The sequence below is a fragment of the Solanum lycopersicum genome, chromosome 4, assembly GCF_036512215.1.
Source record: "Solanum lycopersicum chromosome 4, SLM_r2.1".
Classification (NCBI taxonomy): domain Eukaryota; kingdom Viridiplantae; phylum Streptophyta; class Magnoliopsida; order Solanales; family Solanaceae; genus Solanum; species Solanum lycopersicum.
The window spans coordinates 26305850-26377938 of record NC_090803.1 but is presented as its reverse complement, the minus strand read 5'-3'; the positions used below and the strand labels follow the sequence as shown (position 1 = coordinate 26377938).

General features: G+C 36.7%; 1 protein-coding gene and 1 long non-coding RNA gene across 9 annotated transcripts; both read right to left on the bottom strand.

Annotated features, from left to right (window-relative positions):
* Positions 1–29973: 29973 nt before the first annotated feature.
* On the bottom strand, positions 29974–35086 carry LOC138348273 (uncharacterized). The gene is made up of 3 exons (XR_011220638.1): positions 34957–35086; positions 34774–34869; positions 29974–30231 (listed from the first exon to the last, which is right to left on the bottom strand). It is a non-coding gene; the product is annotated as an uncharacterized lncRNA (long non-coding RNA).
* Positions 35087–35495: 409 nt separating this feature from the next.
* LOC101255085 (ATPase GET3B) lies at positions 35496–64247 on the bottom strand. 8 transcript variants are annotated; one of them, XM_069297113.1, is made up of 14 exons: positions 63939–64151; positions 62523–62745; positions 62313–62426; positions 60981–61668; positions 60784–60846; positions 60499–60609; positions 60157–60231; positions 59991–60059; positions 59852–59917; positions 59206–59283; positions 59021–59119; positions 58270–58404; positions 36360–36531; positions 35496–35968 (listed from the first exon to the last, which is right to left on the bottom strand). In XM_069297113.1, the coding sequence occupies exons 4-13, from the start codon at positions 61185–61187 to the stop codon at positions 36394–36396; spliced, it is 1041 nt and encodes a 346-aa protein (XP_069153214.1). In that variant the 5' UTR covers positions 61188–61668; positions 62313–62426; positions 62523–62745; positions 63939–64151; the 3' UTR covers positions 35496–35968; positions 36360–36393. The 8 variants fall into 8 exon arrangements, with proteins under 8 accessions (XP_069153214.1, XP_069153211.1, XP_069153212.1 ...); XM_069297110.1 differs by having other exon boundaries at positions 60981–61180; positions 62313–62465; positions 62566–62745; XM_069297111.1 differs by having other exon boundaries at positions 62313–62465; positions 62566–62745; positions 63939–64149.
* Between the last annotated feature and the right edge of the window lie 7842 nt (positions 64248–72089).

Genomic DNA, 72089 nt, shown 5'->3' with positions numbered 1-72089 from the left:
CCCTACAACGGTCCGTCACACTTGCGAAGACCTGTCGTAGGTTCCGTCGTGTGTGCCCTAATTTCAAAAATGACAGAAATACGTACCTGGTGTGACAGATGCATACGACGGTCCGTTGCATTCGCAACGGTCCGTCGTTGTATCCGTCAGTGGCTACTGCGGAGTAGTTTTCTGCAGAATTTCCTGGTGATGTGCCTGCAAATTTAAAACCCATTTATAGAAACTACCATTATTAAAAAGACGATAAGTATTGGGTTTCCTCCCAACAAGCGCCAGATTTAATGTCGCGGCACGACTGGGGCCACTTGATTACTCAGACTTCATCAATATGGTATGCCTCGATTACTTCATTCGCTGATTCAGCATGCCCGAGATAGATTTTTATGTGTTGTCCATTCACCTTGAACCGCACACCCTCCTTAGTTTCCAACTCAACTGCTCCATGAGGGAATAGTTGGGTAACCGTGTAAGGACCAGTCCATTTGGACTTGAGTTTGCCTGGAAACAAGCGCAATCTTGAATTGAATAGAAGCACTAAATCCCCGACCATAAACTCTCGTTTTTTAATTTTGTTGTCATGATACTTCTTCATATTTTCTTTATATAGGGCTGAGCTTTCATAGGCTTTCAAGAGAAATTCATCAAGTTCATTCAACCCATTTAATCGTTGCTTTGCAGCTTCGCTCCAATCCAATTTTAACTTTTTCATAGCCCACATGGCTTTATGCTCTAACTCAACCGAAAGATGACAAGCTTTCCCATATACAAGTTGGTGTGGAGACATACCTATGGGAGTCTTATAAGCTGTCCGGTAGGCCCAAAGACCATCATCAAGCCTCCTTGACCAATCTGTTCTACTAGCATTCACTGTTTTGGACAATATCTGTTTGATCTCACGATTCGATACCTCAACTTGCCCACTAGTTTGAGGGTGGTAAGGAGTGGCCACATTATGGCGAACACCGTATTTTTCCAATAACCCCTTGAACAATCTGTTGCAGAAGTGGGAACCCCCATCACTAATAATGGCCCTTCATTGTTTGCGAGAGCTATGGATTCGACCCATTTAGATACATAATCAACTACTACAAGAATGTAGTTCATCCCATGAGAACTCACGAAAGGGCCCATAAAGTCAATACCCCACACATCAAATAACTCAATCACAAGAATGGGGTTTAGAGGGAGCTCTTGCTTTCTTAAAATACCACCATCTCGTTGACATTTGTCACATGATTTAGCAAACCCATGAGCATCTTGATGAAGAGTTGGCCAATAGTAACCACATTGCAATATCTTGTGAGCGGTTCGGATACCACTGTGATGTCCGCCAACAGGTGAAGAATGGCATGCCTCCAATACACTCAACATTTCACATTCTGGCACACAACGCCGAATAAGCCCGTCGGCACAACTCCTATACAAGTATGGTTCATCCGAAAAGAACTTCTTCACATCGTACATGAACTTTTCCTTTGATGAAAGGACAAGTCTGATGGAACAATATCACTAGCCAGATAGTACGCAAAATCTGCGAACCATGGAATCAAGTCTTATGAAGCAACCAATACATGTTCAACGGGGAAAGTATCATCAATGTCAGTCTTATCCCCTAACTCTCTCATAGCTTCATCCTCTAGATGGGACAAATGATCAGCAACTTGATTTTCAGTCCCTTTTCTATCCAGCACTTCAAAGTCAAATTCTTGCAGCAGTAACACCCAACGAATCAGCCTTGGTTTCGCATCCTTTTTCGCCATCAAATATCTCAATGCTGAATGGTAAGTATGCACTATAACTCTAGTACCTAGCAAATAGGAGCGAAATTTCTCAAAAGCAAAGACTACTACGAGGAGTTCTTGCTCAGTCACTGTGTAGTTCTTCTGGGCTTCATTTAGGGCTTTACTAGCACAGTAAATTGGGTGAAGGATTTTGTTTCTTCTCTGTCCCAATAATACACCAAGAGCCACCCCACTAGCATCGCACATTACCTCAAATGGACTGTTCCAATCCAGAGAAATAATGATAGGTGCAGACACTAACTTCTCTTTTAGCTCACCGAATGCTTTAAGACAGGATTCATCAAAACAAAATTTACATTCTTTCTCCAGTAATTCGCACAATGGGTGTGCAATCTTTGAAAAGTCTTTGATGAATCTCCAATAAAAACATGCATGCCCAAGAAAGCTTCTCACACCTTTCACAGAGATCGGCGGGGGAATTCTCTCTATTACCTCAACTTTAGCTCGATCAACCTCTATGCCCTTTTCTGAAATGTGATGACCTAACACAATACCCTCTTTCACCATGAAATGACACTTTTCCAGTTTAGTACCAAATTGCAGTCTTCACATCTCTTAAGAACCTCAGATAAATTGGTCAAGCATCGCTCAAATGAATCACCAACCACAGAAAAATCATCCATAAAAACCTCTATAGTATCCTCCACCATGTCAGAAAATATTGACATCATACATCTCTGAAAGTTTGTGGGTGCATTGCACAACCCAAACAGCATTCTTCTGAACGCAAAAGTCCCATGTGGACAAGTGAAAGTGGTTTTCTCTTGATCTTCTGGTGCGATAGAAATCTGATTATACCCCGAATACCCATCAAGAAAGCAATACAACCCTTTTCCGGCAAGTCTATCCAATATCTGATCCATGAAGGGCATAGGAAAATGGTCTTTTTCAGTCCATGAGTTCAGTTTACGGTAATCCATACACACCCTCCATCCAATAACCGGTCTCATTGGAAAAAGTTCATTCTTTTTGTTGGGGACCACAGTCATTCCTTCTTTCTTAGGTACACACTGAACCGGGCATACCCAACTACTATCGGCGATTGGATAGATTACTCCAGCATCCAACCACTTGACAATTTCCTTCTTCACAACCTCTTGCATAGGAGGATTCAAGCGTCTCTGGTGCTCAATACTCGGCTTATGATATGGCATGAGTTGGATTTTATGAGAGAAAATACCAGGAGGGATCCCAATAATGTCCGCAATGGTCCACCCAATAGCTCTTTTGAACTTTTTTAGTACCTTCACCAAACTCTGAACCTGTTGTTCATCTAGGTCTGATGCAATGATTACCGGAAAAGTGTCACCATTTCCTAAGAATTCATACCTTAGATGAGGTGGGATAGCTTTTAATTCAACTTTTGGAGCTTCCTCTATAGATGGTTTAGCGGGTGGGGACTCGCGATTCTTCATATCAAGCTCAAATTTCTTCGGTTTAAACCGAACATCACCTCAGTCAAGAGCCGCGACTAATGACTCATACTCTTCAATGCAATCGCTATCAAAGTTCATTATCACTGCTGCTAATGCTTCGACACCTAGATGTTCTTCTATTTGTGTCTCAAAGGTCTCACCCATGTTGTAGGATATAGCAGATGCCGATTGAAGCTCACCACTCTGCCTCATGGACCTACAAATATTAAAGGTCACTTCCTCACTGTTCAATCAAAATTTCATCTGCCCCTTTTCCATGTCTACTAAGGCTCTTCCCGTAGCTAGGAATGGCCTCCTAAGGATAATAGGCACTTCAAAATCAACCTCACAATCAAGAATAACAAAATCGGCTGGAAAGATGAATGACTCCACTTTTACTAGCACATCATGAAGTATCCCTATGGGCCGTTTTACTGTTCGATCAGCCATCAGTAGCCGCATCGCAGTGGGCTTTGGGTCACCCAAACCCAACTTCTTGTAAATCGAGAGGGGCATGAGATTTATGCTTGCCCCCAGATCACATAATGCTTTCGCAAAATGTAATAGCCCGATTGTACAAGGAATAGTGAACGCACCCAGATCTTCTTTCTTTTGGACCAAAGATCTTGTAGCAATAGCACTACAATGCTGTATTCTATCATCATCCTCAAAAGTAACCGATCTTTTCTTTGTGACCAAATCTTTCATAAACTTGGCGTAACCGGGCATTTGTTCTAAAGCTTCTACCAAAGGGACATTGATAGAAAGTTTCTTCAACATTGTTATAAAACGCCGATATGTGCCATCCTCGGTCTTTTTCACTAATCTTTGAGGAAATGGGGGTGGCGGCCTAGGCATGGGAGTTACCTTTTTAGGCACCTCAGCATCTTCTGCACTGTTATCTTCTAAATTAGCATCAACATTTACCACTGTATCAGAGTCTTTTGTCACCTCATTCTCATTAGATGGCATAGGTGGGTCAATGGTTTGCTTGCCACCGCGAGTAGTGATTGCCATACAATGTCCATCATTTTTTGGATTTTGGACAGTGTTGCTAGGAAGAGTGCCCGGTTGCCGTGTGTTCACAGTTGCAGATAATTGGGCCAATTGTAACTCAAGTTGCTTAATCGATATTGCATGTGTATCAACTTTTTGCCCAATACCCGCTAGATCATTCCTCAACTCTTTATTTTGCTCATCACTAGCATCGAACCTCCTCATCATTTTATGCAACATATCCTCAACTCGCGACATACTACCTCCACCATCCCTAGGAGTAACTTCACGATTTTGAGGAGGAACATAAGGTCCATTTCTGTCGTTTCTGTTACCATAGCTACCCCTGTTGAAGTTGTTGTCGCGATTGTAGTTTCCATCTCGGACGTAATGACCCTCACGATTGTAGTTACCATAGTTCCGACCTTGGTTCCCTTGACCTTGGCGCAAATTTTCCTGATTAGAGCCTTGGGCACTTGCTCGGAAACCCCCCATATGTTAATTTACTGCATAGGAATCCTCCTCATAATAACACTCATCGATTGGAGGTGGTGGATTAGCCAAGTAGTTGACTGCATTAACCTTTTCTGCACCCCAGTGACATGTTTTAGTACCAACCCAAGCTCAGTTCTCATCTGAGCCATTTCTTCACGAATATCATCTGTGGCTGGGTTGTGAGTGGACTGCACTGCGAAGGTGTTTCTCCCTGTATCAGACTTCCTAGTACTCCAAGCTTTGTTGTTACGGGAGATTTTCTCTAATTTCTCAGCAATCTCAGCATAAGGGCATTCTCCATAAGATCCACCTGCTATAGTGTCCAACACCGCTTTATTGTTATTATCCTGTCCCCTATAGAAGTATTCCTTTAGTGACTCATCATCAATACGGTGATTTGGGACACTTCTCAAGAATGAGGTGAATCTATCCCAAGAACTACTAACTGACTCTCGTGGTAGTGCCACAAAGTTATTCACCCTGTCTTTGTGGTTTAATTTCTTGGAGACCGGATAGTAGCGTGCTAAGAAGACATCCCGTAGTTGGTTCCAAGTGAAAATGGAGTTGTATGGGAGCTCAGTAAACCACATAGCATCCTCTCCCGTCAATGAGAGAGGAAACACTCTGAGACCTATTACATCTAGATCCAAATCAGGCCTCCCCACACAACTTTTACACACTGCCCTTACCTTAGCTATATGGGCATGTGGATCCTCAGAAGGTAGCCCTGAAAACAAACCTCTGGCAGTGAGCATTTGCATCAGACTACTAGTTACCACAAAAGTGTGGCCTGTGGGTAGAGGACGCAAAACTAGTGGCCCATCTGAATCTGGTATGTTATCATAGCCTCTGTAGTATGCTTGGGGCCGTGGAGTGGGATTCTGTCCCCTCTGTAGATGTTCACCCGGAGCATCGGGTAACATCTGACCATGAACATCAGCCGGAGCTGGGATATTCTGGTTTGGATCCTCATCATTGATTCCCAAATTACGGTTCATGTTTCGCAGTGTACGTTCTAGCTCGTGATCGTAGGGGAACAATGGTTCTCTTCCTCTCCGTGTACTTGGAATACAAGGAGGATAGTTCTGAAAAGAAATCAAAAACAATAAAACAAAGTAAAATCAAGAAAATATCAACTAAACAATAGTAAGAAGTTCAAGTTAATCTAAAAGCTAAATTCCCCGGCAACGGCGCCAAAATTTGATACACTCAAACTTACTTCTCAAATGAGAAGTAAAGCGGTCGCGTCAAGTAAATAACCCAACTAGTGAGGTTGGGATCGTTCCCACGAGGAAAATAGTCTAGACTTAACTTCAACTTGTTATTACTATTGTTCTGTTGATGACTTCCTTAGTAAAAGCATAAAAGGGGGGTTTGTATTTCCTAATGAGCAAAAATAACTAACGAACTTGAAAGAGACACTTAACAGCTTTTAATGTTGAGTTTTAATCAAGTAATCAAAGTAACTAGGGTTTACGTGTTCCCCACAGGTTCATAACTTGATAATTCTAACTATAACAATTCTTTCCTAGTATCTTGCATGCAAAGTGATAAGTTATGTATTTCTAAATCCTTGGTCCGGCATCTAGAAAATCTCACTCCACACCTTGGTCCGGCTACGTGTGTTGCTTTCCTAACCCTTATCCTTACCTCATATTAAGCATCGTATTCGATATTTGACTAAGTTATTACCTCGTACCAATCAATACTAGCCTATTAGATAGTATACACTAAATCTATGTTAATAATTCTTTTCCTATTATCTACCTCCTTGGTCCGGCAAGTAGCATTAAGGCGAGTTCTTACATTGATCATCCGTTAAAAAGACTTCTAAGCGAAAGAATTATTAATACATGCAAGACACGATTCTAGAATTGTTATTTTAGCTAGGGTTTATCTCATTATTTGCCTATGGTTCCCACAACCCTAGTTATGGAGTTTAGTTCCTCATAGCCATAAACACAATATTCAAATATGGTAAACAAGAATTCATGTACTTACTTCAATGAGAAAGAATAAACTCCGAAAATTTGCTTGATTAATCACCAAAAATCACTTATAAGAATCTCTAACAATAAAACACTCAAAACACAAAGTCTAACAATATAATGTTTAATATCACAGAGTCTAACCTCAAAAAAGAGGTTTTTCAAACTATTTATAAAAAAATAAAAACCTAATTAAACAAGGATTCTAATTACTGGAAATCTGCCAAAACAAGGTTGGGTCGACGAACCACGCGACGGATCGTCGTGGTCATGACGGACCGTCGTGGACTCCGTCGTCCCATACTTGGTGCAATTCTTCTGCTGCATTCTTCATTCCCCTCGACGTCAAGTGTGACGGACCGTCATAAGCACAACGGTCCGTCGAGGGTCTCGTTTCAAAATACTTCAACTCTTGGAATATGGGTACTGGGATCACTTCTCTAATCTTCATGACGAACCTGCAGGATGGACCGTCATAGCCATGACGAACCGTCACAAGCTTCGTAATCCCACACTTGGTCAGACTTCCCCATCTTCCTTCAGCAGCTTCTCTACGCTGCCACCTACGGACCGTCACAGGCACGACGGACTATCATAAGCTCCGTAGGTGGTCTCTTCTGCATTTTTCGCTCAAAATCTCCGTATTCAGCTTTGGACAGATTTCCTGCAAAACAAAGAGAAACTTATATCAAAATTAGCACAAAAAGGGCTTTCGGACACACTAAACTTAAGGAAAAAGTATTAATTATACCGTGAAACCATGATATATCAATGATCAGTTGTTACCCGATGCTAGGGGTGAACACCAACAGAGGGGACAAAATCCCGCTCCACTGCCCCAAGAATACTACAGAGGCTATGACAATATAGCAGACTTTGATGGGCCACTTATCTTGCCCCTCTACCACCAGGCCACACCTTTGTGGTAACTAGTAGCCTGATGCAAATGCTCACTGTCAGAAGTTTGTTTTCAGGGCTACCTTCTAAGGATCCACATGCCCATATAGCTAAGGTTAGGGCAGTGTGTATAAGTTGTGTAGGGAGGCCTGACTTGGACTTGAATGTAATAAGGCTAAGAGTGTTTCCTCTCTCACTAATGAGAGAGGCTGCTATTTGGTTCACTGAGCTCCCTTACAACTTAATTTTCACTTGGAATCAACTAAGGGACGTTTTCTTAGCACGCTACTACCGGGTCTCCAAGAAGCTAAACCACAAAGACAGAGTGAACAACTTTGTGGCACTACCAGGAGAGTAAGTTAGTAGTTCTTGGGATAGATTCACCTCATTTTTTAGAAGCGTACCCAATCATGCATAGATGATGAGTCACTGAAGGAATACTTCTATTGGGGACAGGATAATAATAATAATAAAGCGGTATTGGATACTATAGCGGGTGGTTCTTATGGGGAGTGTCCTTACGCAGAGATTGCTGAAAAGTTAGAGAAAATCTCCCGGAACAATAAAGCTTGGAGTACTAGGAAGTCAGGTACTGGGAGAAACACCTTCGCAGTGCAATCCACTCACAATCCAGCCACAGATGAGATCCGTGAAGAGATGGCACAAATGAGAATTAAGCTTGGGTTGGTATTAAAACATATCATTGGGGGTGCAGAAAAGATAAATGCAGTTAACTACTTGTCTAAACCACCACCACCTAATGATGAATGCTATTATGTGGAGGATTCCTATGAAGTAATTGAGCTAACGGGGAGTCTCCGACCGAGTGCCCAAGGCTCAAATCAGGATAATTGGCGCCAAGGTAAAGGGAACCAAGGTTGGATCTATGGTAACTATAATCGTGAGGGTCATTATGTCCGAGATGGAAACTACAACCACAACAACAACTTCAATATAAGTAACTACGGTGACAGAAATTATTGGAATGTGCCCTATGTCCCTTCTCAAAATCAGGAATTTACTCCTAGGGATGGTGGAGATAGTATGGCGCAAGTTGAGGATATGTTAGACAAAATGATGAGGAGGTTCGATGCTAGTGATGAGCACATTAAAGACTTAAGGAGTGATTTAGCGGGTATTGGGAAAAAAGTCAATACACATGCAATATCGATTAGGTAGATAGAGTTGCAAATAGCCCAATTATCTACGACTGTAAACACACGGCAACCGAGCACTCTTCCTAGCAACATTGTCCAAAATCCAAAAAATGATGCACACTATATGGAAATCACTACTCGGGGTGGTAAGCAAACGATTGACCCACCTATTCCATCTAATGAAGAAAAGGTGAGAAAGGATAATGATAAGGTGGTAGAGGATAGTGGTGAAGCAGAAGATAGCACTGGAAAAGATGCAGAAGTCCCTATAAAGCTAATTCCGATGCCTAGACCACCACCACCCTTGCCTTAGAGATTACTGAAAAAGACCGAGGAGGGTAAATAGCGTCGTTTTATAACAATGTTGAAGCAGCTTTCTATCAATGTCCCTTTGGTAGAAGCTCTAGAACAAATGCCCGTTTATGTCAAGTTTATGAACGATCTGGTTACAAAGAAAAGATCGGTCACTTTCGAGGATGATAATAGAATGCAATATTGTAGTGCTATTGCTACAAGATCTCTCGTACAAAAGAAAGAAGATCCGGGTGCGTTCAATATTCCTTGTATAGTCGGGTCATTACATTTTGCTAAAGCATTATATGATTTGGGGTCAAGCATAAATCTCATGCCCCTCTCGACTTACAAAAGTTGGGTTTGGGTGACCAAAGCCCACTGCAATGCGGCTACTGATGGTTGATCAAACAGTGAAAAGGCCTATAAGGATACTCCATGATGTTCTAGTAAAAGTGGAGTCGTTCATATTTCCGGCAGATTTTGTTATTCGTGATTGTGAAGTCGATTTTGAAGTGCCTATTATTCTTGGGAGGCCATTCCTTTCTACGGGTAGAGCCTTAGTTGATATAGAAAAGAGTCAGATAAAATTTTGGTTGAACAATGAAGAAGCAACCTTCAACATTTGTAGGTCCATGAGGCAGAGTGGTGAGCTCCAATCGGTATCTGTTGTATCCTACAAAAAAAAGATGAAGAAGGATAATGACCTAAAAAGTGAAAAACGAGAGTTTATGGTTGAGGATTTGGTGTTTTTAGACAGTTCTAGGTTGCATTGGCTTCCGGGCAAGTTCAAGTCCAAACGGACTGGCCCTTACTTGATTACCCAAGCATTACCTCATGGAGCAGTTGAGTAAGAAACCAAGGAGGGAGTGTGGTTTAAGATGAATGGAGAATGAATAAAACTCTATTTTGGGCATACTGCATCAGTGAATGAAGTGATAGAGGCATACCATCTTGATGAAGGTTGAGTAATCAAGTGTCATCGGTCGTGCCGCGACGTTAAATCAGGCGCTTGTTGGGAGGCAACCCAAAACTTATAGTTTTTTTTTCTTTTTCTTTTTAGTAATGGTAGCATTTTCTACTAATGGGTTTTGAATTTGCAGGCACATCACCAGGAAATTCTGCAAAAAATTACTCTGCAGCAGTCACCGACGGATACATCGATGGCCCTTCACAGTTACTTCATTGTTTCTCTTAACTCTAAGCTCAGAATCTCTATCATAGCGACTCTTGGATGAACTTGGCTCCCCTTGGTGTGAGAGTCCCTTTTTAAACCTGGGCTTATCCCTAATTTCAGTACTACTCTTCCTTGAAAAATTCTCCTTAACTTGCCTTAACATGTTCCCTGCCCTATTGTGCTTTTCTTCCTACTTTACTACACTTGCTAGACATGGACCATAAGTCTGGAAAGGTCCATGTTGTCATGAAGCTTAGCTGCCCTACACTCCTCCTCCGAATTCTCTAAGATCCCTGTAAGGGACCTGCTCATCTCGTCCCTGTTGTTCAACACAAGGTAAAGGGCATACATGGACAACTTCACAAATTTCAGGGAATACCCCTGACAGTCATCGATCCCAGCTTACGGTTGATGAAATCCTCAACCTTAGCCTCTTTCATCTCCCTGGGGAAGAATCTCTCCAAGAAGTTTCTCTTAAACAACTCCCATATGATCGGACCTTCGCCCAAAGTTAAAGTATCCTGCCACATCTTGCACCAAGACTATGCAACATCCTTGAGTTGGTAGGAAGCCAGCTCAATCTTCTCAGCATCTGTGGCCCCACTGGTCACCAAAATCTTATGCACCTCATCACTAAACTCCTCTAGATCCTCTAAAGTATTGGACTCTGTGAAAATTGGAGGATTCATCCTCGTGAAGTCTTGTAGTCTGTCTGTCATGCTACGTGCTGGTGGGTTCTCTTGTTGAACCTCCTGCCCTTGGCATGGGTCGTCATAGTCTGGGCTTACACAATGATGGCTTGAGCCATCTGTGCCAAAGAGGTCCCAACCTCTGCATCAGTCAACCCTACTGGGTTAACTGGCATGGCCACTCCTACAGCTGGAGCCTGGTGTGGAACTTGGTTGCCCCCAGCATCTTTTTCTCCTGTCCTAGACCAGCATTCCTTCTTGTGTTCATTTTCTGAAAAAGATAAGAATTGATGTCAGATACGCTCATAACACCAAAAAATTAGTCATAAGAGAATGCACGATAAGATCAAAAAAGGGAATTTTCCTACGTATCATTCAGTCTCTAATTCAGGATAGTGGTCACTTCACTACCATGACTTAGAAACTACTCAATGTGGTTGACGTGAAGTTACTACCCTCAGAATTTAACCTAAAGCAATCATACCACATTTATCATGACCGTAATTTAGACCCCAGATGAGACCGGCGTCGTTGACCTGTCAGAGGTCACAGTCAAGCCTACATACGTCGTCGTTACTTCATCTAGGTTAAATTTTAGAGGAAAATTTTGAACTTTTGTTTACTTAAACTTTATACTGGAAAACATTGATCTCGCATAATACTATCTACGTAAACTCATAAGCATTCACGACAACCATCTAACTCAAAATAATCAAATGAAATATATAGTCATAAATATAGAGTTGCCAAAATGGCACAAATACAACGTCTAAAAGTAAATACGAAATAAACGCTAGTGGAACATACTCCACTAGTGCATGCCTACGTCTACGCTAGAATAAATAAGTAAGCATCCTCAAAAGTATGAGGGCCTACCAAATCAGGATGAAAGCTCCACGTTCGGGTAACTTCTGCATCGACTCGTAAGCTCTAATGTCCAGATGCACCAGTACCTATAAGTAGATTAATGTATGGAATTATTACACACTTTTACTAAGTGTACTTATATGCAAGCACATACCATGAACATGCATGACTTAGAATAGCTCTCTCCTAACTATATGAGTTATGGAAAGTCAAGTCAGTAGAATGGCCAAAATCAGATTAGGAAAGTCATACCATGAGAGTAACAGTATCATATTTCACACATCACCTAATATATTGCATATAGCATATAACATATTGCATATAGATTATATCATATTTCATTTCATTCTTTCGTATGCCATGAGACCTTGGAATCATCGACTTAACATTAGGACTTCCTAAAATGAGGGCTCAACATATGGGACCTCAACTAAGGAGCATTCTTTAGTGTAACAAGCCTAAGAATAGATATGCTAAGTAATGCTTAATATGTCTAGAATGCCTATGATTAGACCGGGTTCACACGGGTTGATGAGCGTAGAACCAGACCTTTGAACCTCTGCAACAGTGAAGCCAACTAACTTGGTGAGTTAGTTGAGCTAGAAAAGGTTGGGTCCAACCATGTAGGGCACCCAGATGAGTCTTTACCAAACTTAAAAAGGGGAAATCTTATGTTTGGAGGGTCTTGGGGTAAAATGATATTTTTATCAGGCTAAGGGTAGTATAGTAATTACCCTAAATATTTAATTAATTATTTAATTAATATGGTGGAGGGGCATTTTTGGGAGAAAGGGCAGAAATTGGCTTTTGAGAAAAATCTTTCTCCACAGGGTTCGAACTTATGTGGGAGCAATGATTTAGTTTGATTTTATAATTTGGTGGATTAATTTAATAAATTAATAATTAATGGCTGATTTAAGAAAAAGGAAAATGAGATATTTTTTACTATTAATTATTATTTATTAAATATTTAACCTTATTTGATTAAGTCTTGCCTAAAGTCCTAGCCCTAAGGAAACACTCTCTCACATCTATCCACTCTAACGTTTATTTCCATCTCTTAAACATTCTTGTTCACGTTCTCTCTGCTTAACAAAACAAAACCATAAATCAAAATAATAACAAAAGCAAAAGTTCTTCATACTTGAAGAACTTGCATGCAAATTACAAACGACAAAGAAATCCAAAAACATAAAGCAAAACATTATATTCTCGTCGGGTAAGGTGTGAGATTCGTTGGTGGAAATTTGGTTTGGGTGGATTTGAAAGAAAGTTGAAATGTTGAACGACGTGAGATTAGGTATGGGTTACTTCCTCTTGGTCCTTTTCCCAAGAGACCATTAAGTCTCTGATGAATCAACTCCAAAAACTAGGGTTGTTCCCCGTTATATGTTCCCTGTCACTAGCTCCCAATGATCTTAGGTTGGTATATTTTCTAGTACATTAGGCGTGTATTGTGATGTTTGTGAAGAATATGCTCATGAAACTGTGTTCAGAATCGTATGACTGATAATTTATGTCTTCTGAAATTATATGAAAAATTATGTGTGCGCAATATGTAAGCCGTGACATATACATTCAGTTTGTAGTTCGAAAAATGACATGTTTTATGGTTGTATTTAATGTGCACAAACTTGTACAAATCGTGATGTTCGTATGAGATATAATGTGGTTGATTTGAGTGAAAGACGCTTAGCTAAATGTAACTATGAAACTATATCTCAAAACATACTAAATGATTCACCAAATGTCTTAAGAACTAACGTATAATTGTTGATAAAAATGAGCTGAAAAATGTGACCCAATTTCTAGCACCTTGTTAGTTGGTTTCGGCCAACCAAATTTGTACAATATGCAATGTAAAATGAATGTAAAATAAGTGAGGTCACTAAGGATTGAAGCCGAGACTTCACCATGTTAAAATCACTAAACAAATGTAAGTAAGAAAATGTGGTTAAGGGGAATCGAAATCGGGTGCTTTACCCGATTTTCATACTTGAAAATAAAAAAAAAGTGAGAGGAGTGGGTTTAAAACCCACCATCTCTCGGTAGAACATGAGAACAAGGAGAAAGTAATAAAAATAATGAGATGGGAGGAGTGGGATTCGAACCCACATCCTCTCAGCCAACACAAAAGGAGTCAAGGAAAAAGAAAAAATTAAAGAAATGTGCTTGTGGGGGTTTGATCTCGGGTCCCCTATTGCCTAAACGTTTAAGGTGAAGTGAGGGAAAGGAAAAAGGAAGGAAAAACAATGTTAATGAGGGGATTCGAAATTGGGTCCCAAAGCCGAGGGTGAAGATTAGGAAAAAGGGAACAATAAATAAAAACATAAGTGTTGTCAAAGGAATTCGAAATTGGGTTCCCTTGCCCAATTCCGTAATGACAGATAAGTCGTAGATGAATAAATATTCACAAGAATTCTGCCTACATAGATCGAAATCGAGATCTTGGCATACATACAAGGCTCAAAAGTCTTGTATCACATAATCTTAGGAAGAAATGAATTACTTAAATGAACTATGAATCGAGCCTCATGGCTTGTATGTATAGACTCATAAGTCAAGCATACGTTTAAAAGAACGTGAATCTAAGATGTATGTGATGAAATGACGTAACCCTAAAAAGGTTAAGTAAGAGTGTGAAACACACTAAAGTGCCAAGTGTATCGGCATATGATGAAATGAACATTCACATTAAAAGGGGTGAGTAATTATGAAAAGAAAATATGGTAAAGCTAATGAATTTTGTGACAATATGATAAGAGGCTAACGTGAAAGATGAGAGCAATCTCAAATGAGCCTAAGTAAATGTTACCAAAACGTACTCACCTATGAGAGTGTAAAGTTAACAAAGAGACGAATCTTTATAAACACTTTAGTGAGAGTATTGAAGTTAATGAATATTTAATACAAATGATGAGATGAGAAATCATCTAATGAGCCATGATGTCCTCATGCTAGAAGCCAGCTTCCATGATGTATTAGTTTAATGTAATGGAACGTTATACTGAGCACCGATAGGCTAGCTATGAGTGATGATGCCTTCCTTCGGGAAGGGCGGAGGTTCATGTAAATCTCATGCGATGAGACTGTCCGGCATGCGCATATGGGTCTCCTTATATCTCCTAGTCTTTGAATCTATATTGTCAATATAGGAATCAAGCAGGGTTCGACTCCCTATATACGCTAGCATGTTCGGTTCACTTTGGCTGGTGATTCCACCTCTTTTCGGTCTGGGGCAGACACTGGATTTCATGATACTCACATGATCTATGTCGGTTAAGGTTAAAGTTACCAAAGAAATAATGTGGTCAACCTCAAATAATATACATAATGAAATGAGCGATACCAAAGGTGTTAGGATAGGATAATCAAGAGGTGAGATAGACTCAAGTAATGATAATAGGTTATTCTTGATCATTGCAAAGCAAATCCGATAAGAGTCTTAAACTACATACTAGGTATGAATATTTATTGCACTAGTATATGAATGAATGAAAATGAAGTACATATGAATGAATGAAGCAGACTCTGTGTTTGCTAAAGAAGAATCCCTAGTTGAGGTCCCATATGTTGAGCCCTCATTTTGGGAAGTCCTAATGTCAAGTCCATGATTCCAAATTCTCATGGCATATGAAAGGATGATGTGAACTACGTGATATGATATGTGCTATACGTTATGTGTTGTTTGCACAATGATAAGTATGATGATGCATGTAATCTCATGGCATGACATTCCAATCCGAATTTAGAAAGTCCACTAACTTAACTTTCCATAATTCATTTCGTTAGGAAAGAGCTCTTATTAGTCATGCATATCCTTGGTGTTTGTTGGCATATACAGGTTGACACTAAAGCTATCCAGACGTGGAGCATTCATCCCAACTTTGTAGGCCCCCATGCTTTTGAGGACGCTTGCCCATTATATTCTAGCTTAGATATAGGTTTGAGTTAGTGGACTATGTTCCACTAGCAATTCTTTCTCATTTTATTTCAGACATTGTATTGGTTCCATTTTGGAAAGTATACACTTAATGCAGTATTGAACTATTTCTTTTATTTGATGATATTTATATAGATGGTTTATTGTGAACGTTTATTAATTTAAGTAGAATGTCTTATATGAATGTTAAGTAACAAAAGTTCAAATTTTCCGCTAAAATTAACATAGATGAAGTAATAATGACGTATGTAGGCTTGTCTGCGACCTCTGAGAGGTCAACGACGCTGGTGTCGTCTAGGGTTTAGACTCTATTCATGACATTTAGCAAACATAGAATCAGTTTCATTTATTCATACGTACTTCATTTCATTTCATTCATAAGCTACTGTAGACACCAGCTATACCTAGGATGTATTTTAAGACTCTCTTTGGGTTCACTGTGCAATGACTAAGAATGACCTAGTGTCATTACATAAGTCTAGTTCACCTTCTGATTATCCTACCCAAACACCTTTGGTATCGTTCATTTCATTGTATGCATGACATGAGGTTGGCCTCATTCTTTTTTTGGGAACTTTAACTTCAACCGTCATAGATCATGTGAGCTCCATGAAATCCTATGTCTACCCCACACCGAAAAGAGGTGGAATCACCGGACAAAGTGAAACCAAAACATGCTAGCGTATATAGGGGATTGAACCCTGCTAGATCCGTATGTTGGCTGCATAGGTTAAAAGACTATGAGATATCAGGAGAACCATACCCGTCTAGACGGATAGTCTCACCTCATGAGAATTACACTAACCTCTCCCTTCCCAAAAGAAATAATCGCAACTCATAGATAGCCTACCGTTGCTCAGTATAAAGTTTCATTACATTCATCTCATACATCATAGAAGTTGGCTTCTAGCATAAGGACATCATAGCTCATTACATGATTTCTCATCTCATCATTAGTATTAAGTATATATTAACTTTAATACTTTCATTAGAGTGTTCATAGAGACTGGTCTCTTCATAAACCTTACACTCTCATAGGTGAGTACGTTTTGGTATCATTTACTTAGGATCATTTGAGATTGCTCTTATATTTCACATTAGCTTCTTATCATGTTGTCACCACATTCATTAGTCTTAGCACACTTGCCCTTCATAATTACTCACCCCTTTTTATGTGAATGTTTATTTCATCATATATCAATGTACTTGGCCTTTTAGTGTGTTCCACACTCTTACTTAACCCTTTTGAAATCACATCATTCATAACATAACATTTTAGATTCACTTATTTTTAAACGTCTGTTGGAATTATGGATCCATACTTACAAGCCATGTCGCTTCATTATTAATTCGTCTAAGTGATTCGTGCTTACCCAAGATTTTGTGCTACTAGAATTATGCATCTTGTAAGTATGTAAAAGTCTCAATTTTGATTCCTACATGGAGCGTGCATTAATTATTTAATCACGTAAGACATATGTTCTAATACGGAATTTTAAAACGGAACCCTATTTCAAATCCCTTGTATAACACTTAGTTAATTTTCTTTATGATTTTCGTTGTCATAAACTTCTTGGCTAGGGAACCCGAGATCTATTCCGCATACCTACACTTTATTTCTTTCTTTTCTTGATTCTTCTCTTAAAAATTTCGGCCTTGGTGACCCAAGATCGAATCCCCACGCCCACATTCTTTTCTTTTTCTGTCTTTACTTGATTCCTTCATTTAGACTAAGAAGGTGTCGGATCGAACCCCCACAGTCCGATTTTATTTTGCTCCTTAATTTTCTTCATTCAGCCAAGAGGTTGTGGGTTCGATTCCCACATACTTCATTTTATTATTTCTTTATTTCATTTTTCTCCTCTCTCCTTCACCCATCCAAGAGGTTGTGGGTTCGAACCCCACACACCTCACTTCATTTTCTTTCATTTTTCTCCTAACTTTTAACTTGAGCTTTAACCCATTCCGAATCCCCTCACCTCATTTTATTATTTAATTTTTAAATTAATTGTGTATGGTGAGATCTTGGTTTCAATTCCCACTGACCTCATGCATTTAAAAAAAATTAAAACAAATTTTTTTTGTACAGTAAGCTTGGGGGAAAAAATTTTCCAAAATGCTGGAAATTTGTTCACCCTTTTTGTAGTCCATTTTCTCAACTTTTAAATGATATATTTAGGTGAGTTATCACGGTTAATTTTGGAAGTTTGATCACCTTTTTACATTCCATTTTTTCACCCTCTTTCACGTTAAACATTAAGACATTTCGAGTAGTTTTTAGGGAGATATTTAGGTGCATCTTCAAGGTTACTTTAAGTCAAGAATTATAATTTAATTCAGCAACTTTGAGCTTATATAAACATCACGTTTTTAACATATTCTCACACACATAATTCATAACATTTTAACATGTCAATATCAAGCTTCAACTGTGGCTAATTCACGGCACATAGATGCACAAACAAATTAACAAACTTCACATTTTTGGAACACCTCTTTAATTTCTACATAATTCCGAATACAAATTCAAACACGTAATGAAAACCAGCCCTAAAATCATCTACCAGAAGTCATACCAATGCATACTTGAGTCTTTCAATAATGATAGGGGCATGCAACGAGGAAAACATTAGTTTTTTGATTGTGAATAGTCTTAACCTTAGGGGTATCTTGGGAAAGGGACCAAGAGGGATGAAAATTCATACCTTAATGTCGTTCAACACTTGTTTCAATGTTGCCAATTTCCCACGAAATCAAGCCTCACCACCGAAACTTCTAACACAACCCGTCGAGGAACCCCTCTTTGTTTTCAGTTTTAGAATGTCTTTGCTTTTGAGTTTTAGCGTTCAAGTTCTTGATTAACTTTATTTTTCATTCTGTTCTTTTTCTTTTGTTGAAGACTGAACCTGCAAGTGAGGGTAAAGTAGATAGAGAGACGTGAGAATGAGTGGATTAGGATTAGGAGAGTTAGGTGGAGACTTAGCCAAACTAGGACCCCTCATTATATGTTAATTTTATTATAAATCTGATTTTCCTTTACTTAAATCAGAAAATTAAATATTAATTAATTCAACTAATTCACTAAACACATTTAGTTCATTTTATTCGTTTCTTCCATATAGGTTCGAGCCCATGTAAAGCTTAAATTCACACAAGGGTCAAATTCGGTTTACCCATACCCGAATTTCCCCTTAATCATATTAACTAATTAATATTTAGGATAAATACAATACTATGCTTAGCTCAAAAAAAACCATTTTACCCCTAGACCTTCAAAACTTAAGATTACCCCTTCAAGTCGGGTTAAGACTCATCCGGTAAATATTCATATTCTGGTGCCCTACATGGCTGGATCCAACCTTGTCTAGCTCAAATAACTCACCAAGTTGGTTGGCTTGGCTATTGAATAGGATCAGAGGTCTCATTCTATGCGCATCAATCCATATGATATCGGTCTTATCTTAGGCATTCTAGATACATTAGGCATTACTTAGAATATTCATTTTAGGGTTGTTACATCATGATCTTGAATTTGTGATCGTGGTGTTTCCTTGAAAATATGGAGGCATTATATTTATCGGGTACATATGGACGTATTCACCGACCACATCAGTTATCAATATGTGTTTACTCAAAAAGAGTTGAATCTCTGACAATGAAGATGGTTGGAGTTATTGAAGGATTATGACATGAGTGCTCTTTACCACCCTGGCAAGGCCGACATGGTTGCGGATGCTCTAAGTCGTGTGACTATGGATAGTGTGTCTCATACAGGAGAAGCTAAGAAAAACCTAGTAAAAGATATTCATAGGTTGGCTTAGTTGTGTGTTCGGCTAGAAGAATCTCCAAATAGTGGTTTTGTTGTCCATCATAACTGCTAATTGGTTGAGGTGAAGTCTAAGCAACATCGTGATCCATTATTGATGGAGTTGAAGGAATCGGTTCTTAGTAAGCTTAATGAGTCATTCTTCCAACGGAGGGATGGGGTGCTTAGGTACCAAGGTAGGTTGTTGATATACCATGATTTCACGTTACATTCAATGCTTCATCCTTAAGTTTAGTGTGTGTCTTAGGCCATTTTGTAGTAATTGGAAGTATTTTTATCCGTGTCTTGGAGAAAAGTTGTACAAAATGGAAATGAAGAATGTTGTGCAGAAATTAGTGTAGAAGTGACCCATGAAACCATCGATAGCCCGTCGTCCCATCGACGGACCGTAGGTGGTGATTGTGGACCGGAGGTTCAAGCATCTCAAAGCAACTCAAGGAATTCAGACCAAGTGCGGGGCTACAAAAGCATTGACAGTTCGTCGATCAGTCGATGGACCGTCCTGGAAAATCGTTGATGAGATAAGAGACTACTCCAGTACCGGATGTTGAAGAAAAGATAAGTATGGAACAACTATGGGCATCGACGGACCGTAAGTGAATCGACGGACCTTGTTGCTAGTTCATCGATTAGATTAGAGAAGATGCAACGTGCATGATTTGAAAAAATGCTAAGTATGGACCGACAGAGGCAGTCGATGGTCCGTCGTTTGACCGACGAACCATCTATGGGGTCGTCTATTGAAGCCATGTTTTGGTCAAAACATTCCTTATTTTGAATCCTTTTTAATTTAGGACTCTTTTTATTATAAATAGGGTAAATAACCTCATATTTGGGGTTGGATATTTTTACTATTTTCATATTTTTGTTCTTGGAGATTTTCTTGGATAATTTTATTAAAATTTCTGAATTTGTTATTCAAGACAATTATGTGATTTCAAGTTGAATTGTGGATTTTCTTTCAATTTGTTAAAGTAAGTTCATGATTTATTTTTCATCAATTATGAATTGTGATATTGTAAGCATGAGTAACTAAATCCACAACTAAAGTTTTGGGAACCATGGGCAATTAACAAGATAAAACTAGCTAATTAACAATTCTTAATTAGGTTATTGCATGCATCGATAATTCTTTCTTCTTGAAGTTTTTTTAACGAGTGCACACGTTAGAACTCGCCTTATTACTACTTGTCAGACCAAATGGTAGTTAATAGGAAATGAATTATTAATATAGATTTAGTGGATACTATCTAAAAGGCTAGTTTCAATTGGTGTGATGTAATAACTAAGCCAAATATCAAATATGATGCGTAATATAAGTAAAGGTAAGGATTAGTAACTTAAACATATGTAGCCTTTCCAGGGTACGGGGTGAAATTATCTAAATATCAGACCAAGGATTTAGAGATACACAATTTATCACTTTGAATGCAAAATACTAGAAAAGAATTGTTATAGCTAAGGTTATGGAATTATGAACCTATGGGGAACACTTACACCCTAGTTTCTCTCACAACTTGATAAACACCAACAATTTACTCTTGTTATTTGCTTGATTTCTAAATATTGCAACGCTTTTGTTTTACAAAACCTCCCCTTTAATTATTAGTTTTTGAAATAACTTGACTAAATAGAGGTAAACGTACATTAAAGTTAAGTCTAAATCATTTTCCTAGTGGGATCGACCCCAACCTAATCGTTGGGTTCTTTACTTGATACGACCGCTTATACTTCTTTAGGGAAGTGTAATTTGAGCATATCAGTTCTGTGTGCTGGATGTTGATGATTTGAGAAATAGAATATTTGAGAAATCTCATGGTTCCCGATATTTTATTCATCCTGGTGCCACAAAAATTTTATCATGATCTTCTAGAGAGATATTTGTGAAATGGTTTGAAAAGAGACATAGCGGGGTTTGTGTTTAGGTGCCCTAATTTTCAACAAGTAAAAGTCGAGCATCAAAAGTCGGATGGCTTGACTAAAGTTATAAATATTCCTACTTGGAAGTGGGAAGACATTAATATGGACTTCATAGTGGGTTTGCCTCGGACAGGAAGGAAAAATGACTGAATATGGGTTATTGTGGATAGGTTGATGAAATCCACTCCCTTTATCCCCGTTAAGTCTACTTTTTCGGCAGAAACATATGCTAGAATGGACATTAACAGGATTGTGAGCCTTCATGGGATCTCTTTGTCCATCATATCAGATAGAGGTGCACAATTCACTTTCCATTTCGGAGGTCTTTTCAAAAAGGGTTGGGTACTCAATTAAAGCTAAGTACCTCTTTGCATCCTCAAACAGATGGTCAAGCGGAGAGTACCATTTAAACCTTAAAAGATATGTTAAAAGCTTGTGTGATTAATTTTAAAGGAAATTGGGAAGATCACCTAACGCTGATTAAGTTCTCTTATTATAATAGCTAGCATTCTAATATTGACATGGCTCCTTTGAAGCACTCTATGGTAGGAGATGTAGGTCTCCGGTAGGGTGGTTTGAGGTTAGTGATCCTTCACTTCTTGCTCCCAAAATGGTCTATGAAGCTTTGGAGAAAGTTCATGTGATAATGGATTGATTGAAAGTAGTGTATAGTCGGAAAAATTCTTATGCAGGCAATAGGAGAAGAGACCTTGAATTGGAAGTGGGTGATAAGGTGTATTTGAAGATTTAACCTATGAAAGGGATGATGAGATTCAGTAAGAAGGAGAAGCTTAGTCCCCGCTATGTGGGTCCCAATGAAATATTGTAACAAGTCAGAAAAGTTGCATATGAGTTGAAATTACCTAGTGAAATAGCTTCGATTCAATTGGTATTTTACGTATCCATGCTTAAGAAGTGTATTGCTGACCCCGAGTCCATTCTCTCTATTGACGGGTTAGGTGTCAATGAGAATCTTTCCTATGAAGAGGTTCCAGTGGAAATCCTTGATCGTCAAGTGATGAAGTTAAGGAACAAATAGGTGGCATCCCTCCGTAAACGTTCTATGGAGAAACCACGTAGATAAGGGTGCAACTTGGGAAGCCGAGGCTGACATGAAGTTTTGTTATCCTCATTTTTCCCTAATTAAGGTTAGTTGTTCCTATTAATAATGAAAATAATTAATAATTTTAAATTTGACTTGTTTTGCAAAAATGCGCATAATTATGGTAAAATGTTTATGCTAAAATGAGTTTTCATGTGAAAAAAATTGCTTGATTTACGCTCATTTGTGTATTTGGTGTATTATTGCCTTCATGAAATAGTATTGGGCATGTTGATGTGTTTTGAAATAAGTTTTGGCATAACTGACTCTAAATGTTTATGTTGAGCTGTGATATGTGGTAATTTGTGTTTTGAGTTGCTAGGTGTAGATGTCATGTTTATGTGTTGAACGGAGTTTTAAAGTACTATTTTGAGTAGTAACTCATGTTGATTATATGATGTTGGCTGGGCTGCTAGTATTGAGTCCATTCTCTCCCAATAAAAAGTTGGTGTCATTCAGGGACGAATGTTCCTAGGGGGGATAATTAACAGTCCGAAGTTCCATGACCTAACTAGAGACTTACATAATTAACTAAGACTTGAAACACTGTTTATAGTCCTAAAATAATGTATTTAAACTAATTAGGAAGTGTTAGAGTCAAAACGTCAAGAAACGTCCAAGACGTGTGGAGACTAGTGAAATAGAGGTTAGTGTGTCTTGGCATGTTTAATGGGGCTTTGGGAGTCGGATTAAATGAAAATTTGTAAAAAGGTGCATAACATATAGAAGAGTGTGTTTAGGGTCAAAACAACCGGGTGTGACTCTCCAAGGACCACCCTAAAGGTCCTTGGTGAGGACCATACATTTGGACTCAAAAGTTGTCATTTGACATAGGCAATCGACGGACCAAACGACGAGCCGTTGATGGTGTCATAGATCTAGCCTTAGTCAATTTCAAAAATTTTACCAAAAAACACTCTCTGATCCAAACGGCGCCTTGCCATTACGGGGCCGTTAATGGACCTAAAAACTGTCGGTCGAGGTCGTCGTTTGGGGTCTGTTTCATAGTTTAATTTTTAAGCTAAATGAATTAATTAGTTAATTAATTAATTAATTAATTAATTAATTAGGAGTTAAGGGGTGGTTAATTAAGTTATTTCAGTCAATATATAAGACTTAACCTTTTTTAAACTAACTCAACACTACATAATTCCCCAAACCCAATTCTCCCTAACTTCTCTCTAGTTTCTCTCTTCCCAAACATCAACCTCCATTGAATAACACTAGGGCTCCGAGTTGAGGACGAATTCACCAAAGATTTCACCTCAAACTCATGTCAAGATCATCACTAAAGTATGGTCTCTTTCACTCTTGGTATCCTTTCCCAAGAGGCACCTTTAACTATGGTTTTTCAAACCTTCCAAGACTAGGTTTTCATTCTAGACATGGGTTCTCCTTTCATTATGAAATTGTATTTCAATTATGATGAATTATACTATTTTATCATTTTTAAATAAGTATTGATGGTCAATTGTTGGTAATCACTCAACATTGTCCCTTGAACCCTTGTTCTTCCCTAAACACTTTATATCTTGAAATTCTAGGGCAATTGTGGAGGATGATGAGTATGTGATTATGTAGAATGTCAATTATTATGTACTAGTCCTTGAATTTACCTTGTTTATTCATTGGTTATTTATTTTTTGTCAATTGAAGTATGAAGTCAATAAATAGGCAAGAAGTTATGAAGATTGATTCTTCTTGAATTCAATTATGAATTGTGCGTTACTTGGATTGTAATGCTTTTACGTCTAATGTGTGGTTGTTATGTTGATAACAAGTGTTCCTCAACCTTAACCTACACAATTGAATTAGCCATGAATTATGTGTACATGTAATGATATGATTATTATATGATTGAAAGTAGGTTTCTCATGATTATGATATAAAGTGTAAAGTGAAAGGTGTACTCACATGGGTAAGTGGTGTCCAATGTGAAAGGATTTCACTCACTTGTGATTACCTATGAGCTATTATGTAAAAATGTTTACCTATGAGTCTATAAAATACTAATTTTAACTTGTATGATGAAATTATATGGTTATAAAGGGAATAAATACTTAGCAACGAAAGGGCATGTTAATGAGATGGAGATCTCACGCCTAGTAAGTTCAGCCTCCCACATGAGTTTCTTCACGTCTAGCAAGTTTGGATTCCCAATATGTATGTTGTGTCGATTGAAACCTCCATGTCTATAAAGTCAAGGTTTCTAGTTTCAATATCCTTGACCCTTAACTATGTGCCCACATAGGAATGTAGCTTAGGGGATCCACTTAGATAGCTACGTATAATTGGTTACACCTTACGCAAGTGTTAACCCTCTCTTTTCGGTGTGGAAGCCGAACACCGGATTCCATGTAGCTCACATGGTCTAGTGTCGATTATGGTACTTATTTTCCTAAATAAAAAGTAAATGAACAAGATAAGCATGTGAGATCTTATTAGGGTTGTCTTAAAGGTTACTACATACGATGAGAGAGGGTATGGGACTTCTCTCACACATTGCACATATGGGAACCTAAGGGGTGATCTTAGTAGTGTTCTTGAGTGACTAAGTTGATTATATGCTATGTATGTCGTCATATATGATCTTTTGAACGAATCATGTTATGACGAAATATAAAGTTATGTTGAGTTACTTGTATGTTGAGTTGCTTATGAGTTGGGTTGAGTATGACATTCTATATATGTGCTTTGATAAGGTTATATAACACTAAGCATGGTTTTGACTAAATTGTTCCTTTTTCTCATGCTTTGATGATTTTATGCATAAGAACCATACTTAGTACATGTGGTTTGTACTAACCCATATTTCTTCCCTTTTCCTCAATATTGTAGGTTTCGGTCATTGAAGAGATTCTAGACCACTTTGCAAGAAGACTTGGACTTTCCCCAAGATTCGATACATCCTCTAGTTCGAGGATGTGCCACATAATATACCTTAATAATATTTGTATTTTCTAAAGACATCATTTGTTTTACTATTGTTGGAGACATTGTTGTAAGCCCTATATGGAAAATATGTACTTTCATAAGGCCTATGCCCAAATGTTGTACTTCATATAGATGGTTTAATGTGACACAGAGTATTAGACTAAATTCATATGTATTGGTTATGTTGCCTAGAAGAGATGCCCAAGTAAGCTTTATATGTGAGGAGTCTAAGTAAACTCCATATATGATTTGTGAGAGGTCTATGTACACCTCAATATGTAAAGAGTTTTAAATTTTCCATTTTTTTACCTATGATATGGTGTGACGAATGTCAAGGGCTTATCCAAGTCCTCTAGAGGATGACAATGCCGGTTACGTTTAGGGGGTACTCCCCGGTCAAGACGTCCTCTAAGTTTATCTTCTATGTCGATCGAAGACAGGAGGCCTTTTGTAAGAATTAGCAGACTCATCTATCAGAGTGGTGTAGTTGTTTCTTACCTTTTATGGATATGCAGATAGGTGGAGGTTGTTCTAACGAGAGCTTCACCAATTTTGACGATTTGTTAGGATTGAATCTAGCTTTTGGTAGCAGTCAGTAGACATTAGGATAAAAACTTCTTCTATACGCCTCATTGGGAGAGATTCATATTGGGTGACTTAGGGGCCACAAATTTTCCGTGAAGTAATGACTTAGAAACCACAAACTTCCCAAGAAATTTTTTGGATAACTTCATCATATCAATTTGCCTTACATGAAGGTCAAACCTTCCAGTGTATTTTCTCGCAACTCGAGAGAGTGTCCCTTCTCCTCTTTTGCCTTTGGGACATAGCGAAGAATGCATGTAACCTTTTTACTTGAAAAGCACCAATCATATTAGGCATCCTTTTTGGATTGCCAAGATTTGGATCTTCCTTGTTTTCAATTTTTGCCATACTAACCGCTACCTTAGCCATCTTGTTAAGGAGTCTGACATCTCCCGATGCAATGTCATCAATTTTTTTGGAATACTTCTTCAAGTAAAACTTTGCATTGGCAAAGTGACCTTCAGCTTCAGTAAATGGATTATCATTGCAATAATCTTTTTTGCGACAGCATCCTCATAATACTTCAAACATTTGTGGAAAGTAGTTGGGATTACTTTGTTCTCGTGTACTCACGACGTACAAAGCAAAATGTTATATGAATTTTTGTATCATTTACATGTAACCACGCACTTGATTGGAACTCTTCGATGGTATGGAATATTTTGATAGTCCATATGGACCTTTGTCATCCTTGATTGAACCCTTAGATCATCAAACGACTATCAGAAAGATATGTTGTTGATATCCGAAGTTCTTTCTTTGTGAATTGAAAGGATGTCGATCCCAAACCCTCCATCAATTAGGATTTTATTTTGCTTTTATAATGTGCAAAACCAACCATGAATAAAATGGTGATTATGAAATGTGTCATCAAATAGAAGATCATCGTCAGAGAATGTAATTTTGGCCATACATGTGTTTTCGACTCTAGGAGATGGTTATGGAGCATCTTTTGATGATGGATGTTTACATCGCTAATTTATTTAAATAGGGAGAAACGTCGCGGTGACTCAAAAGTACTGGATTAATTTAATTTTAAATATTTTAAATAATAAAACAAATTTTAAAATGATTCGTCACCTAATTTTAGGAAAAAATAGGAAATCATTTAAGTTATCTACGAAACCATTACATTCTAGGTAAGGTTTCAGGTTATTTCAAAGGGAAGGTCTTATGCACCCTTTGAAATCTACAATGATGGATCCCGACGGAACTCATTTTTTTCAAATTGAGAAGGAGATAAAAAGAGTATACAACTAAAACAAATACACAATATACACAAGTAATGAAATAAAACAATCAAATAGAAGACGGCCTAAATTTTCCTATCATCGATAACATGCAATAATAGATCAAACATTATTCAAAGAAATTCGAACTTTATTCGAATAGTTTCAATGGGAAGCGACTGCTGGATACCTATAAAGACACTTGATAAAAGTGTTAGTATCAAATTTAATTATGAATAAAAATTAATGGCTTAAATAATAACCTCAAAATAAAAATCCATCTTGTAAACATGTAAGGCATTAGAATCGCTGATAATTTTTAATCGGACACTTTTAACAAGCAAAATATATAAAGATAAACTAAACCGTCTTTTAACATTGAGGAGGCCTCTAAAACCGATGGAAAGATTTTTTCATTGCCCAATTTAACATATCATATCCAACATTATTTCAACAAAATAGTTTAGGAGGAAAAAAAATTGCACAAACAGAAAGCCACAATAACAAAACAATAATATGTTAAAAATAGACCGATAGTAAATTGCTAACAACCTTTAGACAATTCAAAATAAATAATAAATTAAAGTAAACATAAAGACAACAACAAGAATGACTGAAAAATAATTTAAAAAATTAAAATAAAACCAACTATGATAACCACAATAACGAGAAAATACCAACATTATTTTTCATCTGACTTAATTCACTTAAGCGAATAAATAACTCAAGATTCCAAATAGACATAAATCTCAACAATAAAATAAATTAACCAAAATAATGTATAAGGCGGAAATAGTCATTAACAAAAAGGATTAATGAACAAAAATAAATCAACAAACAGGATTAAATATACAAACCATTTTACTGAAACAAGTATAATAGTAGAAGAACAATTTAAATAAATATCTAATAGCCGTAATAAAAGAGAACGAAAAAGATGTTATTAAACATAGGACTCAAACAAAGTTTTATTCAAGCAATAAACCAAAATGATAGTAGTCACACTAGAAGACAAAATATCACCAAAAAAAACAACGATGGCTGGAGTGTGAACCCTTCCCCCGGATCTAAAACCCAAAGAACAAATAAAATAAAAAATAGAAAAAAATAAAAATAAAAGGACACCTATGTTTGTTGGAGGTGTGTTGAAGCTTGGAAAAAGAGATGGTAAAAATGATGTTTGGTCCCATCAGATTCGTTCGCTGGAGATTGGAGTTGTTCGCCGAAAAAATGGAAAAAACGAAAGGTTTTTTTTTACAGTGTTGTTCTGGGTGTCTTTCACCAAAGCTCGGATCTGAAAGCTTGTGAATACGTGTAAAAATAGTAAAGAAAATGTGAAAGGGAAAAAGACGGGGGCCTAGCGTTGTTGTAGCTTCGATTCACTGGAAAAAGGGTGCTCTTGGGTGGTGGTTTGGCTGTGATTACTCGCTGGAGAGAAAGGAGGAAGGTTTTTTTGCTTGGGGTTTTTGACATGTTGTTGGTCGGAAAAAAGAATAGAGTTGGCTGGCAATGAAGGTTGGTTGCTCCGGCTTTGAGCTGGTCGGAGAAGACAAGAAGAACAGGGGTGGACGCTGGTTGTTTACTGGAGAAAGAAAGTAAAATGGGTGTTTGGTGGCCATGGTTGCTTGCCAGAAACGGAAAGGGAGAAGGAAGGTGAAATGGGGGGTCATTGGGTGGTGATTCGCCGGATTCCGACATTCCCATCATAAAAAAAAGATACCCTTTATGAATTAAAGAAAAGAGAAAAGATATAAAGTCACTATTGAAATATTCTCGTATTTGCATAATGGCGCCTTAACTTTAAAGTGTCCTATTACTTCACAAAACTATCTAAATTCATAATAAATATACCATTTTGACTAAATTTAACACCACTCGTGTTGTACAAAATATGGGCGCGTGAAGGACTCTTGGTGCAGCTTCAAACCAACGTAAAATTGCCACATGCCACTTTCAATTTGACTTATTCTTAAAAAAATATATATAAAAACACATGTATTAATTTTTTAAAACTTTATTAGAAATAGTTTTCTTAATTTTTCAAATCATTATTCTCATCTTCCCTACCATCATTAGCTTACCCATATTTTTTAGACATTCATAGCTTCCTTCATTTTTCCTTTGCTCGTTTCCCTTTATAACTAATGTTATTGTGTTCATTCTTATTTTTATTTTTTATTTTTTACAAAAAAAAAATAAGTTTAGTAATTTTTTACCTTCTACAAATCAAGATAGGAATTTAGAAATAGTGAAACTCTGAGAAATTCGATTTGGGAGTAAGAAGTTGGAGAAGTTAATAATTTAAATGTCAAATTTAACTTGGTAATATTTTGAGTATTTAGATTTAATAATTTGACAGAATTGATTTTTATAAATAAATTAATTGGTGATAGTTTGATTAATAATTATATTGTTACCACGAAATCCGTCCCGCAATAGTAGATATGTCAACTGTTGCAGTACACGTGAAGGCAATGGTAGAAGACAAAAATTAAGTGGAAGAATAAAGACAAAAATTTTAAAAAAATAAAGAAAAAGCATCGGACAAATATTCCCCTAGATATGACATGTCGAATAGGATCATGAGATACCTAAACAAACCAATTGACATAGGCATGACTTAATAACAATTTAATTAAGAGATATAACACATAGATCTCAAATCATAAGATGACATAAAAGATACCAACATAGTACTTAAGAAATATGTGGAATGCTTCGTCTGATAAAAGCCTTTCTACAACATAAAAGTGATTGAGACATAATTCATACACCACATACAAATCTAAAACTGAAAATACAATGAAAGTAATAAAAGTGTCCATGTCTTTGCCCTCGAAGCATGAGGAATCACCCAGTCAATGATCAAGATGAGCAATCCTGATTTGAGCATGTCCATGAAGGAAAAGTGTCATACCCTATATTATAAAATAATAGAGATGCAACTATGCATTAGTACATTGAATGTACTAAGTATGGAAAATGCATAAAAAACATAGGCATGTCAACGGGGGAACCTTATATATAATATGCATGACCAGGTAAAACATAGTAAAAGCCTAATCAATGTTACTCATCCTTGTCCTAGAGTCGGTAGCCTAGTTGGAGCATACTTAGCTAATTAAGTACACTTCAAAGCATATTTTTTCATACGAAGATCAATGAACTGAATTACCGTTGTCTTTCTAATCGCAATGGGGAAAATGATCAAGAAAATACCATTTGAATTTCTCCCTATCAAAAGGACCTGGTTGAACCAAACTTGAACAACACCCTTGAATTGATAAGCGACCTATTTTGTCTTCTCGGCCATTGAAACTCCCATATTTTCCACTATATTATATATCTCATCAATGAACTCTTGAGGATCCTCAACTTTCGACCCATGAAATTTTGGGGAATTCATTCGAGTGAAGTCACTTACCTTTATTGTTGTCGTATCAACAATTGGGTTCACATAAGCAATAACCTCTTTATTTTTTTGGGTCATCATAGCATGAGCCAAAGCATGAAAAGCGACTCGAAATTCAGCACGAGTCACTTTTTTCGGCCAAAGGATCGACTGATACTTGAGGAATATCGGGCATTTCATTTCGTGTTATGTTAGCTTTTTGAGGAGGCATATCCTAAAAAGCATCAGACAAAAGTTAGGAGAAAGTCCTATATAAAGATAAACTTCATGAAACGACTTTAGTGTAGTGAAAGAAGTGAAGTTTCCTAAACACCTTGTAGCCTTCTATTCATAAATGTGTCGAGCTTCACACTTATGAACAAGACTCTATCACATGCGGCTTGTGATACATTCCCCTATATATGACATGTTGAATCGGATCATGAGATACCCTAAACAAACCACTTGATATAAGCATGACTTAATAACAATATAATCAAGAGATATAACACATATAGGTCTCAAATCATAAGACGTCATAAAAGATACCAACATAGTACTTAAGAAATATGTGGAATGATTCGTCTGATAAAAGCCTTTCTAAAAGATAAAAGTGATTGAGACGTAATTCATACACCACATACAAATCTAAAACTTATTTTCCCTCGAAGCATGAGGAGTCACCCACTCAATGATCAAGATGAGCAATCCTGATTTGAGCATGTCCATGAAGGAGAAGTGTCATGCCCTATATTATAAGATAATAGAGGTGCAACTATGCATTAGTACATTGAGTGCTTTAAGTATGAAAAATGCATAAAAACATAGGCATTTCAATGGGGGAACCTTAAACATAATAAGCATGACCAAGTAAAACATAGTAAAAGCCTAATCAAGGTCAATTCATACTTAAATCATTGGAGAAGCCTTTTTATAAACCTTTTGAAGAAACATAATTCATTTGTGGGATGTTTACCGTTAACCAACAATAAGGCCATGTGAGCTATACCATGAATACAACATGAATCTCACGCCGAAAAGAGGAATCTACTTGCCAAGGTAGACTTTATCACATAACTGCTATTGTAGATCCACTAGCTAGGTCATTTAAGAAAATTCTATTGGGACTGACACGTAGTTTGAGAAAAAGAAATTGCTTTTAGAGACCCAACCTCTGCTAACTGAAAATTCTCCATCTCAAAGTCCTCTTGGTGATAAATAAATTCCAATGGAAAAGACATAATAATATTTGTATCAAAATATTTGTAAAGAAACAATTGAACTACCAATCCAAATCATAATTCATTGTAGAGTAGTTTCTTTCAAACTATGATCCCATAAGCTTCTTCAATATAAACACTTGTATCTAAATCATGATTTCATTCATATGTAAGAAAACCTTTCAGAAATCGTACTTATTTAAAAAACTAGATTTAGGAACGTGCGTTGCACGTTTATCCCAAGATACTTCATATAAATTTTGTATCGTAAAATTTATCATTGTTTCGATAGAAACTACATATATCTTTCCAGTAAAAATATTATATCTTTAATTATAAAATTGACTAAAAGTGCATAAAGTAAAAATAACTATCACACAAATTCAATATTCCAATGAAGATATTAAAATACAACATGATAGGTTAATGTATACAAAGCAACAGACCATAGTAAATTATCAATAATAATAACACAACAATAGAAAGTAAGTTGTACAATAACAACAAGCAAGAAACATAAATGTTAAACTAAATAAATAAAAAGAGACGAGAAAAGAGAGCATAGAGATTTTCTCATTTTTTTTCAATTGGTTTAAGTTTATATATTATTGTGTGAAGTGTCACTATTTATTATTGGATAGCATTGAGTACAAAGAGTTGTCGTAAATAAATATTAATCCATTTGAGATTATCGATGAGAAATGAGAGTAATGAACATAATGAATATAATTAGTGAGAGTTGCATACATTTACAAGTTGATGGTAAGTTATGTATACTAATATGATGATTTACTATTTAATATTTAATATTAATATTTAATTTATTAAACAATTTATAAAATTTAAATGTACTATATAAACAAAACTTTAATCTAAGAATAAAATATATAAAAGAATTCAAATATACTAAGGTTCATAAGCATAAACATTTATTTAATAACATTTGAATTTAGCATAACAGTAAAATTATAATTCAACTTTTCTACTTTGGAGCTTCCACTTATAATAAATATGATATTCATAGTTCATAAATCATCATTTTTCATAAACATGCATAACTTTCATAATCATAATCCATAGGTTCATAAGCATAATGTATAGTTCATGTTCATAGGCACGGAGTCCATATGAAATCAATTAAAAACCATGTAATTGAATCAAATCATGCATAATAAGATTTGAAAATAAATATTTGAATCATAATAAATAGGACCCACGGAGATTTACATGAAACCCAAAGAGAATTGGGTGAAATTAAATGTGTTATTGAGATTCTTTTGGTACTCAATGGGTGAAAAAAATTTATAGGTGAATTCTCATATATCTTGATAATGAAAGCCCTAAAAATGCAAAGAGAATGACACCTTGAAGCTTCAAATCTTAGTTCTCCACCTTGAAGCTTAAGAGAGAATTTTGGAGAAGAAGACTTGAGGGTTTTACGAGATATTGAGTTTAAAGGAGAGAAATTAGGCTTAGTTAATGAGTAAAAACGATTATAGGGTAGTTATAGGGCCAAGACAACGTAGTTAAGGGGTTAATTGGGTAGGAAAAGATCAAAGCACCCTTAATTAAAACTGCCAAACATGTCAATGATTTGGACCTACAATCCGTAGGTCTTTCTAATAACCGTTCTGGTATACCAAAGAACCTGTTACTAGGGCATACAAATCCATTCAACTTCCACGAAACCATTCTACGGATCGTCTTCCATTCTATGATTCATAGAACTCTTTTGTAGAATAAAACTTTATGTCTAAAATTTCACTAAGTTTGGGTCACTTTTATGAAACCCTCATACAACTCGTAGAAAGCTCTTCCTGTTCACTTGTAGGTCAAACATCAGAGACTTCACATTTCTTAAAACTCAACCCAATCCAACGAGTGCCTTCATAAGGCACATTCTTACGATCCGTAGGACTTCTTACTATCGGTAGATGGCTTCTGTAAGACATCGCCTTAGTGCCAAAAATGCAACTTTTCCTTTCAATTCGACTTTCCAATTTCCGGGTTGTTACACTTAAGGAAGCATAGTGAGTACATCAATAAATGTCTCTTCCCTATCCAATCCCTCAATATTTAAAACCGGGAACACCTCTATCACTTTCTCACTTACGTGAGCAACGTCAGCCTTAAATTGGCGAGCTCAACTACAAACCTTGCCAAATCAAACATTATCAAATATCACAATCAATCATTAACTTGGGATTGCATATCATCTATCCGGGCATTTAAGTCATTATACAACCCCAATACCTCTGTGATGGCCGTATCAACAAACAGACCTAGTTATTCAACAAGTAACTTCCTCTGCTTCTCATATTGATCCTCCATCTTTACCAATCTCATGAAATTTGTTGGTGTAAGAGCATATGGTGAGAACTGTGATTATGATGAAGTAGTCTCAATAAACTAAGTAGACTCTACGATGTCTGCTCCCGTTGCCTCTAATGTAGAGGGTGTAAAAGTCGGTATAGTAGTGCTAGTGGACATCAGAGGACACTCTCCAACACTGGCTCCTGCATGTGCACCTATACCAAATACTTGTGGCACTAGTTTATGAACTCACATCTCAAGTCTCAACTCATCCCTCATCTTCTCAATGTGGAACCTCTTAGTTACTACCGTTTCCACATCAATTCTGACATGAATAAGCAACTTCTGCTTTACATAGCCTTGTCATTAAGTTGAAGAAAAGTAAAGAACTAGGTGGCCTAGTCACTCTGTGTCTTATCTCTTTTGCAATAAGTTCTCCAAAGTTTATTGAGAACTCTGATATCCAACTTGCAATGAAAATTACCGTGTCCACTGCAAGTGGTGTCAGATCTAGTGGGAAACAACTTGTGCCTCACCTAAAACTTGCTACCAAACTTCGTTGGGTATTGCGTAATTGGAGCTTTTCAGAAGTGAATCTTAAAGAAGACAATGCAACATCTACTCAACATCACCTGCAAAGGGACATGAAGAAACACGAGAAGTAAGGAGAAGAGCAAAATAAATTCCAAGAAGACAAATATGAGATAACAAATGCTTACAGGAAGAGCCAAATTTGAGCTGGAATGAAGTGTTTCTACGGTCCCTTATAGTAACAAACAGACCACCCAAGAAAGAAATGTGAAAGATCATCTCAAAGGAAGGAAAAAGAGAGGGAGTTGATGGAAGAACACTTACCAAGCGAGAGTGAAGAGATAGACAAAGCCAATAGCTAAACAAATAGGTATCAAGATTCAAGGAAAAGCTGCAAGCTCAACCATGGTGGAAATATTTTCAAATGGTGGAGGCGAGGAGAATAATAGAGTACCAAATACGCTATTACAAAGCTCGGATATTTGTTTTGTTTAGTAAATCTTTCGTATTCCTTATTTCGGATTGAGTCTAATTTTGGGCCAGATCTCCTTTCTTTTTGTATAGACTGGGCTTCCACCATTTGTTTGATTTTTAATGAAATGATCTCCAGACCCAAAAACAATGGAAAAGAGAACTCTCTTTCAGTCAACCGAGTTACAAGTACAGAAATGCCTTTCGACAAAAAATTGAGGCAGAGGGCAGGGGGATCTGGGGTGTAAGGCAAGTGTTGTAGTATATTTCACTTGTATATTAGAACTAGAAAAATCTAGTATACCGAGTTTGACAGAACATAAAGGCAGAAGCATATCTATATACACAGTCACAAGCCTTTTCTTAGCTGTTTCGAAATCCACAAAATAAAAGCATCGTACAGCCCATTTTATACAACAAAACAAGTTCACTATGTCCCAAGAGAAGAAAAAAACAAACGGGAGACTGACGTCCAGTTTACTTGTTCCACCAGTTCTTTGCCACGTTCTTTTTCATTTTCAAATGTCAAGTCACTGATATGAAAACAAATAATTCTTTTCAGCCCCATTTTTGTTGACTCGTCCCAAGGAAACTCCCACTGTGTATACTTAAGTAAAATAACATGAGTATTGCATGTATTAGTGTTTACTAGTAAGAGCAAGACCATCAAAAGGCTTGGGTGCTCATAGTCCATCAATGCAGTTTGTTGCCAAATGCGACTGGAAACATCTGTATTACTCAGAAAAAGAAGCTTGTATAAGTGCAGATTATAATAAGAAAAACTTTAGCAAAAGAAAATGATAAGGCTGTAGCATATGTGCATCCATTTGACACTTCCATCACAATCCCAGGATATCATATTGAGTTAACACTTTGTTTATACATGCAACAAACAAAAGAAATGTCCATTCTGTCATCTCAAAGATAGAATAAAAGGACAAGACCCAATGCAATAGTGCTGTGTCAAAGTAGCAATAATTCCCAGAGACAACTAAGCTATGCTGCAGAGGAGATTATCCAATGGTTACTGTCTGAACTTCTAGAATGACATTTTAGCATCATCGGTAAACAGGAAAAATCACACGAAATGGATAGTCAATACAACTTACAAGAATGATACCTGATTAGCTGATGCAGTGTCAAGTTCTTTTTCTTTATTTCCAGACAATGTCCCCTAAAAACTGAAGAGCTGGCACACCTCTGATCTCTACATCAACAAGGGGTGCCTGAACCAACATCAGGCTAGAGAGCTCCGGGTCATTTTGGATCATATCCAGAGCACGACTTTGGTCCTGTGATACTTCAATCATCAGTTATTGAAGGTTTTAAAAAACCTATTTAAGCTAAATAACACAGGGAAATCAAAGTCTGCACCTAAAATATAAAGACGGAAGAGAACAGAATTGAAGCAGATGAAGAGCTATTTTATTAATGCTTCAGACTAGATACATAAAAGCCTAGAATTAAAAGTAAAAATAATAACACATGATCTAGCAGTCACTAAACAACTCCTAAATAATAGGAAAGCAAAACTAACAACTAATTGACTAAGTTTTAGTTAAAACATAGGCAGTAAAATTGCAGTTCAACAGCAAATTCCTAACACTCCTCCTTGTTTTGGATACTGCAAACTCCAATTTTCTGTCTAAGAAGCTCGAATTTACTGACCGGTGAAGGCTTAGTAAACAGATCTGCTAGCTGGTTTTCAGACTAGCAGTAGACTAGACTCACTTCTCCCCTTTGCTGCACTTCTCTCAGGAAATAGAACTTGATGTTGAAATGCTTGGTCTTCTCGTGAAACACCGGACTGTTTGAGATTGCAATAGCTGACTGGTTGTCGACAAGAATGATAGTACTTTCCTTCTGTTCCAAATGTAAATCATACATGATCTTTCTAAGCCACAAGACTTGGTTTACTGCTCCTGTTGCTGCTATAAATTCAGCTTCTGCAGTTGATTGTGCAACCATTTCCTGTTTCTTAGATGACTAAGAGAATATTCGTTGAAACAATGGCAAGAGGTACTTCTCATATTTTCTGCGGATCCAGCCCAATCACTATATGAGAATCCAAGTAACTTGAAGCTTGGACACTTCCCAAACTTCACACCATAGTCAATAGTACCTTTGATATATCTTAATATTCTTTTTTTTGCTGCTCCTAAATGCATTTCACTTGCACAGTGCATAAAACGAGATAAGAGACTTACAACAAATAAAATATCAGGCCTTGTTGCAGTGAGATACATCAAGCTTCTATAATAACCTTCATCAACTTTGTTGGCTCCATTTTCTTTACAGAGCTTCTCTTTTTGATTCATCGGCGTGCTCATCGACTTGCATTCCTCCATCTGAAATTTCTTCAAAATTTCCCTTGCGTATTTCTTTTGGCAAATGAACACTTCACTTTTGCTTTACTTGATCTCCATTCCAAGAAAATAGGTCATAAGACCAAGATCTACCATTTCAAAAACTTTCATCATTTCTTCTTTAAACTCCTCAACCAACCTTGTATTATTTCCTATTACCAGAAGATCATCAACATAGAGTGACATAATAAAGACATAATAAGGATATCAGTGTCTTTATGAGTCGATTCAGACAAGCATTTTTTCAAAGCCCAAGCTTTTTTCAAAGCCCAAGCTTAACAGATGATCATCTATACTATTATACCAATCTCTTGGTGCTTGCTTTAGGCCATACAAAGCCTTTTTTAGCAGATAGACTTTGTCTTCATCACCGTGCTTCACAAATCCTGATGGTAGCTCAACATACATTTCCTCCTCCAGTATGCCATTTAAGAAAGTTGATTTGACATCAAGTTGGAACACCTTCCATTCCATTTGTGCTGCTATTGCGAGTAGCAATCTGATTGTGTAATATTGCAACAAAATAAAAAGTGTCAGAGTAATCAACACCATAAATTTGTGCGTATCCTTTAATTACAAGCCTCGCCTTGTATTTGTTGATGGAACTATCTGCATTTAACTTTGTTCTAAAGACCCATCTCACACCAATGACTTTTCTATCTTCAGGTTTGTTGACTATCACCCAAGTTTTATTTTTCTCAATCATGGAGATCTCCTCCTCCATTGCCTTCTTCCATTTTGGGTCTTGCAAAGCTTCTATGGGACCAGCAGGTTCATAGATGGCGAAATTACACCTCTGATAGATATCTGACAACAATCTTCTCCCCTTGACTTGATGATTATCTTCTAGTTCTTGTTGCCACTGTTCTTGCTCTTCAGGAGGGCTGATGTTTGCTTCTAGAGAGCTTCTTCCTGATTTCTGAGAGTTCTTCCAGTCCCACTGTTCATTCTCACTAAAATGAACATCTCGTGTAATTGTTATCTTTCATGTCTGAGGATGATAGGACTTGTAGGCTTTAGAAACTCCATTGTAACCCACATGGATCCTATGATTGCCTTCTTGTCAAGTTTGTCATGTTTAACATGAGGAACATGCACAAAACAGACACAACCAATCACTTTAAGAAAACTTAGTGAAGGCTTAAACCCGTAGCAAGCTTCAAATGGTGTTTTATCTTTCAAAGCTTTTGTTGGAAGTCGATTTTGCATAAAAACTGTGGTATTTGCTGCCTCTGCCCAGAATATCTTGGGCAACTCCTTCTCATGCAACATACATCTGGCCATCTCCATTATCCATCTATTTCTTCTTTCACTAACACCATTTTGTTATGGTGTGTATGGTGTTGTAAGCTGATGCACAATACCGGCCTCCTCACAGAACGAATCAAATTTCGTTGAAGTGTATTCCTTCCCATTATCAGAACTCAAAGCTTGAATCTTACAATTACTTGATTTTCCACCAATTTCTTGAATTTCCAGAATACACCAACAACTTCTGACTTTAATTTCAAGAAAAGAATCCAACGCATTCTTGTAAAATCGTCAATGAAAAGAACGTAATAGATGCTACCTTGTAGTGATGGAGTTCTTTGAGGCCCTGCGACATCAGTGTGAACTATTCATAGCTTTTGTGAGGCTATCAAGGTTGATTTTAGAAATGACTTTCTGTGTTGCTTGCCAAATTGGCAGGCGTGACATTCAGTTGAATTTTCTTCCAGATCAGGTAAGCTCTCCACCATCTTCAACTTTTGCATCTTGACAAGCCCTTGATAATGATAATGCCCGAGTCTCTTATGTCATAACTCAGCGACATTTTCTTTTGCTGAATACAACATTTGCTCTTCCTCAAATGGATCTAATGAGAATTTTTTTCCTTTCATTTTGACTTTAAACGTCCTGCCTTGAGGGATCCTTGATCAAGCAATACTTATCTTCAAAATAAAGTTTGAAACCTTTTTCTAACAATTGACCAACACTTAACAAGTTTCGGTCTAAGTCCAGTACATAAAGAACATTTGTTATTGTTTTTGTCCCTGCTTGTGTCTCAACTGCAATAGTTCCCATTCGTTTTACTGGAATGTGACCACCATGGCCTGTTCGAGCATTTGCAACTCGAGTAGGTTTCAATTCTTTGAAGAGTTCTCTATCATGAGTCATACGATTTGTGCATCCGCTATTAATCAACCACAACTCGCTAGAAACATTGCTTGCAAAACATGATGCAACAAATAGTTGATCCTCCTCCTGTTCATTTACAACTCAAGCATCTACATCCTGCTGCTGAGTTTTGTTCTTACAAATGATTGCTCCATGCCCAAATGGATTGCACTTACTGCACTTAGCTTCAAGCCTTCTCCAACACTTGAAAGGTGTGTGTCCGATCTTGCCGCAATGCTTACAAAGAGGGTAGTTTCCTTTGAAGCTGCCTGTTTTGTTTTTGTTGTTGCGTTCTGCACCTTCTCCATCTGTTGGTTGGTATTTCTTGTTCTTCTTTTTCATATATCATCCATCATCTTGACACTTGGCAAGTAAAGCTCCTTCGACAGCTCCTTCTTGTCTCATAACACGTCGTTGCTCTTGTGCTTGAAAGGCACTTAAGAGCTCTGTTAGTGTATACTGGACAAGTCCTTAGTATTTTCTAAGGTTGTAATGGTCGCCTCAAATCTTTCAGGTACCGTTTCAAGGATTTTCTCAACAATCCTTGAATCGTTAAAAGTGGAACCCAACAATCTGACATAGTTGGCATGTTAAGAAGTCAGTCAGTGTATTCCTTTATGGTTTCACTGTCCTTCATCTTTTGCAGCTCAAACTCACGTACTAAATTCAGCACTTGCATCCCTCAAATTCTCTCATCTCCTTCATACTCAGCTTTAAGATAATCCCATACCTCTTTTGTCTACTTCAGAAACATGATACGGGTGAAGAAAGTGGATGAAACTGCAGTAAATAAACATTCCTTTGCCTTTGTTTCCTAATTTTCCTTTCATGGTGATTTTTTATTTGTGTCATCATTGGATTGTTTGGCAAGGGAGCAATGATGTATTCATCTTCTACAGCCTCCTAGAGATCCAAAGCTTCAAGATATGCCTGCATTCTAACAGACCCGGATTTGATAACTTTCTCCACCAAAAGTTGGTGGTACCATTGAAGAAAAACTTGCTTCTCCGTTCATGGTATTCACCAAATCTGATTGGCGCCCACACATACAGGTCCCTTAAGAAATAAAGTTCTGATACCAATTGAAGGTTTAAAAAAAACATATTTAAGTTCAATAACACAGGGAAATCAAAGTCTGCACCTAAAACATAAAGAAGGGAAGAGAACATAATTGAAGCCGAAGAAGAATTATTTTACTAATGCTTTAGACTAGATATATAAAAGCCTAGAATGAAAAGTAAAAATAATAACACATGATCTAGCAGTCACTAAACAACTCCTAAATAATAGGAAAGCAAGACTAACAACTAATTGACTAAGTCTTACTTAAAACATAGGCAGTAATTTTACTGCAGTTCAAAAGCAGATTCCTAATAGTTTATTCCTACTTAGAACTACATAGAAAAGTCCAGAAAGTTAATTAAGATGCATATTAAAGAAAAACAAAGTGATCATCTGCACGAAGAAAATTCTCAGTGACATTAATATATTAGTTCTATTTTGCTTACGGTACATATCAAGAAAATAGTACTAGAACATGGAGTGATTACCAGGCACTTCTTTAGAAAAGCTAACGAAGTAGCGGAAAAATTGGCTTCTATGAGCCATAGTACTGGTGTAATTAAGGTATATACACAGTATACAGACTTACCAACAGCCATCAGAGGTTTGCTAACTACCGATAGATCGCAATTCCCATCATTTTGAGTCAAGATGAGAACTGAGAAGGCTCCAACATGAGCTTCCTTGAAGCTTTTCCTTTGCCACTGTTTTGGGCTAACCTTTTTTGTTTTTGTCATATGTATACATCTCTATAGAAGGCTAGGCCTAGTCAATATGAGCTTCCTTTGAAGCTTTTCCTTTGCCACTGTTTTGTGCTATCTTTTTTGGTTTTTGACATATGTATACATCTCTATAGAAGGCTTGGCCTAGCCCTCCATGTGTAATCAGATTTCAGTGGCAATCAAATCAGTTTTATGGAGGAAGAAAAAGAAGAAAGAATACCACAACAATAAAGTCCAAGCAATTTCAAGATGGAACAAGGCAATAAGAGTTGGAAACTAAGAGTAAAGAGTAATACTACTGGTTTCTACCCCTTTCGGGTTTTATAAACTGAACACTGATGGCTCCTTCTAAAAAAAAAGGCATAGGAGGCATTGGGGCATCCTCTGTAACTCGAGTGGGGATGGGATGGTCGGCTTCCACAATCGAACTCATTGCCACAACCATACCATGTCTGAAATTGAGGCCTTTCTTACTGGTCTTCACATCGCCTTCACTCATCACCTCCTTCCTTTAGAAGTTGAGACAGACTTTCTTGAAATTTTGCACTTTTTAGAGGACACACCTCAAACTTACTATTCTATTATTATGTCCTGCAGGTCAATGTTGAAGAAGTTGGGGAATCCGACGGTCCGCCATAATTTTCGCCTAGCAAACATGGTAGCTGATGTTTTGTCTAAGATAGGTGAGAAGCTGACATTGCCCAACCAACCGCATATGTTACTATCTCCTCCGGAAGCTGTAAAGGATTACCTGAAAGCTGATCTTGGTGTAGCACTATCTAGCAAACTTATATTATGGTCTACATGTAATAAGTTAGCATGTAATAAGTTAGCTCGTTTTGGCAACCGTTTGGTATTTAGTAGTACTAGTACTGACGTAATGGTAAACCTTTAACTATATATATAAAATATATCCTTTTCGACCAAAAAAAAACAGTAATACTACATGGTCTTGTCATATTTTCTCTTTTGAGAGTAATTTTGCAAGAATTAATAATCTATACTCAACGTGAAAACGCAGTGAAATTAAAAGCGCGCCTAAGCACAAAAGCGAGGCGCAGATACCATCTGCCACTTAGCATGACCTAAGGCGAGGCCCATGTGTCAATGGGCCCTTCTATTTTTTTAAAAAAATCAGTTTAAAAAAGGGTCCTTTTAAATTATTAGAAGAGTCTGTCCAAGTTCACAACTTCACTAGACTGCAATTAACGGGAAGTTACAGAGTTTCTAAAAGACAAAAAAAAAAAAGAAGAAGAAGAAGTATTATAAGAAGGCCTACGGCACAAAAAAAACAATATGTTCTTCTTCCCCTTCCTCTGGCAGAACAAGGCAACAAACCAAGCAAATACACAGGTATCTTTCTCTTACTTCTTCTTACTTTTTAGTTTTTAGTGATTTCATAAATTGTTGATGCTTAAATATTTCATAATCTTTTCATATTTATAGAATTTTTTTTTTTAAATGGAAATATTGGACACTTGACCTTGACTCCTTGTTTAATAACTTATGACTTGAGGTGTCTTGCCTTTAAAAATGATCAAAGAAAATTGAACACCTGGAAATTGTAATAGGATGATAACAAAGATATATAACCATAGTGGTGGACCCCATATATATATGTAGTTGTTGTATTTCATTATTTGCTTGCATGCAAAATTCTTTATGCTTTTTCTTGTTTCAGCTTAAAAATAATGAAGAACTTGTCCAGTCACTAGTGTCCCCTTTCTTTGTTCTTGTAGTGTACTATTATTTATTATTTAGAAATTATAACAGCTATATTATAACTTTTTTTTCCAGAAGTAGAAATTGAGAGGACTTGTCTTGAGGCAATAGAAGGGATCCTGGTTGGAAATATAACTACTTAAGGTCCCTGATGACACTACAAGACTCACGTGCAATTTTTGTGGAAAAACAACCACGAGGGGAATTAATCGGGCAAAACAACATTTGATCGGGAACTTTAGGAATGCAGCAAAGTGTATAAATGCCCAGAGGAGGTTAGAAAGGAACTGAAAAATTACATGGAGAAAAAAATGAGAAAGGAAGTATATGCTAACGAGTTTCCCGAATTTGATGAGTTTGATTATCAAGACAATGTTGGTGGAGAAGATGAAGTCCAAGAGATCATCATAAGAAAAGCGGCAGAGGAAGCTTTCCTAGTGGCTCTAATAAGAAAGGCCAAAGGAAAGGTACCTACGTATGGATATATTTCTACAAAAGCGTGGAACACTGAGGCAAACAAATAAAAGACTCATGTGATAAAGAAGCAAGAGCAATGACGATTCAAAAAGTAGCTCGCTTCTTTTATGATAATGGGATCCCATTCCATGTAGCGCGCTCAAAAAGATTTAAGGAAGCAGTTGAGGCTATAGGAAGGTATGGTCCAAACTTGAAGCCTCTAAGCTACCATGAATTAAGAGTTCCATTACTTAGGAAGGAAGTTGAGTTGACCAATGAGATTATTAACAGACACAGAGAAGAATGGGTTAAGTATGGAACTTCAATTATGGCAGATGGTTGGACAGATAAAAAAAGAGAACTTTGATAAACTTTTTGGTGAACGCTCCACATGGAACTGTGTTTATTGAGTCGATTGATGCTTCCTCACTTGTTAAGACCGGAGAGAGAAGTTATGTGAATTGCTAGACAGATATGTGGAACGCATTGGAGAACAGAATGTGGTTCAAATTGTAAGTGATAATGGTATCAACTTTGTGTTGGCTGGTAAGAATTCATTGCTTTAAAAATCTATGTTTTATGTTTACTATTATCGGTCAAAGTTTTGATTTCTAAATTTTAACATATCTACTTACCCATTTTTTCTATAGGTGAACTGTTACAGAGAAAAAGACCACACATATTTTGGATGCCATGTGCAGCTCATTGTGTAGATCTTATGTTAAAAGACATAGAAAAGATTCCTATCATCAAGAATGCCCTCTAAAAAGCAATTGCCCTTATCGGTTTCATTTATGGACAATCAGGAGTCTTAAATATGACGAGAGATTTCACTAAAAAGAAAGAATTGGTGAAATGTGGGATTACTCGATTCGCAATGAGTTTTCTGACTTTGCAACGATTGCATTGTCAAAAAACAAATCTGCGAGTAATGTTTACATCTGACAAATGGGTGATTAGTAGGTGGGCTAAGTTATCAAGGGGGAAAACTGCAACACATACTGTCTTGATAGCATCATACTGGAGTCAGGTTTCTAATATTTTGAAGATAATGGGGCCTCTTGTTAAAGTGTTGTGATTAGCTAATAATGAGAAAAAACCTGCCATGGGGTACATTTAAGAAGCCGCGGATAGAGCTAAGAAGGCTATTGCAAAGGCATTTGAAGGGAATGCTGCAAAATATAAAGATATCTTTAAGATTATTGATGAAAGATGGCAATGCCAATTGCATCATCTATTGCATGCTGCTGGACATTATTTAAATCCAGAGTTCTTCTTTCAAAATCCAGCTATTGGGAATTGTCAAAAAATAACAAATGGGTTGTATGCTTGTATTGAAAAATTGGTTCCAAGCACTAAAGTACAAGACAAGATCATATCAGAGATACCATTGTACACAAGAGTTGGAACAACAATTTGGCCTTCCTATTGCAAAAAGAGCTAGAACGACAAGATCTCCTGGTAAGTGAATACAAATATACAATAACATTAACATTCTTAATTATTTAGTTTAGGTTTAAAAGTTCACTAAATATTTCCTACGTAGTACTTAGGTAATAACTTATACATAATGATGTCTACATAACACTTTTTACAGTTGAATGGTGGAATTTATATGGTAATTCAGCTCCCAATCTCCAAAAATTAGCCATTAGAATTTAGGGTTTAACGGCTAGTTCTGCTGGATGTGAGCATAACTGGAGTGTGTTTGAGCATGTAAGTACTAAGTACTCGTAGTAGTGTACATCATATTTATTAATTTTTCTTTGCATAGTTAATCAATTAGACTAATTTACTAACACTAACCAATGCAACAGACTCATACCAAAAAAAAAGAAACAGATTGGAGCATCAAAGATTGAATGATTTAGTGTTTGTTAAGTATAATCGTGCTTTAAAAGCTCGTTATGACTTGCGGAGTGTCATCGATCCAATCTCGTTGGATAAAATTGACGATAGTAATGAATGGTTGGTTGGGAAGATGGGTATTAATATCCAAGCATAAAATGAATTGGTTTTTTGGTGATGACAACTTAACTTGGGGTGATGTTTCAAGAGCGTCGAGCAGTGAGGATTTGTTGACATACACAAGGTGACAAAAGAGACAATCGGAAGTTATTACAACTAACGCCTCAAGCTCCCAAGCTCCACGTATTGACATAGAAAATGAGGTTGATTCAGATTAATCAGGGAAGAAGAGATTGAAGGCTATAAATCTAGTGATACTGATACCAATGAGAATCACCCTATTGAGGAAGATGATATGGAAGAATATTATTTTAGTGATTAGAAGTAGAATATATAAGCAACATATATTTTGATAAACCAATCTTCATTATAAGCACTATATATATCTTCATAGTGCACTTTTTTTAGTGAAGCACACGCTTTAAGTGCGGTTTGCGCTTTAAGCCCCATCAGTGTTAAGATTGTTAAGAACACCGTTGCTTTTGACAAAACTGGTGAAAAGATTGTTCACACCATATAAAAAAGAATTATAGTAAATTATAAATAGTTGTTTCATTGTTGACTAGTAAATCTTTGTAGAATTATATATATTTAAAAATCTATAATAACATGAAATCACAGGTTGTTTATTCAGTTTTTAGAAAATAAGAGTGCAACTGGAAGTTGTCAAAAATGTTTTAGTAGTGTTGTACAGTAGAAAACCTAAATTTCATTCATAAATAAGAGAATTAACCGCATAAATTAAAAGAGAAAGGGTAAATAAAAGAAGACCACTTGGAATTTGCACAATATGAATTGGAAAGAGAACAGGGAACATGTACGAACCCGTTGGATATGATATATGGAGACAGTTTCTAAATTGTACGTAGAGTGGTACTCGTCAATTTATCTGTTGAGCTAGGAGCAGTGAGCTTTTCCACACATAGACTTTTGATGATTAAGAAGCATAACAAACATGATGCAAGATCCAGATGTTACATTTAACACCTCGGATCTTAAAATGAAGAAAATCCTAGTTTTCAAAAAGTTGGTGCCAGTACCGACGAAACCACCCACGGACCATAGGTAGAACCGCGGATCGCAGGTGGGGTTCCATCGCTAAGGTCCAAATTTTGATGGTCTCTTATCCAACCCACGGTCGACAAGTACCGTTCGTGGTTAGACCTACGGACCGTAGGTCTGACCGTTGGTGAGGGTCAGTAGCCGATTGGAGGGAAATGGATGTTGGGTCAACTTCAAAAACGGTCATATCTTTTAGCACAAAATGAATTAGGTGGCACATGACCTATCAAATAAAAGATAATTGAATCCTCTTTCTAACACCACCAGTTCGCTAAAATCCCATATCCGAGTAAAAAGTTATGCTTGCTTTAGTAAAGCCTTGTCGCGTAGAGCTTGAACGATGACTCCAACCGACGGTTGGTAGGTCAACTGACGGCCCGTCAAACCTATAGTAGGTGGAACTCGTCATATTTAACCTATGCATTGGGCATTTAAACTACGTCTTTTATGCCTAAACCACGCCGTTTTACTCAGTTTAAGCTTAATAACTTAGTCAGACTTATCCAGAACACCCTCATTCTCCAAAAATCATCCAAACTCAGAGCAAAAAGAAGAGGAAAAAGTCGGCAAACCTCCCAAGAACAAGAACACGCAACAATGTTCTTCAAGATTCAGACCCGAAATCCAAAGGTTTCCTCCGTAGATTTCATCACCAGGTATGTGAGATTTCACTAGTGGGTTCCTTTCATCTACTAGGTCCCTAGAATTCAGTCAGTTCCTTGATTCTACAAAGCTTGTTTAGACCTAGGGTTTGTAAAATCTTTAGAAATTATTATGATTTCAGCTGCTATATAATCCATACTCTAAATGTTAGTTTTTTTTTGGGAAAGTTTGCTTAATTCCTTGTATGAAACTCAAAAACCTAGTTTGTATAAATACCCTAGTTTGTATAAATTCTCTTGGTTCATTAATTATACCTGCTAGGTCAGTTAAACATATAGTCATGCTCCAGATTTCAAATGTCACATTATCATTTACATATATGTGGCATTCTCATATTGCATGTCAGTATTTGAGCTATTCAGTATTTCTGTTACATTTCTGTCCTATACATATTCAATTGGGAGTAGACTTAGCACCAAGTTGGACTAGGGTTTAGCGTACCCTCATACTCCCAGAATTACATGCCCCCGTAGAATTATAAGTCCCTTTTGTTGGGCATCAGATTTAGTGATCACGTTAGCCATGCCTTTATACCCTGGCAAGGAATATTGGGTCCTCTCGTCGGGCGTATACATAGAACTCCACATTTAGCTCACGTGATTTTATGCCGATTAATAGTAGCTTCCACAGTCAAGACTCTCGGTGCATTTGACCGGGTTTTCAGTATAGACTTCAACATTTCAGTTCAACATGTTATTCTCATGATTAGTACTGGGTCATTGCAATCAGCTTAGCTTTTCGATTATGTTTCTGTATTGACATTCTTACTTAGTTTATGTTATTTCTCAGTTATACTTGGTTAAACTTATATATAGTTATTCAACTTAGTATCTATATCCTGCTCAGTATATTTTCCAAATACTGACGCATACTCTGTGCTACATCCTTTCATGATGTAGGTTCAGGTACTCAGTGGTGAGTGCTCATATTTCGAGTACAATAGACATGCTTCCATTTTAGCCTTAACTTTCAGTTTTCAGTTATGTTAGAGTTAGCTGGGGCTCCTAGGCTTTTAGGCATAGCAATAGATCAATGTGAGCTATTAAACGGTTGTTTCAATTATTACTCAACTCTTAGTATCTTTACATTGAGACTATTGGGTTTTGTCCCCATATCAGATATCCGTTGTTTTAGCTTCCGGACAGTACACGTCATATTCAGTTTATGCCAGACAGAGAGTTAACTTGTCACTCGTGATCCTAGGTCCCGTGTTACGTCAAAAGGGTAGCCTCAGGCAGTGACATGTATCAAATAAGAACAAGTATTGTTTATGACAAACAATTACTAAAGAATCAATTCCTTAACATGTCTACTGCAAGAGCTAACTATATAAATACACTGCAAGAGGTGAAGAAACCAAGTCCTTCACAGTAGACGACAGAAAAACAGAAAACTGCTAATCAGGCGCAAAGCAGATTCTAAGAGTGAAAGATTCCTTGAGGAATTGGGATTACGGCTATATCACATGAATTAAAAAACAAGAAATCAAGATGGAAATTTTACCATATTTGCACACATGGAAAGAGCATCGAAAATAGGAGATTCTAAGAGTATGAGGGATTCCTTGAGGAATTGGGGTTATGGCTATATCACATGTATTAAATAAAAGAAATCAATATGGAAATTTTACCATATTTGCACACATGGAAAGAGCACCGAAAATAGGAGAAAACAAAGTTGGCTGATGCACAAATGGGAATCAAATCTTTCTTGGATTAGGTTCTTGGATTCTTGAACTATTCTTCAAGGATTAGGAGAACAAGAAGAGGTCATTCCTACTCCTATACAAAGCATTGTATTAATGCCATCGAAGACAACCACAGAACAAGAAGTGAACATCTAAAGAGAAAATTTATTCTCAGTGACTTCATTTCAGACAGAGTCAACTTGTAGTGTGAAGAATTCCTATCAAGATTTATCACTACAGTTACTCAAGTTTGATTCTTTGAGCTTAAATTGTAAGCTTTCACATTTATAGAAAATTTGTATTAGGCGTTTGAATTGTTAGGGTTTTCAAGACTGGTAAAGTATAGAAAGAAGTAGCTAAAAATTACAATTAGCAGATTTGTATAGGGGAAAGGTCTATGAAGTAGTCCCTTGGTTAAAAAGTTGTGGCCTAAAAAAGTAGCACAAATTTAGTGGAAAGTTGAAGAAAAGCTGAAGGGGTAGGTCATGGATGTTGACTCCCGAGAAAGAGAAGTTCACCACGTAAAAGTCATTGTTTTGATTATTTGTGCCACATTTACTTCTTGCATAGTAACTGAAGAACCTGCGTATTCGATACCAAAGTGAAAACATAAAATAAGAAATAGTATGAAAGCAGGTTCTTTCGAGGCTCATACACTTGGAGAGGAGGCGCAAATCATAGAAATGCCTCCAGGATTCACAGATTTTTATACTCGTTGCCATGGGATGAAATGTTCCTCCAAATTAGGCAGTGTACTCTGCCTAGCTTGGGGTCTGACCATAATCCCATTGTCTTGACTTGTGGGGATAAGGCCTTCAGGAGATCTTATTTTGAGTTTGAAAAGTGGTGGCTTAATATAGAGGGTTTCAAAAGTAAAGTTCATGAATGGTGGAGCTCCTTTGAAGTGCTAGGAAGACCGGACTACAACTAGCTACTAAGTTGAGGTTGCTTAAAACAAAACTGAAGGAATGGAGCAGAGAGGAACGGGGAACTGGAAGGCAAGGAAGGAGCAAATTTTGAGTCAGACAAGGGACATGGAATTTACTCAAGAGACTAGATGTCTTACTGGTGATAAACAGCTTCTAAAGATACACTTGAGCATGGAATACGAGGAGGTGGCAAAAAATGAAGAATTTTTTTGGAGACAGAGGTCCAGAATTCAGTGGATCAAGAATGGCGATAAAAATATGAAGTATTTCCACAGAATGGCAACAACTCACAAGAGAATCAACACCATTGAGTCATTAAAGATTATGGAGAGTTATCCTCTGAGCCGGCGGAAATCAAGAACTCTATTGTGGATTTTTACCACCATTTGAATAAGGAGGTAGAAAACTGGAGAGTCTCACTAAATATTCTAAACGTACAGAGAATAACAATGGAGGAGCGGAGCTGGTTATCTAGAGAATTCAGTGAGGATGAGGTGCTAGAAGGGATAAGATTGTGTGCTTGTGATAAAGCACCTGTCGCATCAGAATTATTCTGGTAATTTTTGAGGCATGCTCTGGACTTGAGGTGAATTGGAGGAAAGGTAGCATTTTCCTATTAAAGAGGTCCAATAGATTCAAGCTTTGGCTAATATATTGAAGTGCAAAATAGAGAGGTTGCCTACCGTTTATCTAGGTATGTCATTGGGTGCTAAGCATAAAGCAGTTAGCATCTGGGATGATGTACTAGAAACATCAGAGGGGAGACTGGCACTTTGAAAATCTCAATTCATCCTTGGGGCGAAGAGTCACTGTGATTAATTCTGTTTTAGACTCTTTGCCAACATATGTGATGTCACTTTTTCCGATTCCCGGCAAGGTAGTTAAAGCTATAGACTCATTGAGGAGAAACTTCCTTTGGCAAGGTAACAAGATTGAGAAGAGCTACAACTTAGTTAAATGGATGGCGGTTCAACAGTGCAAAAGATATGGGGTTTGGGAGTAAGAAACCTAAAGGTACACAACAATAGCTTACTCACCAAATGGTTGTGGAGATACAATTTGGAAGATCAAGCTCTATGGAAGGAACTCATTCAACACAAGTTTGGTCAGGAAGATCAATCGTGTTTAGAGGAAGAGAGGAAATGACAGAAACATATGGTGTGGGAGTATGGAGGACTATAAGAAACCTATGGCTGGCTTTCAGAGACAATGTAAGGATGAAGGTTGGTCGAGGAAATAAGGCTCTGTTCTGGAAGGAAGACTGGACTGGTCAAGGGTCCTTGGAAAATTTATTCCCTAGGTTGTTTTCCGTTTGCCTGAATCCTGACAGCAAAATACAAGAGGTTTGGTCCCCACAAGGATGGAATTTGCTCTTTAGGAGATCTCTTAATGATAAGGAAATAGAGTGGGTAACGGGTATGCTAGCTTTGATTGGAGATTTTCCTGGCACAAATCTGGAAACAGATAAATTGTTATGGAGGCATCATACTGACGGTCAATTCTTTGTGAACAGAATGTATAAAAGGATCTAGCCACAATTGCGGGGAAGAAATCAGGGCCATGGATGCCATATGGAAGAGTGTAGCCCCTACTAAGGTGAAGTGTTTCACGTGGTTGGTAACTAGGAGAGCTTGCCTGACACATGATAATCTTCAAAAGAGGGGACATATTGCCTCAAGATGTTATCTTTGTAAAGAGGCCCTAGAAACCAACAATCATCTGTTTCTCCACTGCAAAGTAACAACACAAAGTATGGGCTCTATTTACCAATATAATGAGTCTAAATTGGATTATGCCAGAACATACAGTAGACCTACTAATTTGTTGGGTCTGAAGGGGAGGTAGTAAAAGCCAGAGGAGGTGATGGAGAACCGTACCTGCTTGTATCTGGTGGAGCATTTTGAAGGAGAGAAATCAGAGAATTTTTGTAGGGAAAGAATGCACTACAGAGAAGATTAAATGGAAAGTAATTACCACTTTAGTTTTTTGGTGTAAAGAAATGAACATAGAAGAAGAAATTCAACTAGTGGATTTCATAGGAGCTTTGTAAGTAGTCCTGTTTTTTGTTGGTCTTTCTATGTAATTAACACTTTTGGAGGTGGCCAACATAGCCCTAAATGCTGAGGAATACAATGCTACAAGTTTCACAAAAAGAAAAAGGCTAACACCTTGAGAGACTAAATATGGTTGTACTACCATGAGTTAAAGCACAATCGACCACAAGGCCACCATCCTTTAATGGAAAGTATTACGGTTGATGGAAGGTCGGGATGCAAGACTTTCTTGTTGGGGAGATGACCAAGAGCCATGGAATATTATTGAACAAGGTCAAAAGATCTCGATGTCCAAGGATGACAACAGGAGAGGAACCGGTCTAAAGACAATGGATGAGTTCGCTGATGAAGACATCAAGGAAGTCCCAAAGAATATGTCAAAGCCAAAAAGGTTCTCATTTGTGGCATTGGACCTGATGATTATAGTCAGTCTTCATGCAATAATGCAAAACAAGTATGTGATACATTGCAAACTACACATGAAGGAGTGTCATGACCCTAGACTACCCCCTAGACGTGGCCCCAAGCTAACCCCATGGCATAGCATGACCCTAAGATGACATACATAACTGAAATAACATGAAAAGCGGAATAAAGTTGAATGCCTAGACATAGCATAAAAGAGAAATTTAAGTACAACACACATCTGTGAAAACACTAATGTTTGAAATAGCCTCTAACATATGTTAGTTGACAAGTCTAGCTCACTCAAATAATCTGAAACTGAAGAAAAGTTTGAATGAACATAAGGACTTATAATTGGTATGTCCTCGAACCATAAGGGCTCACCTAAATAGTGCTAGGCTGATAAGAGATTGTACTAAGCACGCGCTTGATAAGATGCAGTAGGACCTATATTATGAAACAATACAGGCAGAAAAGTATGTGACTAGTACTTGGAATGTACTAAATATTGGAAAATGCATAAACATGACATTATAACATGATAAGTCCATAAAACATGTTAAGACCAAGTAAACATAATATGAAAATTGATGATATGATTATGAAAACATAGTACAAGATCATGCAATATTCTGAAAATCATAACATATGTGAGAGATACCGTGAACCGACATAAACCATGTGAGCTACAACATGGAGTTTAGTGTAGTATTCACACACCAAAAAGAGAGTGCCCTACTTGCCAAGATAAGGACCACAAGTCTGACATAAGGTGGATCCACTAGTTTAAGTCTGAAAAGACTAAGTCCTACAGGGCGGGGCCACGTAGTTTTGGGATAAAGGAATTGCTAGTAAAGGTCCCATGCCTCTACTAAGAAGTGAGCTTCATCCCAAGGTCCACTTGATGCTAAGTTATCTCCCAATGGAAAACATGCTAATCGTAGAAACAATAAGAATCTGGTAATACTGAATCATTCATGGAGAATTTAATGATTATAAGAGTAGCTCCTTAAAATTATGATACATAACATAATCTGAGAGACTTTATCATAAAGAATCTAAATCATGATAATGATATAAACTAATGATATGAAACATCCTCAATTTTATTTTTAAGATTGTGACCACTTTCAGCCATTAAATCTAACATGGACTTTCTTATTTAATATCAAACTCATCTACTGATTCCAACACGATCCATATATTTTATACTAGATTCTGAGCACTTTCCAACAACTGTTGCATTGTAAAGAAGTCTATATGGAGCAACCACCCAATTTTGTTGCTCAGGGGGAGTTTACTATCCTTGTATGTTGATTACGTAAGTCACTCTATGGTCTGAAACAATTTGCGCAGGCTTGTTTTGGAATGTTTAACACTGTAATTTTATAATTTATCACTGTGTTTTATCGGCATTACGCATCAAATCCAATATTTAATGCGAAGACTAAGCACATTGAGATTGACTATCAATTTTGTGAAGTCGAGTGATCAACTTGTAGATATCTCACCAAACCCCTCATTGGTCCTCGTATTAATTACATTTGTAACAAGTTAGGTACATATGATTTCTATGCACTAGCTTGAGGGGGAGTGTTAGAATAGGAATAGGACTAGTAAATAGTCCATACTTGGTAAAGGACTGTATTGTAGTATCTATAAATAGAGTCTCTCAATAATAATGTAGATAACAACCCAATTCAATAATTTCTTCTCCTATATTTCTCACAAGAGGTTTCTTTGGGACTCAATGGGTGAAGAAGGACCTATTGATGAAGTTCCCACATACCTTGATAGAAACCCTAGGTGAAATTAGAGAAGACTTGGACCTATGGAATCCTTGTTCTTGCCTTAGGAGAGAAGCTTCAGGGAGGTGAATTTGATTTTGAGTGAATGAGAGAGAATGGGGAGGTTAAGGGCCTTAGGAATCAATTATAGCCTCCAAAATAAACCCAACATGACATAGTATAGGAATTAAAAGAGTGGGAAAAGACCCAACTACCACTGAGAAATAGTTGTGGAACAGCCTTAACGGGCACCATCCACAAACGGTATAACCTTCTACCTTCCGTGAAGTGGTCTGTAGAGACAAAGGGAAGAAATCTGACTTTCTAAAGTTCAACTCTACAGTCCGTAAATTGTTCCACGATCGGTGCATTCACTCATCCTGTCCAACCACCAAAATGTCCCACTTTCAAAACCTTCATTACTCGACAACGCCTACGGTCTATGGAACCTTACACGGGCCATATAACCTCTCGTACAACATCCTGAAGTCCACTGGTATGATCTACGGACCCATCTACTATTCGTAGAACCATCTACAAGTTGTGGAAACACCTTCATTCTATCAACCTCAAACACCAACTTGTTGAAGATGATCAACGGATGGGTCTACAGTCTGTGAATCTCTTTACGCGATAAAGCCTTTCGTAAATGTGATCCTAAATTTTCCCCATCCTGAGGTCCTTTCCATGATTGGCTTCCACAAACCATGAGAGTTGATATGGTCTGGGAACTTCTCTTGTTGAAGTAAATGTTGCAAACATTAGCAACTTTTTCTACACTTTTTTTATTTAGGCACTCCCGGGGTGTTACAAGGGATGAGCCAAGTCAAGAAGTCAAAGATTGCAATGCTAAATAGGCAATATGAGCATTTTTAAAAAAAATTAAAGGATGAACTCTTCAAGAGATGTTGAATAGATTCATTGACATTAGTAATGAATTGAATTATCATGGAGATCATCCCTTGAAGGAAGAAGATTGAAAAGCTTATAGATATATTACAGGACTCTTAGGAAGCAAGGTCAATACAGTAATGAAGGCAATATTTGGAGACAATGTTATGGATAACGTCGTGGGAAACGTGAAGACCCATGAAATGAAGAAATTCTAAAATCGGAAGAATGCTCCACCAAGAAAGGATGTGAACCTGGTCCTTAAAGCCACCCAGAATCAAGATTTGATGAAGAAGGTATGCTAACCTTGAGGTTCCAAAGGATTATCAGGAGAGAAGGACTCTAAAACAGAGGTAGCAGCTCAAATTCAAGAGCACCTGATAGAACAGAGGTAGCAGCTCAAATTCAAGAGAACCTGATAGGGGGTACTCTGAGGTATGCCACAGATGTGAAGTACTGACCACATTATCAAGAAGTGTCTAGAAAGAGAGAATAAATGGAGAAGGAATGCTCTTGATAAAGAAAACAGGGTTCAACTTCCTGGAAGCAAGATGACTACTCAAATAGATCAAGTAGTAAGGAAAGCACTAGCCTCCATGGACTCCTTAAGTGCTGATGAAGATGATGAAGTTGAAGAGTACAATCAATTGCTACTGACCATGGAAGAACCTGATAATATGATTTACCCACTGAATATGAAGAATGAAAGGTTAAGGTGAGTGAAAATAGAAGCATGTGATATGCCGGTAGTGCTTGTTCTAGACACATGACAAGAGAAGGAAATTTTTCTTCTCACTAGAAGCCTATCAGGGAGAGAGTGGAATTTGGAAAGCAAAAAAGACATCACTAGGATTGAAAACATTGAAAAATCCCACTCCCATGCAATTGAGAATATATATCATGTTAAAGCTTTAACGCACAACCTATTGAGTGTGTGACGGATATGTGATAAAGGGAACCAGGTTGTATTCACCTCAGATGAATGTACTCTTACACGTTCCAAAACCAAGAACCTGGTTCTCAGAGGAAAAAGACACAAAAATGTATACACAGCTGATGCCATGGCTCCGTTGAGGAATTAAGCTATAAGCTAAGCTGCACATGAGAATGACTTACTATTATGGCACAAAAGGCTAGGATGTGCAAGCTTCTCTCAACTCAACAAGTTGATATCAAGGACTTGGTTCTTGGGTTGCCAAAATCTATGTTATGGACAAAAGGTGTGTGATGCATGTGTCGAAGGAAAACATGTCAAGTCTCTTATTCAAATCAAATAAGATGGTAAGTACAACCCGACCACTAGAGCTGTTAAACATAGATATGTGGACCTATGAGTATTCAAAGCAGAGGGAGTAAGAGATACATGTTTGTGATTGTTAAAAACATTCCAAGTTCACATGGATATTGTTTCTTGTCTCCAGGGATGAAACATTGAATCTATTCTCAATATTTGTGAAAAAGCTACAAAGGAAGTTGAGTGTTCAAGTGGCTAGCATCATATCTAACCATGGTACTGAATTGAGATTGCTAGTTTTCTAGAATATTGTGACATCAAGGGGATCAATCACAACTTTTGAGAACCAAAAAGTCCACAGCAAAATGGTGTTGTTCAAGGAAGAACAAGACCTTGGAAGACATGGAAAGAACTATGTTCACAGCAAGTAATCTTCCAGAGTTATTTTGTGCTGAAGTTACCAACATTACATGATATATCATCAACAAATGCATGATTAAACCTTTGTAAAGAAGACTCCCTAGCAACTTCTAAAGGGAATCAAGCCAAACTTCACTCATGTTATAGCTTTTGGGAGCAAGTGTTTTTTCCACAACAATGGAACAAGATCGATGAAAGTTCGATGCAACAAGTGACAAGGGAATCTTTATTGGATATCCATCACATAATAAGGCTTACAAGGTATACAACTAGAGGACCTCATATGTTATCGAAAGTGTTCATGTAAATTTTGATGAATCTAATAGCCTGAAGGAGAGAGGAGCACAGGATGATGATGATGCTGAAATTGTGATTACACAGAGCTATGATCATAACCATCGCAAGACCTTCCAAAGAATTTGGTTAAAAGGAGGTCACATGGGTCACAAAACAAGAACTTGAACAAGATATGAAGTTGACAAGACAGTATACATGAACTTGGTTCACCTAAACCTCTAGGAGCTGAGCTGAGCAAAGCATCAAACAATTGCTTTTTTTAAAAAAATGGTAACTTTCATCAAACAGTTGCCGAGAGAACTAAAATATGGAGAAACCGGTCATATAGAACTTGTGTGTGATAATCAAGCGGCCTTTCATATCACATAAAACTCGGTGTCTCATGAGAGAACTAAGCACATTGAGATTTGATTGTCACTTTGTCAGAGAAAAGATACTCTCAGGCAAAGGCGGACCCACATACAAGGTTGGGGATGAACGTGCACCCATTAACTTCGAAAAAAACCATGTATATATATGTATATCTGTCTTGAGAAGTTGAAATAAGCTAGGATATAATTAGTAGTGTACCCATAAGGAGCATAGGAGTGACTTTTGTTGCTGGTATAAGCCAGAGAAATCACCATTGAGACCAGAGTTCAAATCCAGCTAAAATTTTTATTTTTAAGTTATACTTAGAGCTCAAATTGGTACACCCAAAATCTTTAAATCCTTGTTCGCCTCTCTCAAGAGATATTGTTACAAAAATTTTGAAATTAAGTGATCAACTTACGTTAATCTTCACCAACTCTCCTCCCACCAGTCCTCGTACTAATTACATTTGTAACAAGCTAGGTACATATGATTTGTATGCAAGGGGAAGTGTTAGAATTGGAATAGGCGAATCGGAATAGGTATATACAATCCTACTTAGAATAGGAATAGAAATAGTATATAGTATACAACTTGGTAAAGGATTGGATTATATTGTCTATAAATAGGGTCTCTTTATATTTTCAGCACTCTTGTATTATGATAGGTTTTATCTTTCCCCTTCCTAGAGCCTACTACCCTAGTTTTATAAATCTTGCATCCTCTCGATGCTTTGTTATAATACACTTCTCAGTTCATTAAAAAAAAGATTTGAAATGGGATTAAGCTGGTCAAACCTTTCTTTTCATTGCGCAGAACTTGCAATCTGAGGCTGATGGCGGGAGGATCTGATTAGCAATAAGCCTCTTGACAGGAACATCTTCCACCTTTAAGGAAGCACACAACCTGGACGATTCGCTAATTGCCATAACCTAAAGGGCACATGGTGACGTCCACCGGAAGCAGAGTGAGAACCACAAGTCAACAAGCAGCTCATTACTTTTCATATGGCAACAAATCCAAGGTATTTTGCACTATTAAAGTTTACACTAATTGTATTTCTCTAACATGGTCTATTTGCGAACTTCTCGTAAGCCAAAATGTTAGGTTCAGGCAATTTTTTGAACTTTAAGACTTGATGTAGTTGACAGATAACTAGGAGTAGGTTTTATTTCTAGGTGGGGCAATTTAGAGTTTAGTTAGTTCTACTCTGTACAGGAATTTAGCCTCTTTGCCTTAAAATTTTTTTGGATTCGAAAAACTGACATGACATACCAATAGCTAAAAAAAATTATTGAGACTTATATTTCAGGAAGTACACTTCAGTTGTTAAAATTTTAATTTAAGCTCAACTGTAAGGCAAATATAATAGTTGTGTGATGCAAACCTTGGAGACCACGGTTCAAATCATAGCAGGAACAAAACACACTATAGGTGATATCTCCCCCTCTTAGAAGTTACCCCGTATACAGTGGTTTCCGCCTTATACTAACAGACCCTAATCAGGCAGATACAGGAAAATATGCAAAACACCAGACAGAATATTACCGTGGGGATTGTTACTATGATAAATTCTGTCGAGGTTGTGTCACGAAAAAGCTCTCTTACTTTTATCATCCTCTCCCTTAACCGCTCCAATTTATCTGCCTGCACACATCCGAAATATGTGAGATTGACAAGTGTTATGCACATGAACACCCAGCGGTACATATTCCTAACTATGTAAAGCTTACAGCATCTGGCTTGGGCGTTCCTTCCTGGCCAAAGACAGACTTTATTGCTGAAGTGGCAGAAGCTATCTTCTGTCTCAACTGAAAAAGAGTTTATCCAGAGTAAAACAAAAGTAGATTACAGAGTTGAACCAGGTCAAGAATACTTTAAATGTGAATATATGATAACAGGCATCTGGAAGGGAAAAGGAATTCCAGGACCTTATTCAGTTGCAGAAAGAAACTAGCTGTCCAACTAAGAACCATAAGCCAAAAAGTTGCATTTATTGGGGAAGAGAAATTTTAAGCAGCAAATAATTTGTAGAGCATAATCAAGGAACCAAGTAGTTGCACACTGGGAATACAATGCAGGGAATGAATATGAGAGGCTTCAAGCACAACAAGTGAAGGTCTTTCTGCATTCCTTGAGCATTATTATACCTTCGATATTCATTGCGGATTGGTTATTTGTCAGTACCCGAGTTATATACTAGGTTAAATAAATCATCCACTCTTTTCACACATTTACTCTGACAGAACAACTGATCAATAAGTACATGACAGAAGCAAGACGTTTCCTAAAGAGAAAATCTGTCCATATCATGTTTTTGCATTCCTGAAATTTTCTTTTCGAATCAAAAGCAGATATGGAATTGAACAGGTTTGCTACCTTCAATAGCTTTCCAATTGATTTATCCAAGAAGTCTGGCAAGGATAAGAGTCGTAGAGTATGTCCCTGAGAGGAACCAATAAATATTAGGAATGTCTTCCCAAAACATAGTTTACAGGACATATCATGCTGTGCTCACCGTCGGGGCTGTGTCAAACACAATACGAGTAAACATATTATATTCCTGCGATTCAAGGAATTGCATAACCTGGCAAGAAGATCTGTAGCCAGTTAGGATGAAGGAAAACATTAACACTTCCGATGGAAAATATGAACAAAAACTTGAGTATAAAAAATTATGGCACCTTTGAAATTGCAATGGCTTCATCTAGACCAGGAGGGGGTGTATCCAGCAGTTCTCCAAGCTTTAGTTCCCCAAGCTTGCACATGCAAGAATAGGAATAAGCTAGTAGTGAAACAAGTGAAATCAACTCCATTTTGGTCAAGAAAATCTATGGTCGAAACTAAACACGCAAGTGGCAGAGGGATTTAAACAAAAAAAGAAAAGGACTTCAATTCCATTACTTCTCGTAAGTGCAACCTAGGCTTTATGTGGCTAGATAAAAGGCTTATTTCCCACTTTTATCACTCTTATTAAAGAAGAGAACTCACAATGATTTGATTTAATTTAGGGAAAAGAATTCTACCTGTTCAGCAAGCACTCCAAGGCCCATGCCGTCCATAAAGTCTTTGATACCAGATCCTCCACTTATCTGGGTCGCACTTCGAAATTCTTCCTTGGCCTTTTCAGGATTCAACTGACATGTTGACAATAGTATTCAAAATGAGCCTTAAACATGACACTGTTTAATTAAGTACCAAATCCCAGCCACCCCTATCCCTGGCCTCCAGCGAGGAGAATATAGCAATACTGGGTTATTGATTTTAGGTTGGATATCACCAAAGACAAGTAGGAAGAGGCTTTTCACAACCTCAAGCGCAAATAATGGAGAATACGGGCCTTCAACTGGAACTAGTGTGCCGCCAGTCAAATCCTACAGTCAGAACATGCAGACTGAATGAATGTTGTCACACAAGAAAAAATTCCAAAAAGGAAAAGGGAAGAAGTGATTCAGAGAACTGCCTGAAATGCAAAAAAAAAAAAGAAAAAAAAAACACTATCTTATACCTGGGCAAAAGAATCACTTAAGGAATGTGCAGGATCTGTTGAAACTACTAAAGTGGGATGACCATTATTTGCAAATTTTACAGCAAGTGAAGCAGCACAACTTGTCTTCCCAACTCCTCCTTTACCACCTAGCATGTAATACTTACGCTCGGTCCCAGAAACCATTTCATCAAATCCAGCAGGAGAAGCTACTGCTCTCACTGCCATTAGCACAAAGATTTAGCAACATTAACAAGGCCATAATAATTGGCATGGCTAGTGGAAGAAGTGAAACACTCCTGGGTTACCGTTTGTAATTGAATTCTAGTTAAATAGTTCTGATTGAGCTTACAAGGATTTATATATACCACTTAATATTTTATTACTTGCAGGATGAAAAGATTACACGGAAGTATACCATATACACTAGACAAAACATCAAAACTTTCACATTTGCAACCATAAACTGGGTCTTTTACACCACACAGAAATTAAGGACAACAAATTCATCAGCAGCTACCAGATGGTCAAACTAAAATTGTAATCAGGCTAATATCATCATAACCATCACCCTCATTTTAACGAGTGAAGTGGTATTACTGAATATATCACTGGTTGCGTCGTCTTAAGCCATAAGATATTTGCTGGAACTGCAAGGGCTAACCATCTCCATCATCTTAATCTTGTAGCTTATGTTGCTTAGTTTTATCTGGCATCCAAAGATATTACTCAATTCGACGATTGTAAAAGAAAAAAAAATCAATGAACGGTTGGTCCTAAATGATGAGGAATATGGTGCAGTCACCTATATGCTAATTATACAACTTGCAACTTCACACATTCTTACTTAAATTATTGCCAGAAATATAGGAGACGGATATTATTAAATTGTTATGTCTAAATTATTATATAGACCTTATTTAGAGGCACTATAATACAATGCTTTACTAAGTAGGATATTGCTTACTATTCCTATTCCTATTATTCCTATTCCTATTCCTATTCTAACTAGGATTGTATATACCCATTCTTATTCTAAAACTCCCCCTCAAACTAGTTCATATAAGTCATGTGTACCTAGCTTGTTGCAAATTGTAATTAATACGAGGTACGACGGGGGGCTTGAGGAGATATCTTCAAGTTGATCACTCGTCTTCACAAAATTGACGGAACGTGCTTAGTCTTCTCATGAAATATTGGATTTAATGTATAATACTAGTTTATCTCAATGTGCTTGGTCTTCTCATGAAATGCTGGATTTGAGGCATAATGTTGATAAAACACAGAGTAATAAATTCCTAAATTACAGTGTTTAACTTCCCAAACCAAGCCTGAGACCATAGAGTGACTTACACAATAGACATAAAAGGCTACGAGACTCCCCCTGAGCAAACAGAAATAGGTGGTTGCTCCATATAGACTTCGTCCTCAAGATCACCTTTTCATTTTTGCAAATCATAAAACTGGCTGAAACATGCCCATGCGCCATATTACTAGATTTGATAGCTGAAAGTGCCCACAGAGAAATAAAATTATACGGGTAGGGTTGGAATGATGGCACACCTAAATTTGTCGTCTTTATTTAAGAAAATACCAAAGGCGACACCTTTCTCGCCATGACGTCGCCTTTTGAAGATCGCCGCGCCATAAAGCTAAAAGGCGATGAAGGGTCGCCTCACCTCTCGCCATTGGCGACAAGGCGCTCGCCTTTCACAACATTGCTTTCACCAACCATTTGGTAATCTTCCCATTTATAGTACAAACTGAACAGGGCTCACTGCTTTACCTTAAATGGATTAAAACCAAACAATTGAACGGAATTAACTTAAAAAGTGTAAAAAGTAAAATTGATTCAAAATTGATCAGACCAAGCAAACATAAATCCCATTGAACTTAGAAGCAATGGTGCACCCGCCTTCTTTAAATACTTGATTCGGCTTTGATCTTTCATCCTAAGGGAGACTATTAATGGAAAGCAATTAATTCTATATTTTGAATGCACAACCAAATACTTGAATACAAAATTTATGACCCTGCCGCCTTCTTTAAATTCTTGATTCGGCTTTGATCTTTCATACTAAGGGAGACTACTGATGGAAAGCAATTGAAAGCACAACCAAATGCTTCATAAATTCAATACAAAATTTATGACCCTGATTGTTTCTCTTATGTAGCAGACCAAGTAACTCCTGAGGAAAACATTTGGGCCAAGGCATTTGACTAAGAGTCAACTGAGAGGATCAAGACCCAAGTTTTAATCATTCAGGGTGGTTTGATTGGTTGTTATACTTACGTGGAATATTAGCTTAGGTGTACTTAGAGGCATTGCCGCATAGGTGCACCTGCATTGTTCAAATCCTTCATCCAGGTCTAATCTTACATCCTAAGGCAACTAATGGCTACTCTACCGAGCGTTTTCTAGTTGCTAAACTCTACAGTTTTGATAGCCATATCATACTACTCCTATGGCAGTTATCATTTGTTAGACATCATCTGTGTTACTATTTTGTTTTAAGTCTAAACTGGGAATCTTTAAAACAAAAAAGAAAAATGTTAATCATTTAATTTTCAACACCCTGTCAAACTTTATATTGGCAAAGCAGAAGGAAAAATCCCCATTTTTCGCTACCCTATGAATGCACACAGGGTAAAACCCCGCAGAAGGCAAACCCACTTGCCAAGGGGTTTCAAACTTTGACACCTCCAACGTAGAAGTCCCAAGCCCAAACCAGTAGGTTCGGGTATAAATTCCCATTTTTTCACAACGGCGGAAATAAAGAATAAATGAAATAATATTTCTTTATCAACAAAAGGAAACCTATAACTGGATTTGTCTTCTTCACCTCAAAATGGGATTCCCATTTTCGTTCGTTGTTTACAAATTATAATTATATGAAACACAAAAGGTTCAAATAAAAGTAATTGAGTGGCAGAGTAACAAATAGCAGAAAATCTTGTGTTTTCAATAGAGAAACTTACCTTGCAAACACTTAATGGGCTGTTTCTTGAAGGAAATGAAAGTAGCCGAGCTGAAGGTTGGTCTGAAGTTGAAGAGAGAAAGTGGGTGTGAGGGTCTGAGAGAATTAGAAGAATGGCCATATCCCACAACTTCCATTGCAAAGATGAAAACACTTTCTTGGGTCTCCACTATCTTCTCTTAGCTTCTCCAGTTGCACACATTACTTGTGCCACAAAAATGAGCGAACACCTCACCAAAAGGTGTTTTAAGGGTCATGAAATTAAGGGTGTGTTTGGAAAGCACCTCATAATTGTAATTGGTATTAGCCTAGTAATTATAAGTGCAATCACACAAGGTTTATAATAAAATTTAAAAATAATATGTGATTATGCAAAATTAAAATTTTATAAAACATGATAATTAAGGTCTTTTATAAATGATGCTGAATTTGAGATATAAATTGTCTTATGAAAATATATTAATTAATAAATATATATTCTTATTTAATATTATAAAAAATTAGTATATTTTTATTAAATTAGTTATAAAAATAATTTCTATGAGTATTATGAAGAATATATGTTTGATAAAAATGTTAATGTTATAAATATAATGTCATAAAATTATTAAAAATCTTTGAAAGAAAGATTATTTATCAAGCCTAACTAAAAAATGACTTGCAATGTGAATATCATTTTGCTCGTTTGGTCTCGCTATCTCGTTCCTGGTTCTCTCTTTCAAGCTTCTTTCCATCCTGGGGATTTCTTCTCATTTCGTCTGTTCTGCTAGTTGGTGTCGCTCTCTCTCTTACTTATCTATTTTCATCCATCTTTACTCTCCTACAAGTCAATAATACTAAAATAAATTAAACTGAAAATATAATATTCCAAAACAAAAAAAGAAAAAACAATATTTTTTATGTCCAATTTCAGCAGAACGTAAATGTAAGTCTATAACCTTATTCAAAAATGAATTCTACCTTTACTTTAAATTAGAATGCTAACAAAATTATGATAAGAAAAAAAAGATAAATAATACGAAAAATTGAGTGCAATCACATAAAAATAAAGGTTGAAAATGAGAAGTAAATGAAATATATAAAAAAATTAATTTTAGAAAGTATATAACAAAATATATTTAAGAAAATAACAAAAATAAAATAAATTAAAATGAAAAAAATATAAAAAACAAATAAATAAAAGGAAGAAAATGAATTTAAAAAGTTTCATGCAATCTTTAAATAAGTTTCTTCGTACTTTTAGAATGTTTTATTGCTATTGTATTTTAACCTTTAAATTTGTTTCCTCAACTCTTGTGTCCCTTCAGAATGTGTATCCCTTTTATTACGTCAATTCAGGAACTAATTATACCCATTATTGTATCTTCTTCTTCATGACAAATTTATCCCTAATTTTTGTGGAACTTCGCAATTCCTTAGAAGTCTACTTTGGGTCTTCATCCAAAGAAATTATGAAACAAAACTATAATCTCCTTATAATTTTTTCCACTATTCAACATTCCAAAACAAAAATTATTTCAACTGCTCAATTTTTAAACAATTTATTACAACTATGACAATTATTTGGTTGTACTTATTTTTTTGTGTGCTTTTCACTTCTGTCATAACTTTTTTTAACAATTTATGTTAGTGTTTTTAATGGGATAATGCCCAAGTACCCCCTCAACCTATGCCCGAAATCCCAGAGACACACTTATACTATAGTAAGGTCCTATTACCCCCCTGAACTTATTTTATTAATAATTTTTTACCCCTTTTCGGCCTACGTGGCACTATCTTATGGGCCCAACGATGATTGACTTTTTTTTAAAACGATAATAGGACCTTAGTATAGTATAAGTGTGTCTCTGGGATTTCGGGCATAGGTTGAGGGGTACTTGGGTATTTTCCCTTTTTTAATCAATAATTTATTTTAGTATTTTGTTCAATAATCTTTAAAACTTAACTTTTATGCATTGGATTACTTTTGTGTTTTCAATTACGAAAACTTTTAAAGTATTCTTGATGAAATCAAAATTGAGAAAGAGACAATAAAGAGAGAATAAACTTCGCCACAATTTGTTAAGGTACTTGTACATGTTATTATATATTTATTGGGAGTTGAAATGTTGTTGATTAATCATATCTCAAAAATGTTGTAAAGTTTGACCGATATGAAAAAGCCACAATCCTTTAAAAATACAATTTTAAAAAAATCAAAACCCAAAGAAAAAGTTATAATCCCTCAATATAAAAAGTTGTCTACTTTTAACATAATTTACAATATAATTAAACTACCTATTTAAAATTATGCAAATAAATCTCGTTGTTGTATCTTCTTCTTCTTCATGACAAAATTCATCCCTAATTTTCGTGGAACATCGTCAATTCCTTGAAAGTCTACTTTGGATCTTCACCAAAAAAATATAAAAATGAAATAATACTATAACTTCATTGTAGTTTTTTCTTGAATTTAACATTTCAAAAGAAATACTATTTCAATTGTTCAATTCTTAAACAACTTATCACAACCATGATAAATTTTTGGTTCGTAACTATTTTTTGGAGCTTTTTCCTTTCATTATCACTTCGTTCGACAACGACGTTAGTATTTTATTTATGATTGGTAAAATTTTATCTTTTATAAATTTGTAATAAATTACTTTTTTTGTTACGAAAACTTTTAAGCATTCTTGATGTTATCAAAATTAAGGAAAAGACAACAAAAAAAGAATAAATTCCGCCACAACTTGATAAGATACTTGTACCTAATAATATATTTTACAAGGAGTTGAAATATTTTATTAATCATATCTCAAAAATGTTGTAAATTTTGACTGATATGTAAAAGTCATAATCCTTTAGAAAAATTACTATTTAAAAAAAAATAAAACCCAACGAAAAAGTTATAATCCCTCAGTGTAAAAACTTGTCTAGTTTTAACATAATTTATGATATAACTAAACTACCTATAAAAATTACGCAAATATTGCTTATCGTTGTTACTTCTTTTTCTTGACAAAATTTATTTCTAAATTTTGTTGTACATCTTCAATTCCTCGGAAGCCTATTTTGGTTCTTCACCAAAAAAAAATGTAACAACACTATAACTTCATTTTAGTTTTTCCTTCTATTGAACAGCTCAAAAGAAATACTAGATCAACTGTTCAATTCTTAAACAACTGATCACAACCATGACAATTTTTTGATTCATACCTATTTTTTGTGTTTTTTCTTTCTGTTATCACTTCGTTCGACAACTTACTTTAGTGTTTTATTTATGATCGCTAAAATTTTATCTTTTATGAATTTGTAATAAATTACTTTTTTTGTTATGAAAACTTTTTAAACATTCTTGATGGAATCAAAATTGAGGAAAAGACAACAAAGAAAGAATGAATTCTCCACAGCTTGATAAGGTACTTGTACCCAAAGGTGGAGGCAGGATTTTCAATAAGGGGGTTCAAAATTTGTAGAAATAGATAGCCAAAGGGGTTTGACATATACTATATATACATATAAACTTATTTTAACCATGTAAATAATATAATTTTTCGCCGAAGGGGGGTCGGATGAACCCCTTTGTATGAAGGTAGCCCCTGCAGTCGTACCTATTAATATATTTTACTAGTAGTTGAAATGTTTTTTTTAATCATATCTCAAAAATTACTGATATGTAAAAGTCATAATCCTTTAGAAAAATCACAATCCATCGAAAAAGTCATAATCCTTCAATGTAAAAAGTTGCTTGCTTTTAATATATTTATAATATAATTAAATATAGCGTTGAATAATTTGTAGGATTCGTGCTAAGACTTTTGGTATTAATACTTATCTATAGTATGAAATATAGAATATGTACTAAATTGCGTGTTAACAAGAAGAAGAAAAATTTAAAAAAAATTTAGAAATTTTGTGGTTTAAAAATGTAAGAGAACCCCTCTAATTATATCCAACAAATGGTAGTATGAACAAATGTTTATTATGCCATATCAGAAAAGTCACTATCCTTCGAAAAAACCACAATATTTTAGAAAAGATCACAATCCTTTGGAAAAGTCACAACTCTCAAAATTAATAACTATTCAGAAAAATTACAACTCTTTTGAAAAAGTCACAACCCTTTGAAAAGTGACAATCCTTCAATGTAAGAAGGTTTCTTCTTTTAATATATTTTAAATTACATTATACATAAATATATAATTGTAAAACCTTGGACTTTGAAAGAGCTAAATCGAGAGTCGTACAAGTTACTCTTCAATTATGAGTTTTGGGTCAACTTCAAACGACTATAACTTTCATCACATGATGAGTTAGGTGTCCCATGAAGTATCAAATTGAAGGTCATTGAGCTCCCTTTCCAACATCATCGAGTTCACTAAGTTTTGAGTTTGGATGAAGGAGAAATGCATCTTTGAGTGCAACAAGCATTTTTCATCCATTTTAAGGAAGGGTATTTTGGTCTTTTCCCTACCCCACTAGACCTACACATTTTTCCACCCAATTAAGGTTCTAAACCGATGGAGATCAGTTTTCATTCATTCCTAAATTCGTAGGGTTGAGAAAGGGTTTTCAAGAGGAGAAAAAAGAGAAAGTTTCAACAGTTCTTCCAAGCTATAAGGATTTTGGCCAAGAACTTAGTTCTCACGAGGTATTTAAGTTTTCATAGTGTTGGGTTTGTTCACCATCAAGTCAATCATGAGTTTTCAGTTATGAATTCGTTCATGAGATTGTGTATATTGAGATTCTTGAGGAGTTCTTGAGGTTTTACTTCATTCTTTAACAAATGGAGTCTTGTTGAGTTCTTGAGGTGGGTTTTTTTTTTGCAAATGAGTGATGTTCTTGATGGAATTTGAGTGGGTTTTCGATTAATTTTGTTAAGTTTTTGAATCTAAATGAGTTTGGGAGTAAATCAATAGATGATCTAGGCCTTGATTTGATGAAGAACAATATTAAAAAAACTTGGTAGGGGTGGGGCATCACGCCGCAGTGCGTGTAAATGACTGTTAAATAATTTGGGGCCTGGCACCCTATGCGACATGTACGCCAAGGTCGTGGGGCCTATTTCTTCTCTGTTCTTCGTCCCGTATGAGTTCTTTCAAGTAGTGTTTTCTCTCTCTTCACCATAATAACTATCGAAGACTTCATTAATTGCATATCCTAATCATAACTCTTAAATCATATATGTTATTTGTCAAATATAGAAAGTGTGAGTTTTGGTTGAGACCGGTGGCATTTCTTGGTCATATCATCTCAAGTGAGGGTATAAAAGTCGATCTAAAGAAAATTGAGGCAGTTAAGAATTGGCCTATATCATTGACTCCAACCGACATTAGAATTTTCTTGGATTTAGTCGGGTACTATAGGAGGTTTGTGGTGGGTTTGAATCTATTGCTTTTCCTTTGACTACCTTGACCCAAAAGAGTGTGAAGTTTGTGTGGTCGGAGCCTTGTGAAAGAAGCTTCAAAGTGTTGAAAGATAGGCTTACCTTAGCTATGTTGTTGACTTTATCGGAGGGTACCAAGGGTTTTGTGGTATATTGTGACACTTCCCGAGTGAATTTGTGTTGTGTCCTTATGCAACATGGGAAGGTAGCAGCCTATTCCTCTAGGCAACTCAAGGTTCATGAGAAGATTTATCTAACTCATGATCTTTAATTAGCGGCCTTGGTGTTTGATTTAATAATATGGAGGCATTACTTGTATGGTGTTCATGTGGATGTGTATACCGACCACAAGAGTCTTCAAAATGTGTTTACTCAAAAAGAGTTGAATCTCCGTCAAAGAAGATGGTTGGAATTGTTGAAAGATCACGACATGAGTGCCTCTACCACCTCGGCAAGGCTAACGTGGTTGCAAATGCTCTAAGTCATATGACCACGGGTAGTGTGTCTCATGTGGGGGAAGGTAAGAAAACCTAGTGAAAGATGTTCATAGGTTGGCTAGATTGGGTGTTCGGTTGGAAGATTCCCCAAATGGTAGTTTTATGGTTCATAATAACTCTGAGTCATCCTTAGTGGTTGAGGTGAAGTCTAAGCAACATCTTGATCCGCTATTTGATGCAGTTGAAAAAATTGGTAATTAGTAAGTTGAATGAGTTATTCTCCAAAGGGGGGGGATGGTGTGCTAAGGTACCAAAATAGGTTGTGTGTACTGAATGTTGACTATTTAAGGAGAAAGGTTTTGGAAGAAGCTCATGGTTCCCGATATTCTATTCATCCGAGTTCCACCAAAATGTATTGTGATCTTAGAGAGGTATTTTGGTGGGATGGTTTTAAAAGGGACATAATAGAGTTTGTAACTAGGTGTCTGAATTGCCAACAAGTAAAAGCCGAGCATCTAAAGTCAAGTGGTTTGGCCCAAATAATAGAAGTTCCTACTTGGAAGTGGGAGGAAATTAATATGGACTTCGTTGTTGGGTTGCCTCGAACTCGGAGGCAAAACGACTCAATTTGGGTCATTATGGATAGATTGACGAAATCCGATCACTTTATCCCTCCTTAAGTCTACTTATTGGGCGGAGGATTATGCAAGGATCTACATAGATGAAATTTTGAGTCTTCATGGGATTTTTTTATCCATTATGTCGGATAGAGGTGCACAATTCACTTTCCGCTTTTGGAGGTCTTTTAAAAAAAGGTAGGTACACAAGTAATGCTTAGCACCATTTTTTCATCCCCAAACGGATGGACAAACGGATCATACTATTCAAAACCTAGAAGATATGTTAAGATCGTGTGTGATATACTTCAAAGGGAACAGGGACAATCACTTGTCGTTTATTGAGTTCTCCTATAACAATAACTCCCATTCGAGTATTGCAGTGACTCCTTTTGAAGCACTTTATGGTAGGAGATGTAGGTCTCTGGTTGGGTGATTTGTGGTTGGTGAGTCGTCATTGGGTCCCAAAATAGTCTATGATGCTTTGGAGAAGGTTTGGGTTATAAGGTATAGGATAAAAACAACCTATACTCGGCAAAAGTCCTATGCCAACAATAGAAGAAGAGACCTTGAATTTGAAGTGAGTGATAAGGTGTATTTGAAGATTTCACCTATGAAATGAGTGATGAGATTCGGTAAAAAAGGGAAGCTAAGTCCCCAGTATGTGGGTCCCTATGAGGTTTTGCAATATGCTGGAAAGGTTGTGTACGAGTTGAAATTACCTAGTGAACTAGCTTTGGTTCATTCGGTATTTCATGTCTCCATGTATAAGAAGTGTATTGGTGATCCCGAGTCCATTCTCCCTATTGAAGGGTTGGGAGTAAACGAGGACCTTTCCTATGAAAAGGTTCTGGTGAAAATTGTTGATCGTTAGGTTAAGAAGTTGAGGAACAAAGAGGTGGCCTCCGTAAAGGTTCTATGGAGAAATCACCTAGTTCAGGGAGCAACATGGGAGGCCGAGGCCGACATGAAATCTCGTTATCCTCATCTTTTTCCTAATTAAGGTTAGTTGTTCCTATTAATAATGAAAATAATGAGTAAAGTTGAATTTGACTTGTTTTGCAAGCATATGCATATTTTGGTAAAGGTTTATGTCGAAATGAGTTTTCATGAAAAAATCTTTTTTGTATTAACTTGAACTAATGTGAAATACATGTTTTTGCCTTCTTGAGATTTTTGGTATTTTGATGTTGTCTTTAGAAGAATAACATGGTAACTCTTTAATGTCATTTTGAGCTCATGTTGATGTTGAGAAGGTAGTTCCTCATAATGTGTCATGAAATGTTGAGTTCTTATGTGTTAGGATTTGAGTTTCTATGTGTAATGTCATGTTATGTGTTGAATGAAGTTGTGAGGTACTCCTATGAGCTGTGACTCATGATGATTATATACATGTTGTTGGTTGGGCTGCTAGTATTGAGAAGCCCTATAAAAAAATTTAGTGTAATTCGGGGATGAATTTTCCTGGGGGGGGGGGGATAATGTAATACTTCTGAAGTCTATGACTTGGTATATAGCTTCACATGATGAACCAAGACTTAAAACACTTTTTCTAAGCCTAATTTAATGTATTGAAACTAGTTAGGAACTAGTGCAATTGAACTAGTAAATGTCCTTATGTTTCGTGACGGTTTAGAAGTGTTGTATGAGGTCTAAATCTTGTAAAATCACTTTAAATAGGTAAAATAATGTATATAGGATGAAAACGTCTAGGTATGGCCCCCCAAGGACTG

What these genes read in the sequence shown, in the direction of transcription:
- LOC101255085 (XM_019213526.3), bottom strand. Translation starts at nt 64,074, where the DNA reads ATGGAAGTTGTGGGATATGGCCATTCTTCTAATTCTCTCAGACCCTCA. An exon ending in TGTTTGACACAGCCCCGACG is followed by an intron (nt 59,918 to 59,990) that starts GTGAGCACAGCA and finishes GGTTCCTCTCAG; the next exon opens with GGACATACTCTACGACTCTT. An exon ending in CAATTGGAAAGCTATTGAAG is followed by an intron (nt 59,284 to 59,851) that starts GTAGCAAACCTG and finishes ACTCTTTTTCAG; the next exon opens with TTGAGACAGAAGATAGCTTC.